Source organism: Salvelinus namaycush, chromosome 32 (genome assembly GCF_016432855.1).
Source record: "Salvelinus namaycush isolate Seneca chromosome 32, SaNama_1.0, whole genome shotgun sequence".
In the NCBI taxonomy this organism is placed as follows: Eukaryota; Metazoa; Chordata; class Actinopteri; order Salmoniformes; family Salmonidae; genus Salvelinus; species Salvelinus namaycush.
The window spans coordinates 19,468-88,690 of NC_052338.1; the positions used below are offsets into that span (position 1 = coordinate 19,468).

Sequence of the window (69,223 nt, forward strand, 5' to 3'; positions counted from 1 at the left end):
GTACTGGGTAGTCGAGATGATAGGAAAACTGTCGACAATTTTCTGCAAGTTGCAACCGTGATATACAGTTATTAAAGTTTTTTTTAAAACAAGGTCTAAAACATGTTTGATGCACTTTGTAAGTGAACATGTGTATAGTACTGGGTAGTCGAGATAATAGGAACGCTGTGGACAACTTTCAGCAAGTTGCAACCATGAAATACAGTTATAAACAGTTTTCAACAAACAAGGTCTTTAAAATGTTTAATGCACTTTCTAAATAAAAATGTGTGCAGTACTGGGTAGTCGAGGTGATAGGAACACTGTGGACAATTTTCAGCAAGTTGCAACCATGAAATACAGTTATAAACAGTTTTCTATAAACAAGGTCTAAAACGTGTATGATGCACTTTGTAATTAAAAATGCGTGCAGTTCTGGGAAGGCGAGATGATAGGAACACTGTGGACAATTTTCAGCAAGTTGCAACAATGAAATACAGTTCTAAACAGTTTTCCACAAACAAGGCCTAAATCATGTGTGAAAGTAAAAATGTGTGTAGTACTGGGTAGTCGAGATGATAGGAACACTGTGGACAATTTTCAGCAAGTTGCAACCATGAAATACAGTTATAAACAGTTCTTAAAAAACAAGGTCTAAATCATGTTTGATGAACTTTGTAAGTAAACATGTGTGCAGTACTGGTTAGTCGAGATGATAGGAACACTGTGGACAATTTTCAGCAAGTTGCAACCATGAAATACAGGTATAAACAGTTTTCTATAAACAAGGTCTAAATCATGTTTGATGAACTTTGTAAGTAAAAATGTGTATAGTACTGGGTAGTCGAGATAATAGGAAAACTGTCGACAATTTTCAGCAAGTTGCAACCGTGAAATACAGTTATAAACGTTTTTCCATAAACAAGGTCTAAAACATGTTTGATGCACTCTGTAAGTAAAAATGTGTGCAGTACTGGGTAGTCGAGATGATAGGAACACTGTGGACAATTTTCAGCAAGTTGCAACCATGAAATACAGTTCTAAACAGTTTTCTATAAACAAGGTCTAAAACGTGTTTGATGCACTTTTTAAGTAAAAATGTGTGCAGTACTGGGTAGTCGAGATAAGAGAAACGCTGTGGACCATTTCAGCAAGTTGCAACCATGAAATACAGTGATAAACAGTTTTCAATAAACAAGGTCTAAATCATGTTTGAAAGTAAAAATGTGTGCAGTACTGGGTAGTCGAGATGATAGGAACACTGTGGACAATTTTCAGCAAGCTGCAACCATGAAATACAGTTATAATTTTTTTTCCATAAACAAGGTCTAAAACATGTTTGATACACTCTGTAAGTAAAAATGTGTGCAGTACTGGGTAGTCGAGATGATAGGAAAACTGTCGACAATTTTCTGCAAGTTGCAACCGTGATATACAGTTATTAAAGTTTTTTTTAAAACAAGGTCTAAAACATGTTTGATGCACTTTGTAAGTGAACATGTGTGCAGTACTGGTTAGTCGAGATGATAGGAACACTGTGGACAATTTTCAGCAAGTTGCAACCATGAAATACAGGTATAAACAGTTTTCTATAAACAAGGTCTAAATCATGTTTGATGAACTTTGTAAGTAAAAATGTGTATAGTACTGGGTAGTCGAGATAATAGGAACGCTGTGGACAACTTTCAGCAAGTTGCAACCATGAAATACAGTTATAAACAGTTTTCAACAAACAAGGTCTTTAAAATGTTTAATGCACTTTCTAAATAAAAATGTGTGCAGTACTGGATAGTCGAGATGATAGGAACGCTGTGGACAATTGTCAGCAAGTTGCAACCATGAAATACAGTTAGAAACAGTTTTCTATAAACAAGGTCTAAAACATGTTCGATGCACTTTGTAAGTACAAATGTGTGCAGTACTGGTTAGTCGAGATGATAGGAACACTGTGGACAATTTTCAGCAAGTTGCAACCATGAAATACAGTTATAAACAGTTTTGCATAAACAAGGCCTAAATCATGTTTGAAAGTAAAAATGTGTGTAGTACTGGGTAGTCGAGATAATAGGAACGCTGTGGACAACTTTCAGCAAGTTGCCACCATGAAATACAGTTACAAACAGTTTTCTATAAACATGGCCTAAATCATGTTTGATGCACTTTGTAAGTAAAAATGTGTGTAATACTGGGTAGTCGAGATGATAGGAAAACTGTCGACAATTTTCAGCAAGTTGCAACCGTGAAATACAGTTATAAACGTTTTTCCATAAACAAGGTCTAAAACATGTTTGATGCACTCTGTAAGTAAAAATGTGTGCAGTACTGGGTAGTCGAGATGATAGGAACACTGTGGACAATTTTCAGCAAGTTGCAACCATGAAATACAGTTCTAAACAGTTTTCTATAAACAAGGTCTAAAACGTGTTTGATGCACTTTTTAAGTAAAAATGTGTGCAGTACTGGGTAGTCGAGATAAGAGAAACGCTGTGGACCATTTCAGCAAGTTGCAACCATGAAATACAGTGATAAACAGTTTTCAATAAACAAGGTCTAAATCATGTTTGAAAGTAAAAATGTGTGCAGTACTGGGTAGTCGAGATGATAGGAACACTGTGGACAATTTTCAGCAAGCTGCAACCATGAAATACAGTTATAATTTTTTTTCCATAAACAAGGTCTAAAACATGTTTGATACACCCTGTAAGTAAAAATGTGTGCAGTACTGGGTAGTCGAGATGATAGGAAAACTGTCGACAATTTTCTGCAAGTTGCAACCGTGATATACAGGTATTAAAGTTTTTTTTAAAACAAGGTCTAAAACATGTTTGATGCACTTTGTAAGTGAACATGTGTATAGTACTGGGTAGTCGAGATAATAGGAACGCTGTGGACAACTTTCAGCAAGTTGCAACCATGAAATACAGTTATAAACAGTTTTCAACAAACAAGGTCTTTAAAATGTTTAATGCACTTTCTAAATAAAAATGTGTGCAGTACTGGGTAGTCGAGGTGATAGGAACACTGTGGACAATTTTCAGCAAGTTGCAACCATGAAATACAGTTATAAACAGTTTTCTATAAACAAGGTCTAAAACGTGTATGATGCACTTTGTAATTAAAAATGCGTGCAGTTCTGGGAAGGCGAGATGATAGGAACACTGTGGACAATTTTCAGCAAGTTGCAACAATGAAATACAGTTCTAAACAGTTTTCCACAAACAAGGCCTAAATCATGTGTGAAAGTAAAAATGTGTGTAGTACTGGGTAGTCGAGATGATAGGAACACTGTGGACAATTTTCAGCAAGTTGCAACCATGAAATACAGTTATAAACAGTTCTTAAAAAACAAGGTCTAAATCATGTTTGATGAACTTTGTAAGTAAACATGTGTGCAGTACTGGTTAGTCAAGATGATAGGAACACTGTGGACAATTTTCAGCAAGTTGCAACCATGAAATACAGGTATAAACAGTTTTCTATAAACAAGGTCTAAATCATGTTTGATGAACTTTGTAAGTAAAAATGTGTATAGTACTGGGTAGTCGAGATAATAGGACCACTGTGGACAATTTTCAGCAAGTTGGATCCATGAAATAAAGTTATAAACAGTTTTCCATAAACAAGGTCTAAAACATGTTTGATGCACTTTGTAAGTAAAAATGTGTGCAGTACTGGGTAGTCGAGATGATAGGAACGCTGTGAACAATTTTCAGCAAAGTTGCAACCATGAAATACAGTTATAAACAGTTTTCCATAAACAAGGTCTAAAACATGTTTGATGCACTTTGTAAGTAAAAATGTGTGCAGTTCTGGGTAGTAAAGATGATAGGAAAACTGTGGACAATTTTCAGCAAGTTGCAACCATGAAATACAGTTATAAACAGTTTTCCATAAACAAGGTCTAAAACATGTTTAATAAAATAGCTTCTGAAAACACTGATCCCAGTAATCAGTAATCAGTACCTTATTGAATATTGATGTAAAAAATCCACTGGGGCGGCCTCACTTGATCCCTTTTTGCTTTCTGCCCCACTCATTGCAGAATCATAAACCAATATTTTTCACTCAACACTTGTTTATTGGGTTATCCCTAAGATCTGGAAAATGGCACAAGTCCTCCCCTACACAAAGGCGGAGATCCTTCTGACATGGATAACTATTGTCCAATTTCCAAGCTATTTTGTTGCCAAAGTTTGAGACCCTGGCCAACTCTCACCTTAGTAGTTGTTTAACTTCTCATTCTATTCTTAATGAGAACCAATCTGGTTTTATACCTGGACATAGCACTGTTTCAACTGCTACACCTGTCTTAGATGATGTGCTATCTTGTTTAGAACATAACAATTATTGTGTTTCCTTATTTATTGACCTGTCGAAGGCGCTTGATACAGTTGGCCATTTCTTACTTGTTCAAAAGTCTGAGATAGGACTAGATCAGGCATCTTGCAATTGGTTCAAAAACTATTTAATGGACAGAACACAATGTGTGCTTACTGATGGTATCAAATGTATGTTTCTCAATAATATGAAAGGTATGCCGCAGGTGTCGATTTGGCGCGCTGTTCTCTTTCTCTGTTTATATACATTTCATTTTTTATATTTTTTTATTTCACCATGTAAGCTAGTTGAGAACAAGTTCTCATTTACAACTGCGACCTGGGCAAGATAAAGCAAAGCAGTGCAACACAAACAACAACACAGAGTTACACATGGAATAAACAAGCGTACAGTCAATAACACAATAGAAAAAATATATAAAGTCTATATACAGCAGGGGTGTCAAACTCATTCCACGGAGGGCCTAGTGTCTGCAGGTTTTTGGTTTTTCCTTTCAATAAAGCCCTAGACAACCAGGTGTGGGGAGTTCCTAACTAATTAGTGATGTTAATTCATCAATCAAGTACAAGGGAGGAGCGAAAACCCGCAGACACTCGGCCCCCCGTGGAATGAGTTTGACACCTGTGATATACAGTGTGTGCAAATGGTGTGAGGAGGTAAGGCATAAAATAGGCCATAGTAGCGAAGTAATTACAATTTAACAGATTAACACTGGGGTGATAGATGAGCAGATGGTGATGTGCAAGTAGAAATACTAGCGTGCAAAAGAGCAGAAAAGTAAATAATAACAATATGGGGATGAGGTAGGTAGATTGGGTGGGCTATTTACAGATGGGCTATCTACAGCTGCAGCGATCGGTTAGCTGCTCAGAGTGCTGATGTTTAAAGTTAATGAGGGAAATATAAGTCTCCAGCTTCAGCGATTTTTGCAATTCGTTCCAGTCATAAATAATATTGGTCTCTGTCAACCTGTAACATTCATCTCTACGCGGATGATACATTATTTACTTCTGTGCCTCCCTCAGTACAGCAGGCCATTCACGACCTTCAACATGGTTTTGACTCAATTCATAAATTGCTTACTGATCTTAAACTAGTGCTCAATGCAAATAAAGCCACATTTATTTTGTTCTCTTTGTCTCATAATATTGACCCTGAGGACCTGTGTATTTGCAGATTAAAGAAAGCCCAAATTGAGCAAGTTCCCCATTATAAATACTTGGGTATTTGGATTGACGATAAAATATTTTAAAACACACATTAAAAACGGACAAAAAAAATGAGAATTAAGATTGGTTTCTCTTATAGAAATACATCTTGCCTCACTTTGGAAAGTAGAAAGAAGATTGTTCGAGCAATGCTTCTCCCAGTACTTGATTACGGTGAGATAATCTACATGTATGCTGAAGCCTCCATTTTAAAACCTTTTGACTCAGTCTATAGCTCAGCACTGTATTTTATCACTTGGGACAAAGTTCGTACACATCGCCCAGCATTGGCAACTTTTTGTATATAAAGCAGTTCTTCAGACCTATTTCAGGTCACGTATTATTTGGAGCTCCAGCAATTTTCAGACCCGTTCTCTGGACTGTCTGGTTCTAGAGGTCCCGCTGGTCTCCACTGAGCTGGGCAAAAATACTTTTAGTTTTAGTGTTGTACATACTGTATTGTGTTGTTATTTTTCTTAATGTTGTATTGAATTGCGTGTTCATGTTCACAGGGCTCCCTTGAGAATGAGACCCTGGTCTCAATGGGGACAGTTTTAAAGTTAATTTCCTGCAATTCTACACATTTTGCCATGTGTTGTCCATATGAAACCTGATTGACTCAACAAAATCAATGGGGGCTCCTGGGCATACATTTCGGTTTCAAAATGCTAATTTTTAAACATATCAGAATGTATCCTTCAACTCCTGTTCATATGATAGATCTGCTGATTCTGAGGTCCCTCGATTCCCTCCATAAGAGAGCATAGTATTGATCTTCCTCTGATTTGTATTCAACAAACTCAGTGTTTTTTGTGTCCTACCACTAGAGAGCAGTAGATATCTTCCCACAGTATGCATGCATCATGACCAGGCTAACGTACAGAGTACTCAAATGCCAGATGTACGAGTCTGTTCTGTCGTACAATATTAAGGTTGTACAGCAACAACAAAAAATTCCCTCAATACACTGTGTTGGCAGCATATCAAAGGGACAGGAACTAGAGGTTCATCTACCCAAGCCTTGCTTTTTTAACAGAGGACAAACATAGCAGGTTATGTCCCAGAGTCAGGGGCGTTCTGGCCATAGGGAAATTCTGGCAAATGCCAGATGGGTTGGTTCATCTTTAACCCTGTGGGCCTGTCTAAATACGGGGGTTTGCATAAAATGATAATTACTTGGCTAATAATGGCAGCCTCGAGGAAAAACATTTACCGGTCTGGGGGCCTTAAGGGGGAAAAAAGGGCCGGGGTGTTAAAAATGCCTGGGCAGATTTTTGGTCCCTGCCCATAGTTGGAACTAGACATGGACTTTTCCCTAAGATTGTTTTTTGCTGTTGTTGTTAAATTGACTACATTTAGATAGATGTGGCCCCAACTTTATTATGCACCAGTATACTAGCTTGTAGGCCTATGACATGTCATATGGAACATTGGCTAAACAAAGCATACACCAAACCAAAGTTTACTTATTGGCTCACATCCAAAGCAACTTACAGTACAGGCAGTGCATAAGGCCTACATTTTCAGTATGTGATCCCTGCGGGAATTAAACCCACAACCTTGCCAATGCTAGCAGTCTTACCGACAGAGCCATACATTAAGACCAGTTAACTTCTTCTTAATAGGGGGGCACTGTTTTCACTTTGGGAAAAAATCGTGCCCAAATTAAACGGCCTTGTACTCTGTTCTAGATCATACAATATGCATATTATTATTACTACTGGATAGAAAACACTCTGAAGTTTCTAAAACTGTTTGAATTATATCTGTGAGTAAAACAGAACTCATTTGGCAGCAAACTTCCAGATTAGAAGTGAAAATTCTGAAAAAGGGGCTCTGTGTCAGGGCCTGCCTATTCAACTGGCTTATATTTATGGATCTATATGCACTTCATACGCCTTCCACAAGATGACAACAGGCAGTAGAAGGTTGAATGTGGTGATGTGAGGCCGAATGAGAGCTTTTGGAGTGACAGGTCCGCTCTTTTGTCAGTAGTCAGCTGCGCACAAGGGAACCTAACATTGTCTTCTGAAATGCGTTCGGTTTACACGACGAAATGCTCCGGCTCTGATTTTATTGGATACATATGAGAAAAACATCATAAAGTAGGATTTTTCAACCGAGTTTGACCAGTTTATTCAACGTTTATTGGGACTTTTGGAATTTTTCGTTCCAGGCGCAAACATTTCTTGGACACGTGAGCTCCACATGGCTAGCCAAAGTTGCTAATTCGACAGAAGAAATGGACATTCTAAAACCAAACAACGATTTATTCTGGAACTAGGACTCCTTCAACATTCTGATGGAAGAACATCAAAAGTAAGAGAATATTTATGATGTTATTTCGTATTTTTGTATTTTATGTTGGCTCCAACAAGGCGGAGAATTGTAGGGCGCTGTCTCACAATATTGCATGCTGTATGTTGTACTAAAGTTATTTTTTTAAATCTAACACAGCGGTTGCATTAAGAACCAGTGTATCTTTCATTTGCTGTACAACATGTATTTTTTAGTAAAGTTTATGATGAGTTCTTTGGTTAGATTAGGTGACTGTCCAAAATATCTCCAGACATTTTGGTGCTATTTGTGAGGATGGCTGCGTTGTAAAAGCCAGATTTGTAGCTCTAAATATGCACATTTTCGAACAAAACATAAATGTATTTCTGGGTTTTGTGAAAGCTATGTTGGCGGTGAATAAATGGCGTTGTGTGTTTGGCTATTGTGGTGAGCTAATAGAAATATATTAAATTTACATTTAAGTCATTTAGCAGACGCTCTTATCCAGAGCGACTTACAAATTGGAAAGTTCATACATATTCATCCTGGTCCCCCCGTGGGAATTGAACCCTGGTCCCCCCGTGGGAATTGAACCCACAACCCTGGCGTTGCAAGCGCCATGCTCTACCAACTGAGCCACACGTATTGTGTTTTCGCTGTAAAACACTTAAAAAAATCAGAAATATTGGCTGGATTCACAAGATGTTTATCTTTCATTTGCTGTACACCATGTATTTTTCATAAATGTTTTATGATGAGTATTTATGTATTTCGCGTTGCTCTCTGTAATTATTCTGGCTGTTTTGGTGCTATTTGTGATGATGGCTGCAATGTAAAACTACGATTTATACCTCAAATATGCACATTTTCGAACAAAACATAAATGTATTGTATAACATGATGTTATAAGACTGTCATCTGATGAAGTTGTTCAAGGTTAGTGATGAATTTTATCTCTATTTGTGGGTTTTGTGAAAGCTACCTATGCGGTGGAAACATGGTGAAAACATGGCGTTGTGTGTTTGGCTATTGTGGTGAGCTAATATAAATACATATTGTGTTTTCGCTGTAAAACATTTAAAAAAATCGGAAATGATGGCTGGATTTACAAGATGTTTATCTTTCATTTGCTGTATTGGACTTGTGATTTCATGAAATTATATGATATCCCTGTCCCGTTAGGCTAGGCTATGCTAGTCAGCTTTTTTGATGAGGAGGATCCCGGATCCGGGAGGGTGACTCGTTAGAGAGATAAGTCCCCGATTTCTTTTCCACATTTTGTTACATTACAGCCTTATTCTAAAATGTATTAAATTGTTTTGTTTTTCTCATCAATCTACACACAATACCCCATAATGACAAAGCAAAAACAGTTTTTTAGAAATGTTTGCAAATTCCTGACCAAGGCCCTGCTCCCCTTTTTTGCTCAGTTTGGCCGGGTGGCCAGCTCTAGGAAGAGCCTTGGTGGTTCCAAACTTCTTCCATTTAAGAATGATGGAGGCCACTGTGTTCTTTGGGAGCTTCAATACTGCTGAACATTTTTTGGTAGCCTTCCCCAGAGCTAAGCAGACAATCCTGTCTCGGGGCGCTACGGACAATTCCTTCGACCTCATGGCTTGGTTTTTTCTGACATACACTGTCAACTGTCGGACCTTATATAAACAGGTGTGTACCTTTCCAAATCATGTCCAATCATTTGAATTTACCACAGATGGACTCCAATCGAGTTGTAGAAACATCTCAAGGATGATCAATGGAAACAGGATGCACCTGAGCTCAATTTCAATTCTCATAGCAGAGTCAAAATACTTATGTAAATAAGATATTTTAAATGTTTAATAAATTATTAACAAAATGTGGAAAAAGGGAAAGGGTCGGAATACGTTCCGAATGCACTGTATCTACAGCCATCGGAGGCTGAGATGTTCCGCCTAAACTTTTAATTCGCTGGTCGAACTGACAGTCAATTTGTGGCAGAAGGATACGTCACACCCGCATATGCAGCACAGTGTTGGAAAGCTAAGAACCTTCCGCAACTAGTCCCATCTATGAAAAACACATGGTTTTATATCTAATTTAATGGAAAAAAAATTGTAGATGTGAAACAATTTGTTTAGTCATTAGCCAACTGTGTGGTTCAGGAGGTAAGGAAGACAAGAACAAATGCAATCAGTGCCCCTGAAAAGAAAAGATACCTTTCCCTACAAACTAGTTAGATGATGAATTATTACAGTAAGGATGTCATTTGTAAAGTTGATTGTAAATATATGTAGATTATATAAAAATAAGACATGCCGTATTCACCAATTTTCACAAATAGGTTGTTTGTGGCATATAAAATCATATTTTCACTTTCAAAATGTGAAAAGTGAATAGAAATAAAAATCACCTGAAAGCTGAAGATTTGAGCTTTCTAGTAGTATACAGCATTACTAGGTACTGTTGATGGCCCTTATAATAATAGTTTTATTCTGGCATAGCGCTACAGGTGCAAAAATAAATCCTGAATTGTTTAACCACAATTTTTTGTTGACTTTGAGCATTATAAATTTCACCTCATATCCCAAAGAAGAAACAAGCAAGTTAGCAGGATGAATGCTTTATATTTTCTTCGTGCAGTAAACAGTTATGTTTATATACTTTTTCCCCCAACACCACTTTTCCCCCAACACAACACTTTTACAAAAAATAGCAATTTTTTACATACATTTTTTATTGACCCTTTATTGAACTAGGCAAGTCAGTTAAGAACAAATTCTTATTTACAATGATGGCCTACATGCATCTTCTCAAGTAACAGCTAGTGGAATTAAAATAAATATACAGTCACAAGTATTCTCAGTACCAAAACATTGAGGTTACCAATACAATAAATACAACAAACATCTGTAGCATTTTACAATGTTTTGTTTTTAGAAAGAGGTTATTTGCAATTAACTTTTCCTTTTTATAAATAAAATGCTCTTGCCATGATGACGCGTTGAGAACACATCAGTACCTTTCAATAGGAAAGGAGCTCCACTGCCTCCCACTGAACTGAAATAAACATACCATCACATGATAAGCCACAGATACTCAGAGCCCTCACCCTCAGATTCCCTATGCTGAAGGAGAAGGAACTGACATGAAATAAATCTGACAGACATCTTTAAATCTCATCCATCTTTTCACAGGCTCTAGATCTTAATTTCGTCTGTACTCATCTGTACTCTATAGTTGTCTCTCGTAAGATTATTCTTAAACATAAAAAGGCATCTTATTTATTCTGCTTAATGCCAAATTAGTGAGAAGAAGAACAGAATGGCAGCTGCTGTGGCTGCATTGTATGGAAGCCATTCAACTTTTCCTAGACAAAGTTAAGGTTGAGTAGTTCGAGCCGCTGTTACCGCTGGCATAAACTCTGATGGTGCTCCTTCCCAGTCCCCAGGCTGAGTTGGAACTCCCAAGGGAAAAGTCGAACTGGAAGAGGGTGGGCGAAATCGTGCCATCTGATGAATACAGAAAGAAGACAAATACAGTACGAACTACAGGCTTTTCAAAAACAGACTTGACTTAAACATCTTAAAAAAGGGAATAAAAATTACATTGTCTCCCCTTCGGGAACCCCTGTTCTTCCAGAGAAAAGAAATGGCAAGCTTTGACAGGGAAGGTCCATGTTGACAGTCAGTTGAGTCATACTGTAACTTCCTTTAGGTCAGAACTATTAGCAGAGCAGCAGTAACTCGTCATCACTATTGGTCTCCGTCTTGCCTGTGGCCTCCAGACAGGCGTCTGGGATATGTGCAGTGTGAACTATGCTACAGTGTTCACAGGGCCCGGCCAGGGCCAGGGATACCCAGCCTGACCCGAGGGCGGTTGGGGATGATAAGTGGCGGGCAGCCTGATCCGGGACTACCTCCAGGTTGAGGAGCCTGGAGGTCTCGCTGGTGGAGTCCGTGTCCGAGGCAGCATCCGACAAGGGGATGAGCAGCTCCACGTCGTCTTCGTCCTCCCTTGTCCCTGCTCCATGCTCTAGGTGCCTAAGAGGGCTGTGGTTGTGGGTCGCCCCACCTGAGGAGTCTCCGGAGCGGCCCAGGGAGAAACGTACCCAGCGCAGGGTGCGGGCGACCCGGTTCAGAGCACTGCTCAGCTGGCTCCTCCCGACCAAAGCACACTGAGGCTCTGCTGCATCTCCCCCTGGGGTGTCCATGGTGTGGGTCTCCACCACTCCTGGGCTGGCCCTGTGCCTGGCCCGGTGGCTGTTCCTGCTGCTGGGCAGAGGGGCTGGGGTGGTGGAGCTCGTCGACACCGAGATGATGGCCTCCACTGCGGATGCTGGAGGGGTCTTTGCGGGGAGGGGGGCTACAAGGCCCCCCATGGCCCCGGGGACGTCCCGGCGCTCGTTCTCCGTATCCGTGTCGTCCGAATCGAGGGGCAGCAGACCCCGGTGGGGTCCAGTCCTTTCGGGGTCGCGGACCGAACTACCGCCGTTACCGCTGCTGGTGTTCTGATCCTCGGCGTCAGCAGACACCAGGGCCAGCGAGCCAGAGCGCCGTGAGCGTGTGAAGTTGAAGAGGCGTCGCCAGATGTTGCTGTGGCGACCGGAGGTGGGCAGGCAGATGGAGGTGAAACCCAGCTGGGAGCGAACCGCCAACCTCAGGCTCTCCAACACAGACACCTGAACCACACACACACACACACAGAGAGAACAGCAAAACTTTTAGTATCATCAATCAATCAAATAATAAAGCCCTTTTAAAAATCATCAGTTGTGACAAAGTTCTTTACAGTAACCCAGCCTATTACAGATGACAATAAACATCATAAACCCTTGAGGACAAGGGCTGACCCCGACAAAAAATACAAATATTGGTTGACTGTTCTTTCGACCAATTGATTGAAATTTTAAAGCGCACTGTTTGTTTAAATAATTAAGGACACACAAATGACTCAAGAGGGAGCCCGATGGCCATGCTGTGTTGAAAAAAAAAAATCCTGTGTGAATGTTACACAGCAAGTGTTTATTGCGCTGTCCGTTTTGAAGCTACAACATAATTTCAGCCATTTTGTTTCTTACATGTTTCTCTGACTGAAAAGCTATTTTACCGAAATCCCTCATTTGTTTAGGAAAAACATTCTCTATTCCCTCAACCCTTGCTCTCTTTAAGTGAAACATTGCATGCATGTGACCAACAGGGCCTGACCTATGGCCCATAATCACATCAATAAATTGGTTATAACAAATTCCGAACATCGTAAAAACATGACAGCGACGTGGATGTGGAGGACGTGAAAAATATACTTGAGAAACGGGCGAATATTTACAAGTTGCTCAGGAGGGAAAGGGGAAGTCAGATCTGTGGAAGACATTTTACTTAGTTGTGGAAACTACTGGAGATTAAGAAAAAGGAGGGTATAGGAGCAAGCGGTGCAGTTCCTAACTACTTTAATCAACTCTTAATTTTCGCCTAAAATCTTACTTTTCTTTTGGTCTATATACTGTAATTCAGCTTTCAGCTGTGAATGTGTACAAGCTAAAAAAAAACTTACTATACAGTGCATTCGGAAAGTATTCAGACACCTTGACTTTTCCCACTTTGTAACAGCCTTATTCTAAAATTGATTAAATAGTTTCCCCCCCTCATCAATCTACATATAATACCCCATAACAACGAAGCAAATTTTATTTTGATTTTTTTTACTTTTGCAAATATTTTCCTAATAAAGAACTGAAATATCACGTTTACAAGAGTATTCAGACCCTTTACTCAGTACTTTGTTGAAGTACCTTTGCCACTGATTACAGCAGAGTTTTTTTGGGTATCGCGTCACAAGTTTCTGCCAATCTCATCTGCAGAGTCTCTTAAGCTCTGTCAGATTGGATGGGGAACGCTCCCCGCAGAGTTTTTTTGGGTATCGTGTCACAAGTTTCTGCCAATCTCATCTGCAGAGTCTCTTAAGCTCTGTCAGATTGGATGGGGAACGCTCCCCGCTGCCAGTTATTTTTAGGTGTCTCCAGAGATGTTAGATCGGGTTCAAGTTTGGGCGACTCAAGGACATTGAGAAACTTGTCCCGAAGCCACTCTGTGTTGTCTTGGTTGTGTGCTTAGGGTCGTTGTCCTGTTGGAAGGTGAATCTTGGTGGTTCCAAACTTCTTCCATTTAGGATTGATGGAGGCCACTGTGTTCAATGCTGCAGAAATGTTTTGGTACCCTTCCCCAGATCTGTGCCTCGACACAATCCTGTCTCGGCGCTCTGCGGAAAATTCCTTCGACCTCATGGCTTGGTTTTTGCTCTGACATGCAATGTCAACTGTGGTACCTTATATAGACAGGTGTGTGCCTTTCCAAATCATGTCCAATAAATTGAATTTACCACAGGTGGACTCCAATCAAGCTGTAGAAACATCAAGGATGATCAACGAAAATAGGATGAACCTGAGCTCAATTTTAAGTCTCATAGCAAAGGGTCTGAATACTTATTTACAAAAGGTATGTGCTTTGTTTTTTTAAATAGATTTGCAAACATTTCTAAAAACCTGTTTTCACTTAGTCATTTGGGGGTAGATTGATGAGGAAAACATTTAATACATTTTTAGAATAAGGCTGTAAAGTAACTAAATGTGGAAAAAGAGAAGGGTTCTCCAACCAAAATCAATTAGTTACATACACATAGTTAGCAGATGTTATTGAGTGTAGCGAAATGCTTGTGCTTCTAGCTCCGACAGTGCAGCAATATCTAACAAGTAATATCTAACAATTCCACAACAATTACCTAATACAAATCTAAGTGAAGGAATGGAATAAGAATATAAAAATATATGAATGAGCAATGACAGAGCGGCATAGGCTAAGATGCAATAGATAGTATAGAATACAGTATATACATATGAGATGAGTAATGCAAGACATGTAAACATTATTAAAGTGACTAGTGTTCCATTTATTAAAGTGGCCAATGATTTCAAGTCTGAATATTTTCCAAATGCACTGTATAAACCTTACTATATACTGTAAAAGTCCATAATGGTCCCCATGAAGCAGTTAGTGTTTAACTATACAATCACAGTCACTGAGTAACTCATTCACAGTGCTTCAGAAGGAAGTTAAAAATAACTTCCTCACAATGAATCACAGTTTAACTTCTTCAACATCTCTTTTGTTACAGAGGTCCGGTTGTTAGATATTACACAGTTGATCCTTGGTGTCAAGAATCCTATGTCAAAGATAGGCATTCATGGCCTTACTTGAAATGTGCACTCTTAACAGAGAATTAAGCGCAAGTCATGCATGGATAAGAGGATAACATCTTCTGAGGAGAACAAGAGAGGGCAGTGTGATCTAGATGTAGACTTGCCTGGTTGCCAGAGCAGACAGGGAAGTCCTCCACCGGGGGTATAAGGCCCTGGGAGATTAGCTGGCCATACGATGGGGGAGCCTCCCTCCTCAGGAGCTCAGCCTCAACCCTGGACAGCTGGGTCTCAAATGACCTGGGGAAACACAACCAGTTAGAGGGACTCAAAGGACTGGAGTAAACTCACACACACACCAGATCAGTTAGAGGAACTCGAGAAATGGCATTTCAAAAGTTATTTCAGTGTCTTTTTTGATGAAGATCAAAGACAGAAATTAGAGAGCTAACTAGCTACATGAATCCAAAGAAAGCATTTATAAAGGCCTAAGGACTAGTCTGGATTACCAATCATCTCTCAAAGTATGTGTGAGACATACTAAAGCTGTCATAGCAAACCACACAGACAGAAACAATCTTATGACTTATGTGGGATTGTATAATTGTTTAATAACAAGGGTAATAGCATGGGGTCTAAGTTTATTACCTGCGCTCAAACATCCGGAGGGAGTAGAGTTTGCAGGTGCAGCCCAGGGCGATAACCAGCAGCAGGCCACAAATAAGACTTCCTATAACTGCCGCCGTGATGACCCGTGTGGGCACGATGACCGGACAACTCTCCTCGTCGCTCCCGTCGCCGCAGTCGTCCTGCGCATCGCACACCCAGCTCTCGAACACACAGCGGTTGTTCTTGCAATGGAAGTTGCCCGGCTGGCAGAAGAAGCAGTTCTTCTCATCCGAGCCGTTGGGGCAGCGGTTCTGGTAGTTGCAGCGGTCCGAGCGCGGGTAGCAGGCACCGTTCCTGGAGCAGGGGAACTCATCCTCCTGGCAGATGCTGCAGTTGACCTCGTCGCGGCCATTGGGGCAGTGCCAGTAACCGTCACAGCGCTGCTGCTCCGTGTAGCAGCCCCAGTTGCCCCCACACGGGATCTCCCAAGGCAGACAGAAACCGTCCACCTGGCAGGAGAGATGAGGTAGATTTCATTCATTAGTCGATCGAGGGTGTCCGTAACGATTCCAAAATCAAGAAACCGAAAAAGCAAAGAAAGCTTAGTGATATTTTCAAGGGAGAGCTTAAAAGGTAAATTTCATGAACATATGACTCTGGGTTTGTTTTGATCTTGTCCGAAGAACTTCTAAGTCAGTGAGATGTGTTTTACACATAACTGACCACAAAGGCAGCGAGTCTGGGTTTTGTGCACCGAACGATACACCCGACGACACCAATACGGTGTATTGATGGGGTGGACGAGATCAGAAAATGAAAGTAGTCCTGCTTTATGGCATTTCACGAGGCCTATGTTATACTGATCACACTACACATTTGCGTGTGTGCAGATATGGTTGTTCTTGTTCAATAGAGCCATTAGACGTCTTTCAGCGATGTTCCTATCTGCTACAGTGTCTTGCGAAAGTATTCACCCCCTTGGCATTTTTCCTATTTTGTTTTCTTACAACGTGGAATGAAAATCGATTTTTGGGGGGTTTGTATCATTTGATTTACACAGCATGCCTATCACTTTGAAGATGCAAAATATTTTTTCTTGTGAAACAAACAAAGAAATAAGACAAAAAAACTGAAAACTTGTGTGCATAACTATTCACCCCCCCAAGGTCAATACTTTGTAGTGCCACCTTTTGCAGCGATTACAGCTGCAAGTCTATTGGGGGTATGCCTCTATAAGTCTGGCACATCTAGCCACCGGGATTTTTGGCCATTCTTCAAGGCAAAACTGCTCCAGCTCCTACAAGTAGGATGGGTTCCGCTGGTGTACAGCAATCTTTAGGTCATACCACAGATTCTCAATTGGATTCATGTCTGGGCTTAGACTAGGCCATTCCAAGACATTTAAATGTTTTCCCTTAACTTCTTGTGAATAGGGGGCGCTGTTTTCACTTTGGGAAAAAATCGTGCCCAATTTAAACGGCCTCGTACTCTATTCTAGATCGTACAATATGCATATTATTATTACTATTGGATAGAAAACACTAAAGTTTCTAAAACTGTTTGAATTATATCTGTGAGTAAAACAGAACTCATTTGCAGCAAACTTCCAGACAGGAAGTGAAAAATCTGAAAACGATGCTCTGTTCCAGGGCCTGCCTATTCAATTGCCTAATTTCTATGGATTTGCATGCACTGCATACGCCTTCCACTAGATTTCAACAGGCAGTGGAAGGTGGAATGGGGTGTCTAGCTTGATCTGAGGTCGAACAAGAGCTCTTGGAATGACGTGACCAGAATTTCCTTTCTCTACCTAGGCGCGGGAAGGACATCAACATTGGCTTCTGAAAATCGTTCGGTATACACGGTAGATATCTCGGGCTCTGATTTTATTTGATAGATGTGATAAAAACATCATAAAGTATGTTTTTCAACCGAGTTGTATCAGTTTATTCAACGTTTATTGCGAGTTTTGGAATTTTCCTTTCTTTGCGTCAGGAGAATTTGGGCATGTTCGCGCCACATGGCTAGCTAAGGTTGCTAATTCGACAGGAGAAGAGGACATTCTAAAACCAAACAATGATTTATTCTGGACCTAGGACTCCTTGTACAAGATTCTGATGGAAGCTCAGCAAAAGTAAGAACAATTTATGATGTTATTTCGTATTTCTGTGGAAAATGTTTAGTCCTATTTTCCGCCCTTTTTGCGGGCGCTGTCTCGCTATAACGTAAGCTGTTTGTTATGGTAAAGTTATTTTTAAAAATCTAACACGGCGATTGCATTAAGAACTAGTGTATCTTTCATTTGCTGTCCAACATGTATTTTTTAGTAAAGTTTATGATGAGTTCTTTGGTCAGATTAGGTGAGTGTCCAAACTATCTCCGGACAATTTGGTGAATCGATGCTACATATTCACAACGTATAACCACGGTTTGCAGCTCAAAATATGCAAATTTTCAAACAAAACATAAGTGTATTGTATAACCTGATGTTATAAGACTGTCATCTGATGAAGTTGGTCAAGGTTAGTGATTAATTTTATATCTTTTGCTAGTTTTTGCGAATGCTATCTATGCGGTGAATAAATGCGGTTGTGTGTTTGGCTATTGTGGTAAGCTAATATAATGCTATATTGTGTTTTCGCTGTAAAACACTTAAAAAATCTGAAATATTGGCTGGATTCACAAGATGTTTATCTTTCATTTGCTGTACACCATGTATTTTTCATAAATGTTTTATGATGAGTATTTAGATATTTCACGTTGCTCTCTAATTATTCTGGCTGCTTTGGTGATATTTTTGATGGTAGCTGCAATGTAAAACTATGATTTATACCTCAAATATGCACATTTTCGAACAAAACATACATTTATTGTATAACATGTTATAAGACTGTCATCTGATGAAGTTGTTTCTTGGTTAGTGACTAATTATATCTCTATTTGGTTGGTTTTGTGATAGCTACCTATGCGGTAGAAAAATGGTGAAAATATGCGGTTGAGTCTTTTGCTATTGTGGTTAGCTAATAGAAATACATAGTGTTTTCGCTGTAAAACATTTAAAAAATCGGAAATGATGGCTGGATTCACAAGATGTTTATCTTTCATTTGCTGTATTGGACTTGTGATTTCATGAAAATTATGTTATATGATATCCCTGTCGCGTCAGGCTCCCGGGATCCGGGGATCCCGGATCCGTGAGAGAGAAGCGGTAGAGGTTAAACCACTCGAGTGTTGCTTCAGCAGTATGCTCAGGGTCATTGTCCTGCTGGAAGGTGAACCTCAGTCCCAGTCTCAAATCTCAAAGACTGAAACAGGTTTCCCTCAAGAATTTCCCTGTATTTAAAGCCATCCATCATTCCTTCAATTCTGACCAGTTTCCCAGTCCCAGCCGATGAAAAACATCCCCACAACATGATGCTGCCACCACCATGCTTCACTGTGAGGATGGTGTTCTCGGGGTGATGAGAGGTGTTGGGTTTGCGCCAGACATAGCGTTTACCTTGATGGCCAAAAAGTTACATTTTTGTTTCATCTGACCAGAGTACCTTCTTCCATATGTTTGGGGAGTCTCCCACACGCCTTATGGCGAACACCAAACGCGTTTGCTTATTTTTTTCTTAAGCAATGCCTTTTTTCTGGCCACTCTTCCGTAAAGCCCAGCTCTGTGGAGTGTACGGCTTAAAGTGGTCCTACGGACAGATACTCCAATCTCCGCTGTGGAGCTTTGCAGCTCCTTCAGGGTTATCTTTGGTCTCTTTGTTGCCTCTCTGATTAATGCCCTACTTGCCTTGTCCCCGAGTTTTGGTGGGCAGCCCTCTCTTGGCAGGTTTGTTGTGGTGCCATATTCTTTCCATTTTTTAATAATGGATTTAAATGGTGCTCCGTGGGATGTTCAAAGTTTCGTTACAAAATAAATAATCCAACCCTGATCTGTACTTCTCCACAACTTTGTCCTTGACCTGTTTGGTGAGCTCCTTGGTCTTCATGGTGCCACTTGCATGGTGGTGCCGCTTGCTTAGTGGTGTTACAGACTCTGGGGCCTTTCAGAACAGGTGTATATATACTGCGATCATGTCACTTAAATAAAGTCCACATTTGTGCAATCTAACTAATTATGTGACTTCTGAAGGTAATTGGTTGCACTAGATCTTATTTAGGGGCTTCATAGCAAAGGGGGTGAATACATATGCACGCACCACTTTTCTGTTAATTTTTTCCCGCGAATGCGCTTTTGTTAAATCATCACCTGTTTGGCGAAGTAGGTTGTGATTCGATGATAAATTAACAGGCACCGATTATATGCAACACAGGACAAGCTAGTTAAACTAGCAATATCATAAACCATGTGTAATTAACTAGTGATTATGTGAAGATTGATTGTTTTTTATAAGATAAGTTTAATCCGAAATGTCTTTTTGATACTGTCGCAAAGCTAACTAAAAAGCAGCATTCCCCAAGTGAGGATGGCTTTCACTTCAGCAGTAATACATTCATGAACTTCTTTGAGGGAAAGATCATGATCATTAGAAAGCAAATTACGGACTCCTCTTTAAATCTGCGTATTCCTCCCAAGCTCAGCTTTCCTGAGTCTAACAACTCTGCCAGGACCTAGGATCAAGAGAGACACTCAAGTGTTTTAGTACTATATCTCTTGACACAATGATGAAAATAATCATGGCCTCTAAACCTTCAAGCTGCATACTGGACCCTATTCCAACTAAACTACTGAAAGAGCTGCTTCCTGTGCTTGGCCCTCCTATGTTGAACATAATAAACGTCTCTCTATCCACCGGATGTGTACCAAACTCACTAAAAGTGGCAGTAATAAAGCCTCTCTTGAAAAAGCCAAACCATGACCCAGAAAATATAAAAAACTATCGGCCTATATCGAATCTTCCATTCCTCTCAATCTTTTTTGAAAAAGCTGTTGCGCAGCAACTCACTGCCTTCCTGAAGACAAACAATGTATACGAAAGGCTTCCGTCTGGTTTTAGACCCTATCATAGCACTGAGACTGCACTTGTGAAGGTGGTAAATGACCTTTTAATGGCGTCAGACCGAGGCTCTGCATCTGTCCTCGTGCTCCTAGACCTTAGTGCTGCCTTTGATACCATCGATCACCACATTCTTTTGGAGAGATTGGAAACTCAAATTGGTCTACACGGACAAGTTCTGGCCTGGTTTAGATCTTATCTGTTGGAAAGATATCAGTTTGTCTCTGTGAATGGTTTGTCCTCTGACAAATCAACTGTACATTTCGGTGTTCCTCAAGGTTCCGTTTTAGGACCACTATTGTTTTCACTATATATTTTACCTCTTGGGGATGTCATTTGAAAACCTAATGTTAACTTTCACTGCTATGCGGATGACACACAGCTGTACATTTCAATGAAACATGGTGAAGCCCCAAAATTGCCCTCGCTAGAAGCCTGTGTTTCAGACACAAGGAAGTGGATGGCTGAAAACGTTCTACTTTTAAACTCGGACAAAACAGAGATGCTTGTTCTTGGTCCCAAGAAACAAAGAGATCTTCTGTTGAATCTGACAATTAATCTTGATGGTTGTAAAGTCGTCTCAAATAAAACTGTGAAGGACCTCAGCGTTACTCTGGACCCTGATCTCTCTTTTGACGAACATATCAAGACTGTTTCAAGGACAGCTTTTTTCCATCTACGTAATATTGCAAAAATCTGAAACTTTGTCCAAAAATGATGCAGAAAAATGTATCCATGCTTTTGTTACTTCTAGGTTAGACTACTGCAATGCTCTACTTTCCGGCTACCCGGATAAAGCACTAAATAAACTTCAGTTAGTGCTAAATACGGCTGCTAGAATCCTGACTAGAACCAAAACATTTGATCATATTACTCCAGTGCTAGCCTCTCTACACTGGCTTCCTGTTAAGGCAAGGGCTGATTTCAAGGTTTTACTGCTAACCTACAAAGCATTACATGGGCTTGCTCCTACCTATCTTTCCGATTTGGTCCAGCCGTACATACCTACACTTACGCTACGGTCACAAGACGCAGGCCTCCTAATTGTCCCTAGAATTTCTAAGCAAACAGCTGGAGGCAGGGCTTTCTCCTATAGAGCTCCATTTTTATGGAATGATCTGCCTACCCATGTGAGAGACGCAGACTCGGTCTCAACTTTTAAGTCTTTACTGAAGACTCATCTCTTCAGTGGGTCATATGATTGAGTGTAGTCTGGTCCAGGAGTGTGAAGGTGAACGGAAAGGCTCTGGAGCAACGAACCGCCCTTGCTGTCTCTGCCTTGCCGGTTCCCCTCTCTCCACTGGGATTCTCTGCCTCTAACCCTATTACAGGGGCTGAGTCACTGGCTTACTGGTGCTCTTTCACGCCGTCCCTAGGAGGGGTGCGTCACTTGAGTGGGTTGAGTCACTGACGTGATCTTCCTGTCTGGGTTGGCGCCCCCCCCTTGGGTTGTGCCGTGGCGGAGATCTTTGTGGGCTATACTCGGCCTTGTCTCAGGATGGTAAGTTGGTGGGTGAAAATATCCCTCTAGTGGTGTGGGGGCTGTGCTTTGGCAAAGTGGGTGGGGTTATATCCTTCCTGTTTGGCCCTGTCCGGGGGTATCATCGGATGGGGCCAGTGTCTCCTGACCCCTCCTGTCTCAGCCTCCAGTATTTATGCTGCAGTAGTTTAGGTGTCGGGGGGGCTAGGGTCAGTTTGTTATATCTGGAGTACTTCTCCTGTCTTATCCGGTGTCCTGTGTGAATTTAAGTATGCTCTCTCTAATTCTGTCTTTCTTTCTCTCTCTCGGAGGACCTGAGCCCTAGGACCATGCCTCAGGACTACCTGGCATGATGACTCCTTGCTGTCCCCAGTCCACCTGGCCGTGCTGCTGCTCCAGTTTCAACTGTTCTGCCTGCGGCTATGGAACCCTAACCTGTTCACCGGATGTGCTACCTGTCCCAGACCTGCTGTTTTCAACTCTCTAGAGACAGCAGGAGCGGTAGAGATACTCTTAATGATCGGCTATGAAAAGCCAACTGACATTTACTCCTGAGGTGCTGACTTGCTGCACCCTCGACAACTACTGTGATTATTATTATTTGACCATGCTGGTCATTTATGAACATTTGAACATCTTGGCCATGTTCTGTTATAATCTCCACCCGGCAGAGCCAGAAGAGGACTGGCCACCCCTCATAGCCTGGTTCCTCTCTAGGTTTCTTCCTCGGTTTTGGCCTTTCTAGGGAGATTTTCCTAGCCACCGTGCTTCTACACCTGCATTGCTTGCTGTTTGGGGTTTTAGGCTGGGTTTCTGTACAGCACTTTGAGATATCAGCTGATGTACGAAGGGCTATATAAATAAATTTGATTTGATGCTAGCTAGCAACTTACCTTGGCTCCTTGCTGCACTCACATAATAGGTGGTCAGCCTGCCACGCAGTCTCCTCGTGGATTGCAAAGTAATCGGCCATAATCGGCGTCCAAAAATGCAGATTACCGATTGTTATGAAAACTTGAAATTGGCCCTAGTTAATCCGCCATGCCGATTAATCGGTCGACCTCTACTCAAAAGACATCCAGCCAACTTGACACAACTGTGGGAAGCATTGGAGTCAACATCCCTGTTCTGTGGAAAAAGAGGGTGCAAAGGTGTTCCTAATGTTTTGTGTATATATAAAGAATTTTTTCCCAGCCTCTGAAATAAACAGCTCCGTGTGGGGCAGTGCTTCCTTCTCTGGCCCATGGTGCATTCGCTATGACTGCGAGATCTTGTGGTACACTATGAGCAGATGAATAGACAGAAAGTCAAAACTTCCTGATTCTATCGGTGAAATGAAAATGCGCTCCTTCTACCTTGGGGTGAGGAGATTATTTGTTTATAACAAAACAATGTTGATAATATTGTTATGACTATATACACTGTGTACAACACATTAGGAACACGTTCCTAATATGGAGTTGCACTCCCTTTTGCCCTCATAACAGCCTCAATTCGTCAGAGCATGGACTATACAAGGTGTCGAAAACGTTCCACAGGGATTCTGTCCCATGTTGACTCCAATGCTTCTCACAGTTGTCAAGCTATGCTGCACCTTAGAAGTGGAACAATTTACAAAAAGCTCTTAGAATGGATGTTATGGTGCCCCATGGGCAATGCAAAAATGTATCTCTAATCTTTAAATTGTTAATTGTGATTGTTCTTAATGTCTATATGTCTTAATGTATATGTCTTAATGTGTCTGTATTTGTGCATATGTATTTTTTTAAATTTGCATTGAAAACAGGGCTCTACTGCAAATGAGACCTTGGTCTGAGTTGATCCCCTGTATAAATAAAAGTATAAAATACTTTTAAAATATATATACACACACACAAAAGTTTGGGGTCACTTAGAAATGTCCTTGTTTTTGAAAGAAAAGCACATTTTTTGTCCATTAAATTAACATCAAATTGATCAGAAATATGTTGTAAATGACTATTGTAGCTGGAAACGGCAGATTTTTTAATGGAATATCTACATAGGCGTAGAGGCCCATTATCAGCAACCATCACTCCTGTGTTCCAATGGCACATTGTTTATTTAAAACATATATATATATATTTCACCTTTATATCCAGAGGCGGCGCTCCTAGTGGCCGAGGACTTCCATGCAGGGAAACTTAAATCCATTTTACCTAATTTCTACCAGCATGGTACATGTGCAAACAGAGGAAAAAAACACTAGACCACCTTTACTCCACACACAGACACGCGTACAAAGCTCTCCCTCGCCCTTTGGCAAATCTGACCATAATTCTATTCTCCTGATTCATGCTTACATGCAAAAACTAAAGCAGGAAGCACTAGTGACTCAGTCAAAGAAGCGGTCAGATGACGCACATGCTAAGCTACAGGACTGTTTTGCTAGCACAGACTGGAATATGTTCCGGGATTCTTCCGATGGCATTGAGGAGTACACCACATCGGTCACTGGCATCATCAATAAGTGCATCGATGACATTGTCCCCACAGTGACTGAACGTACATACCCCAACCAGAAGCCATGGATTACAAGCAACATCCGCACTGAGCTAAAGGGTAGAGCTGCCGCTTTCAGGGAGCGGGACTCTAACCCGGAAGTTTCAAAATATTCCCCTATGCCCTCCAACGAAACATCAAACAGGCAAATCGTTAATTCAGGACTAAGATTGAATCGTATGTGTGATCACGCTCTCCGCAGCCGATGTGAGTAAGACCTTTAAACAGGTCAACGTTCGCAGGGCCAGGCGGATTACCGAACATGCGCTGACCAACTGGCAAGTGTCTTCACTGACATTTTCAACTAGTCCCTGACTGAGTTTGTTATACCAACATGTTTCAAGCAGACCACCCTAGTCCCTGTTCCCAAGAACACTAAGGTAACCTGCCTAAATGACTACCGACCCGTAGCACTCAAGTCTGTAGCAATGAAGTGCTTTGAAAGGCTGGTCATGGCTCACAACACCATTATCCCAGAAACCCTCAACCCACTACAATTTGCATATCGCCCCAACAGATCCACAGATGATGCAATCTCTATTGTACTCCACACTGCCCTTTCCCACCTGGACAAAAGGAACACCTATGTGAGAACGCTATTCATTGACTACAGCTCAGCGTTCAACACCATAGTGCCCTCAAACTGTTTCATCAGGTTTCTTTTTGGTTTTAAGCTAAGGACCCTGGGACTAAACACCTCCCTCTGCAACTGGATCCTGGACTTCCTAACGGACCTCCCCCAGGTGGTAAGGGTAGGTAACAACACATCCGCCACACTGATCCTCAATACGGAGGCCCCTCAGGGGTGCGTGCTCAGTACCCTCCTGTACTCCCTGTTCACTCATGACTGCATGGCCAGGCACGACTCCAACACCATTATTAAGTTTACCGACGACACAACAGTGATAGGCCTGATCAACGACAACAATGAGACAGCCTATAGGGAGGTGGTCAGACACCTGGCCATGTGGCGCCAGGACAACAACCTCTCCCTCAACGTGATCAAGACAAAGGAGATGATTGTGGACTACAGGAAAAGGAGGACTGAGCACGCCCCCATTCTCATCGATGGGGCTGCAGTGGAGCAGGTTGAGAGCTTCAAGTTCCTTGGTGTCCACATCACCAACAAACTATCATGGTCCTAACACACTAAGACAGTCGTGAAAAGGGCACGACAAAGCCTATTCCCACTCAGGAGACTGAAAAGATTTGGCATGGGTCCTCAGATCCTAAAAAAGTTATACAGCTACACCATTGAGAGCATCCTGTCTGTTTGCATCACTGCCTGGTATGGCAACTGCTCGGCCTCTGACCGCAAGGCACTACCGAGGGTAGTGTGTGCGGCCCAGTACATCACTGGGGCCAAGCTTCATGCCATCCAGAACCTCTATAACCAGGCGGTGTCAGAGGAAGGCCCTAAAAATGGTCAGACCCCAGCCTAGTCATAGATTGTTCCCTCTGCTACCACACAGCAAGCGGTACCGGAGCGCCAAGTCTAGGTCCAAAAGGCTTCTCAACAGCTTCCACCCCCAAGCCATAAGACTCCTGAACAGCTAATCAAATGACTACCCAGACTATTTGCATCATCCCCCCTCTTTACTGCTGCTACTCTGTTTATTATCTATGCATAGTCACTTTAACTCTACCTACATGTACATATTACCTCAATTACCTCGACTAACCTGTGCTCCCGCACATTAACTCTGTACCGATACCCCTGTATTTAGCCTCGCTACTGTTATTTTACTGCTGCTCTTTAATTATTTGTTATTTTTAACATCTATTTTTTTTACTTAACATATTTTTATTAAAACTGCATTGTTGGTTAAGGGCTTGTAAGTAAGCATTTCACTGTAAGGTTGTATTCGGCATATGTGACAAATAACATTTGTTTTGATACTGTATATATATTTTAATTTTATTATACTATGTGTAGCTTTTCTCCCCCTGCAATAAATAAGAAGCTAGTGTGCAACGATGTAAGTACCTCCTACTATATTTTGCCAGGAGAACTATTGGCTGAATCAATTAAAATCGGCCCTAGCAACCAAACCAATAGAAACTAATCGATTCTGAGAAATCTTGTTTTAACTCATGCCTACCTGGTAGGTAACGTTGAAGCCCCTTGCCGCGTTGATCTTGTCAGCATAGAAGTGTACGCGCAGCTGGCCCGAGGACGAGACCACGGCGACGGGGGCACGGGAGTCGAAGGCGGTGAGGACGCGAAGTAGGAGGCGAGGGTTCTCCTCCAAGCCGTCATACACCTTGACGTAGTCCCCGTAGCCCGTCCCGTCCAGCTTGAAGTCCATGAAACGCAGGATCACCTGGAATCAATACATTAAAGAAATAATGAAGATTTAAAAAATGTAAATACATAGTCTGCGTCTGGTGAGTTCTTGTCCAATTTTTTTTTTAATAAAAAAAAAATTATATATATATATATCACACATACACACAACCAGTCAAAGGCTTGGACACACATACTCAGTCCAGGGTTTTTCTTTATTGTTACTATCTTCTACATTGTAGAATAAGAGTTAAGGCACCAAAACTATGAAATGGCACATATGAAATCACGTAGTAATCAAAAAAGTGATAAACAAATCAAAATATATTTTATATTTGAGATTCTTCAATGTAACCACCCTTCACCTGGAATGCATTTCAATTAACTTCTTGTCAATATGGGGGCGCTGTTTCCACTTTGTAAAAAATCGTGCCCAAATTAAACTGCCTCGTACTCTATTCTAGATCGTACAATATGCATATTATTATTACTATTGGATAGAAAACACTAAAGTTTCTAAAACTGTTTGAATTATATCTGTGAGTAAAACAGAACTCATTTGGCAGCAAACTTCCAGACAGGAAGTGAAAAATCTGAAAACGATGCTCTGTTCCAGGGCCTTCCTATTCAATTGCTTGAAATCTATGGATATACGTGCACTTCATACGCCTTCCACTAGATGTCAACAGGCAGTGGGAGGTGGAATGGGGAGTCTAGCTTGATCTGAGGTCGAACAAGAGCTCTTGGAATGACGTGACCACAATTTCCTTTGTCTACCAAGGCGCGGGAACATCAGCATTGGCTTCTGAAAAGCGTTCGGTATAGACGGCTAATATCTCCGGCTTTGATTTTATTTGATACATGTGATAATATCATCGTAAAGTATGTTTTTTCAATATAGTTTTATCAGAATATTCAACGTTTATCGGGAGTTTTGGAGTTTTCCGTTCTCTACGTTAGGTGAAGATGGACATCTTCGCGCCACTTGGCTAGCTAAGGTTGCTAATTCGACAGGAGAAGAGGACATTCTAAAACCAAACAACGATTTATTCTGGACAAAGGACTCCTTGTACAAGATTCTGATGGAAGCTCAGCAAAAGTAAGAACCATTTATGATGTTATTTCGTATTTCTGTGGAAAATGTTTAGTCCTATTTTCCTTCCTTTTTGCGGGCGCTGTCTCGCTATAACGTAAGCTGTTTGTTATGGTAAAGTTATTTTAAAAAATCTAACATGGCGATTGCATTAAGAACTAGTGTATCTTTCATTTGCTGTCCAACATGTATTTTTTAGTAAAGTTTATGATGAGTTCTTTGGTCAGATTAGGTGACTGTCCAAAATATCTCCGGATAATTTGGTGAATCGATGCTACATATTCACAACGTATAACCACGGTTTGCAGCTCAAAATATGCACATTTTCAAACAAAACATAAGTGTATTGTGTAACATGATGTTATAAGACTGTCATCTGATGAAGTTGGTCAAGGTTAGTGATTAATTTTATATCTTTTGCTGGTTTTTGCGAATGCTATCTATGCGGTGAATAAATGCGGTTGTGTGTTTGACTATTGTGGTAAGCTAATATTATGCTATATTGTGTTTTCGCTGTAAAACACTTAAAAAATCTGAAATATTGGCTGGATTCACAAGATGTTTATCTTTCATTTGCTGTACACCATGTATTTTTCATAAATGTTTTATGAGTATTTAGGTATTTCACGTTGCTCTCTGTAATTATTCTGGCTGCGTCGGTGCTATTTGTGATTGTAGCTGCAATGTAAAACTATGATTTATACCTCAAATATGCACATTTTCGAACAAAACATAGATTTATTGTATAACATGTTATAAGACTGTCATCTGATGAAGTTGTTTCTTGGTTAGTGACTAATTATATCTCTATTTGGTCGGTTTTGTGATAGCTACCTATGCGGTAAAGAAAATGGTGAAAATATGCGGTTGAGTCTTTTGCTATTGTGGTTAGCTAATAGAAATACATATTGTGTCTCCCTGTAAAACATTTTAAAAATCGGAAATGATGGCTGGATTCACAAGATGTGTATCTTTCATTTGCTGTATTGGACTTGTGATTTCATGATATTTATATGCTAGTATTTACTTGTGGCGCTATGCTAGGCTATGCTAGTCAGCTTTTTACTGATGAGGATGCTCCCGGATCAGGGATGGTGATGAAGTAGAGGTTTTAACAGATGTGCCTTGTTAAAAGTTCATTTGTGGAATTTCTTTCCTTTTTAATGTGTTTGAGCCAATCAGTTGTGTTTTGACAAGGTAGGGGTGGTATACAGAAGATGGTCTTTTACCAAAAAGGGCCAAGTCCATATTATGGCAAGAACAGCAAAGAGATACGACAGTCCATCATTATTTTAAGATTGATGTGTAGATTGATGAGGACATTTTAGAACAAGGCTGTAACGTGACAAATATCAAAAAAGAAAGGGGTCTGTATACACTGTACATTAATCTGAGTGGGTTTCATTATCAGCCGAGTCAAGTTGAACTCAAGACAGATATTCTTAAACTGATCTGAGGCATGTGTAAGCCAATCAAGATATAGATCTAACACAGCCAGTTCAGTTACCAAAAAGGCTTTTAAATCATCAGAAACAATACCAGGGGCAAGGGACAGCATCAATAAACATGCATATTTTGGCTTATGGACACTTTTATAACCAACAGCTCACACATTTTGGGGACAGAGTTGCTAAGAGAGCATGGTGCCATTAAAGAAGATCTTACATAGCACATTTATGTGTGACAGTCCAAGCCCTCTGCGAGATTTGAAAACAGCAGGAATATCCATGGTGCCACAAAAGTTAATATAACTTGTAGAGCTAGCCACAATAGGCTTCCTGATTGGATTCAAAGTTGCAGAGCTAAAATCAAATTACATTTTTTCACATGCTATCAACACAACCTTACCATGAAATGCTTACTTACAAGCCCTTAACCAACAATGCATTTCACGACTCAGTGAAACATAAAATATGACAGTTTTTAATGTCCCGTTGATAATGTCAGTTCGAGACTATCCTATCAAGTTTATTCTCCTGTGATTGCACGTTGGCCAATAGAATGGACGGTAGAAGCGGGTTACCTACTCGTCAACGAATTCTCACAAGGCACCCCGATCTCCGCCGCCTGTATTTTCAGCTTTTCTTCACCGGAATGACGGAGATTTGGGCCTGGTTTTCGGAGAAGCAGTACATCCTTCACATCAGACTCATTAAATAAAAAATCTTCGTCCAGTAATCTCTGTTCTGATATCCAGAAGTTATTTATTTTCGGTCATAAGAGACGGTAGCAGCAACATTATGTACAAAATAAGTTACAATGTGAAAAAACACAAAATAGCAGCTGGTTAGGAGCCCGCAAAAAACGGCAGCCATCCCCTCCGGCGCCATTATCAACATGCTAATAGTAGAATTGAGGTAAATGTGTACAAGATTACTACTGACAATACCTCTATGCTTATGAGCACATGTAGCAAAACAATAGCTTGATATTTGTATTTATTATGGATCCCCATTAGCTGCTGCCAAGGCATCAGCTACTCTTCCTGGGGTCTGGCAAAATTAAGGCAGTTATACAATTTTCAAAACATTACAATACGTTCATAACAGATTTCACAGCACACTGAGTGTGTGCCCTCAGTGCCTCAAGTCCACTACCACATATATACACAACACAAAATCCATGTGTGTACATGTGTACAGTCGTGGCCAAAAGCTGAGAAAGATACAAATATTAATATTTCCACAAAGTTTGCTGCTTCAGTGTCTTTAGATATTTGTCAGATGTTACTATGGAATTCTGAAGTATAATTACAAGCATTTCATAAGTGTCAAAGGCTTTTATTGACAATTACATGAAGTTGATGCAGAGTCAATATTTGCAGTGTTGACCCTTCTTTTTCAAGACCTCTGCAATCCGCCCTGGAATGCTGTCAATTAACTTCTAGGCCACATCCTGACTGATGGCAGCCCATTCTTGCATAATCAATGCTTGGAGTTTATCAGAATGTGTGGGTTTTTGTTTGTCCACCTGCCTCTTGTCCACTCCAATACCTTGACTTTGTGTTCCTTAAGGCATTTTTCCACAACTTTGGAAGTATGCTTGGGGTCATTGTCCATTTGGAAGACCCATTTGCAACCAAGCTTTAACTTCCTGACTGATGTCTTGAGATGTTTCTTTAATATATCCACATAATGTTCCTTCCTCATGATGCCATTAATTTTGTGAAGTGCACCAGTCCCTCTTGCAGAAAAGCACCCCCACACCATGATGCTACCACCCCCGTGCTACGCGGTTGGGATGGTGTTCTTCGGCTTGCAAGCCTCCCCCTTTTTTCCTCCAAACATAACGATGCTCATTATGGCCAAACAGTTCTATTTTTGTTTCATCAGACCAGAGGACATTTATCCAAAAAGTACGATCTTTGTCCCCATCTGCAGTTGCAAACCGTAGTCTGGCTTTTTAATGGTGCTTTTAGAGCAGTGGCTTCTTCCTTGCTGAGCGGCCTTTCAGGTTATGTCGATATAGGACTTGTTTAACTGTGGATATAGATAATTTTGTACAGGCTTTCCCCAGCATCTTCACAAGATCCTTTGCTGTTGTTCTGGGATTGATTTGCACTTTTGCACCAAAGTACGTTCATCTCTAGGAGACAGAGCGCGTCTCCTTCCTGAGGGATATGAGGGCTGCGTGGTCCCATGGTGTTTATACTCACGTACTATTGTTTGTACAGATGAACGTGGTAGCTTCAGGCATTTGGAAATTGCTCCCAAGGATGAACCAGACTTGTGGAGATATCTCATTATTTTTCTGAGGTCTTTGCTGATTTCTTTTGATTTTCCCATGATGTCAAGCAAAGAGGCACTGAGTTTGAAGGTACACCTCCAATTGAATCAAACTATGTCAATTAGCCTATCAGAAGCTTCTAAAGCCATGACATCACTTTCTGGAATTTTCCAAGCTATTTAAAGGCACAGTCAACTTCGTGTATGTAAACTTCTGACCCACTGGAATTGTGATACAGTGAATTATAAGTGAAATAATCTGTCTGTTTACAATTGTTGGAAAAATGACTTGTGTCACGCACAAAGTAGATGTCCTAACCGACTTGCCAAAACTAGTTTGTTAACAAGAAATTTGTGGAGTGGTTGAAAAACTAGTTTTTATGACTCCAACCTAAGTGTATGTAAACTTCCGACTTCAACGGTAGATATTTTTAAAAAGCATTAATGATTTGCGTAAATGTAATATACTAACTATTCCTCTTGTTAAAAATATTAAATGGTATTACATTTGGTGAAGAGCACATTATGACTTGTTTAGGACTCGAAACTCAAAGTTAAAGACTCGAGACTTGACGGTCTTGACTCTCCGACTTGCCTGTCTTGACTTGGAACTTGAGTGCTAAGACTTGAGACTTACTTATGACTTGGTCCCACCTCTGTATACTGTTCTGCCAAGGCAGCAGCTACTCTTTCTGGGGTCCAGCAAAATTAAGGCAGTTTATACAATTTTTTAAACATTACAATACATTCACAGATTTCACAACACACTGTATGCCCTCAGGCCCCTACTCCACCACAGTACTAAATCCATGTGCATGTATGCATGTGTCTGTGCCTATGTTTGTGTTGCTTCACAGTCACCGCTGTTCCATAAGGTGTTTTTTTTAATGTTTTTTTTAAATCTAATTTTACTGCTTGTGTCAGTTACTTGATGTGGAATAGAGTTCCATGTAGTCATGGCTCTATGTAGTACTGTGCACCCCCCATAGTCTGTTTTTGACCTGGGGACTAGGAAGGGACCTCTTGTGGCATATACATGGGTGTCTGAGCTGTGTGCCAGTAGTTTAGACAGACAGCATTCAACATGTCAATACCTCTCATAAATACAAGTAGTGATGAAGTCAATCTCTCCTCCACTTTGAGCCAGGAGAGACTGACATGCATATTATTAATATTAGCTCTCTGTGTACATCCAAGGGCCAGCTGTGCTGCCCTGTTCTGAGCCAATTGTAATTTTCTTACGTCCTTTTTTGTGGCACCTGACCACACGACTGAATAGTAGTCAAGGTGCAACAAAACTAGGGCCTGTAGGACCTGCCTTGTTGATAGCGTTGGTAAGAAGGCAGAGCGTTGCTTTATTATGGACAGACTTCTCCCCATCTTAGCTACTACTGTATCAATATGTTTTGACCAAGACAGCTTACAATCTAGGGTTACTCCAAGCAGTTTAGTCATTTCAACATGCTCCATTTCCACATTATTTATTACAAAACTTAGTTGAGGTTTAGGGTTTTGTCCCAAACACAATGCTTTTAGTTCTAGAAATATTTAGGGCTAACTTATTCCTTGCCACCCACTCTAACGGCAGCTCTTTGTTAAATAACACCCTCTGTGTTCTGTTAGACAAGTAACTCTTTATCCACATTATAGCAGGGGCTGTAAACACATACGTTTTTCCAACAGCAGACTATGATCGATAATGTCAAAAGCTGCACTGAAGTCTAACAAGACAGCCCCCCAAAATAATTGTATCATCAATTTCTCTCAGCCAATCATCAGTCATTTGTGTAAGTGATGTGCTTGTTGAGTGCCCTTCCCTATAAGCGTGCTGAAAGTCTATTGTCAATTTGTTTACTTTGAAATAGCATTGTATCTGGTCAAACAATTTTTTCCAGAAAATTACTAAGGGTTGGTAACAGGCTGATTAGCTGGCTTTTTGATCCAGTAAAGGGGGCTTTACTATTCCTGGGTAGCGGAATGGCTTTAGCTTCCCTCCAGGCCTGAGGGCACACACTTTCTAGTAGGCTTCAATTGAAAATCTGGCAAATAGGAGTGGCAATATTGTCTGCTATTATCCTCAGTCATTTTCCGTTCAGATTGTCAGACCCTGGTGGCTTGTCATTGTTGATAGACAATTCCACACTGACTTTACGGAATTCACAAGTACAATTCTTGTCTTTCATAATTTGGTCTGATATACTTGGATGTGTCAGCATTTGTTGCTGGCATGTCATGTTTGCTAATCTTGCCAAAGAAAAAAAATCATGCCAGTAGTTGGCAATATCAGTCGGTTTTGTGATGAATGAGCCATCTGATTCAATGAATGGAGCTGAGTTTGCATTTTTCCCCAACATTTCATTGAAGGTGCTCCAAAGATTTTTACTAAATTTTTTTAGGTAATTTCTCTTTGTTTCATAGTGTAGTTTCTTCTTTTTTTAATTCAGTTTAGTCACATGATTTTTCAATTTGTAGTATGCTTGCCAATCGGTTGTCAATCCACAAGGGTTTAACAGTTTTTAAGTCATTTTCTTGATGGGTGCATGCTTATTAGTAACTAGGAAATGCAATCTCATAAATGTGGCAAGTGCAGCGTCTGTTTGCCCCTCACAGACCCCGGATCAACAAATTCCTTACATCAAATTTGGAATCGCTACAAAACGTATTGTATGACCTCTTATACAGTATATTAGACCCAGCCTTTAGAACTTTGGTTTTCCTAGATATGGCTACTATATTGTGATCACTACATCCAATGGATCTGGATACTGCTTTCAAGCACATTTCTGCAGCATTTGTAAAGATGCTGCTGTTTGTAACTACCCTGGCAGGTTGACTGATAACCAGATTGCAGGCACTGGTTAGTTTGAAGCTTCTTCAGTGGGCAGCTTGATGAAAGCCAGTCAATATTTAAAAATCACCCATAAATATACCTCTGTTGAAATCATATACATTATCAAGCATTTCACACGTTATCCAGATACTGACTGTTAGCACTTGGTGGTCTATAGCAGCTTCCCACAAGAATGGGCTTTAGGTGAGGCAGATAAACCTGCAGCCATATTACTTCAACAGTATTTAACATGAGATCCTCTCTAAGCTTTACAGGAACGTGGTTCTGAATATAAAAAGCAACACCTCTACCGCTGGCATTTGTCTGTTCTGTAAATGTTATAACCTTGTATTGCTACCACTGTATCAAAGGTATTATCTAAGTGAGTTTCAGAGATAGTCAGAATATGAATGTCATCTATTAATAGCAAGTTATTAATTTCATGAACCTTGTTTCTAAAGCTACATATGTTAACGTGGGCTATTTTGAGCACTTTTCTGGGATGCTTGCTTGTTTTCATTGCTTTACTGGGAAGCCTAGCAGAAGTAGATATTCTCATGTTATTTATGTTAGTGCAGTGTGGGGTGCACACCGTGGAATACCTACTAGGGCACACTGTCTCAGTGCTAACAGCATAAATTTGCAAACAATAGCTGTAGGATCAGCAGAGGCATTCAGGGCAGTTAGAGGGACATAAATTAGGTTACTTATCAATGCCCCTGGTATAATGTACATTTGTTAAAGCATTATGATGACTCAGCAACACAATGGTAGGGATTAACTGAGCTGGGCTTGGGTCATTGACAAGTCATTGTCTCAACACAGCCTTATAATACTGTGAAAGGATCCATGAACCCAAATGATATGGGTGGATCCCATCCTCCTTATAAAACGTGTTTTGTTTCCAAAATATATTGAAATTATCAACAAAAGTTACACCCATTGAGCTGCAATAATCACGTAGCCAGTTGTGTAGAGAAAGAATCCTGCTAAACCGTTCAATGCCATGATTCAGAGGGCACAGGGCCAGATATGATTTCCATGTCCTGATGTAGTATATTCAGGACCAGCTTAGTAATGTAATTTACTCGAGCTCTGGGATAGGACATTGTTTTTATAAAACATTTAATAGCATAGGTGGAGCCAACAGCAGTGGGTACCTTACAGAAGCTGAGAGCTATCAATTGAAATTAATTTAACAGGCACAGAACTACTATTTACAATACCCCTATCAACATGGGAAGCTGTGGCAGAATGAAATCGCTGCAATTGTAATGTTTGGACAGGATCTATCCACCCACATGATTAGGGTGGATCCCATCCTCCTTATAGAGCATCATCTGCTACGAAAATATGTCAAAGTTGTCTACAAAAGTTACACCCAAGGAGTTGGAGAAGTCACGTAGCCAGTTGTGAAGTGCTAGAAGCTTGCTAAAATGTTCACTACCTCGACCCAGCGAGGGCACCGGGACAGAAATAATAGGACGTTTTTTGGTATCCAGCAGAGACCTATCCATTCTTCAAAATCCTGTCATCCGTTCCAAGCTACAATTCCTAATGTCATTAAATCCCCCATGCACTACAACCACATCAATTTCTGTGTGCTGACGTAGAAAGGTGGGGAGCATTCTAGTAATATCCTGTACTCAAGCCCCAGGGTAGCACAGGGTTTTTGCTCCAAAAACCGAGACGTTTCTCACCATAGAGCTGCTTAAGACAACAGCCAGCGAGATGGAATAGGAAATACGCCCATTCCTACACCTTGCATGACTTGAAAGACCCATCAAGGATTTACAAGAGGCGGAACCTCGCAAGCCAGCATGTTCCGGGCATGCGAGATGCCAAAGCACCCAGTTTGATCATCCTATAACCAACGAAGACTCTTTCACCAGGGATGAAGGCGCCAGAACATCTAGATCCAGGGCGGCGAAGCTGTTTGAAGTCTGGCTTCCCACCACCAAGGAGGCCCCAATTGCCAAAGGCAGCTGGTTTTGACCTTTCACGTTGAGTGTCTTGACTCCATGGCTGGTTGGCAGGGTCAAGAATAGGAACATCCACTAAGTCCTCCAGAAGCATCGGACTAACTCCACCTTCCTGGGAAGTGGAGACCCCTTCTGGGAGGGATCCCTGCGGAGCACCAGCCAGTTGGTTATGGCGAGCCTAAACAGTGGCAACACTCCCATCAAGTCAGAATGGCGTCCAGCTACTGGAGTAGAAGAGAAATTTGGGCGGACGTGGATTCCCCAGTAGCTTGTGTAAGTTTGCTACTTGTTCGCTAAGAGTAGCAACTTCGCTTCTGTAGTCCTCAGCGGGCAAACAGCTGCTACATTGAAAGTCCGGGTGGTCCGCATTGTCCCCTGAATAGAGCAAAATAAACACAGCACCTGCAGCGTTGAAACCGTTTGTTAGCGACCTCCACTTGAAACGCCAGGCTAGCTAGGCTAACTGGGCTTCCGTGTCGCTCTTCTTGACAGGAATTTACTAAAAGTTTGCTGTAAGCTACAGTGGGTTTGCAAATACAGGCTGCACCACACCTCCTGAAACAAACACAGCCTGTGAAATGGCAAAACCCCAAGCAATCACACATGAGTCACACACATACACTATTTGAGCGGGAGATGTCCAACTCGCAAGTTGGTGCTGTAGAAGCAAGCAATAAATTGCAGGGCATTGAGCCAAAACACCAGTCAACAAGTTAAGGAGAGACAGGTAGCAGGAGCATTCGCTTACCAATGAGCAGTGTGGTGTGAGCGAGCAGCATGGCGCGGAAATATATGTATAGGGAAATATAAGGATAGGATATCATTTTAGACAAATAGGATTTCATTTTAGACAAAAGATAGTTGTCTCAGCCATGTGAATACAGTACAACAATACACAAACAAAATACAATTAACAGTCCTGGCCACATCCATTTTGGTCAGTCCTCGTTCTCAAACAGGCAAAAGAATCAGTACCAACCTTGCGGTGGTCGCCCGTGTCGATGAGCCAGGTGCAGTTGCTGCCTGGTGGGTAAAAGTCAGGGTAGTTGGGCGAGCTGAAGGTGCCATAGAAGTTCCGCAGCCAGTCGCCGCAGGTCGGCACGTCGCAGTCAATCTCGTCACCAAGGTCCTGGCAGTCGATGCTGCCGTCACATTTGAGTGACTCGGGCAGGCAAGTGTAGACACGGGTATAGCGGGACAGGCAGGGAAACTGAATAAATAAAGACATTTTATTTGACAAATTTAAACATATATACACTGCTCAAAAAAATAAAGGGAACACTAAAATAACACATCCTAGATCTGAATGAATGAAATATTCTTATTAAATATTTTTTTCTATACGTAGTTGAATGTGCTGACAAAATCACACAAAAATTATCAATGGAAATCAAATTTATCAACCCATGGAGGTCTGGATTTGGAGTCACACTCAAAATTAAAGTGGAAAACCACACTACAGGCTGATCCAACTTTGATGTAATGTCCTTAAAACAAGTCAAAATGATGCTCAGTAGTGTGTGTGGCCTCCACGTGCCTGTATGACCTCCCTACAACGCCTGGGCATGCTCCTGATGAGGTGGCGGATGGTCTCCTGAGGGATCTCCTCCCAGACCTGGACTAAAGCATCCACCAACTCCTGGACAGTCTGTGGTGCAACGTGGCGTTGGTGGATGGAGCGAGACATGATGTCCCAGATGTGCTCAATTGGATTCAGGTCTGGGGAGCGGGCGGGCCAGTCCATAGCATCAATGCCTTCCTCTTGCAGGAACTGCTGACACACTCCAGCCACATGAGGTCTAGCATTGTCTTGCATTAGGAGGAACCCAGGGCCAACCGCACCAGCATATGGTCTCACAAGGGGTCTGAGGATCTCATCTCGGTACCTAATTGCAGTCAGGCTACCTCTGGCGGGCACATGGAGGGGGGCCGCTGTGCGGCCCCCCAAAGAAATGCCACCCCACACCATGACTGACCCACCGCCAAACCGGTCATGCTGGAGGATGTTGCAGGCAGCAGAACGTTCTCCACGGCGTCTCCAGACTCTGTCACGTCTGTCACATGTACTCAGTGTGAACCTGCTTTCATCTGTGAAGAGCACAGGGCGCCAGTGGCGAATTTGCCAATCTTGGTGTTCTCTGGCAAATGCCAAACGGCCTGCACGGTGTTGGGCTATAAGCACAACCCCCACCTGTGGACGTCGGGCCCTCATACCACCCTCATGGAGTCTGTTTCTGACCGTTTGAGCAGACACATGCACATTTGTGGCCTGCTGGAGGTCATTTTGCAGGGCTCTGGTAGTGCTCCTCCTGCTCCTCCTTGCACAGAGGCGGAGGTAGCGGTCCTGCAGCTGGGTTGTTCCCCTCCTACGGCCTCCTCCACGTCTCCTGATGTACTGGCCTGTCTCCTGGTAGCGCCTCCATGCTCTGGACACTACGCTGACAGACACAGCAAACATTCTTGCCACAGCTCGCATTGATGTGCCATCCTGGATGAGCTGCACTACCTGAGCCACTTGTGTGGGTTGTAGACTCCGTCTCATTCTACCACTAGAGTTGAAGCACCGCCAGCATTCAAAAGTGACCAAAACATCAGCCAGGAAGCATAGGAACTGAGAAGTGGTCTGTGGTCACCACCTGCAGAACCACTCCTTTATTGTGGGTGTCTTGCTAATTGCCTATAATTTCCACCTGTTGTCTATTCCATTTGCACAACAGCATGTGAAATGTATTGTCAATCAGTGTTGTGGACAGTGGACAGTTTGATTTCACAGAAGTGTGATTGACTTGGAGTTACATTGTGATGTTTAAGTGTTCCCTTTATTTTTTTGAGCAGTGTATAATAATAAAAAATCTGCGCCTAAAAATACTGATTTCTGATTGTTATGAAAACTTGAAAATCGGCCCTAATTAAATCAGCCATTCCGATTAATCGGTCGACCTCTAAAACATACCCTCGTAAAACTGACTATCCTACCGATCCTCGACTTTGGGCGATGTCATTTACAAAATAGCCTCCAACACTCTACTCAACAAATTGGATGTAGTCTATCACAGTGCCATGCGTTTTGTCACCAAAGCCCCATATACTACCCACCACTGCGACCTGTACGCTCTCGTTGGCTGGCCCTCGCTTCATACTCGTAGCCAAACCCACTGGCTCCAGGTCATCAACAAGTCTTTGCTAGGTAAAGCCCTGCCTTATCTCAGTTCACTGGTCACCATAGCAGCACCCACCCGCAGCACGCGCTCCAGCAGATATATTTCACTGGTTACCCTCAAAGCCAATTCCTCCTTTGGCTGCCTTTCCTTGTCCTATATTATTATTGTATTTATTTATTTAAATCGCAGGCCCCCGTAGGAGGCCTTTTGGTAGGCCGTCATTGTCAATAAGAATTTGTTCTTAACTGACTTGCCTAGTTAAACAAAGGTTAAATAAATACAAATACAAATTCACAATCCCCTTGACCTAGACTACACAAAGTCAGTAATCTCTACCTGACTGAAGGCACAGGGCTGGAAGGAGAAGGCTGTGGAGGGGTTGGACTGGACGCACAGCTCCTCGTCAGAGTTGTCACCACACTCGTCCATGGTGTTGCACTTCCACGACTCTGGGATGCACTTTCCGTTGGAGCAATGGAACTGGTCCGAGTCACAGCTGATCATCGCCGGTTTTCCTGAAATTGAGAATATTAGGAAATACCGCCATTTAATGCACTTTGTGACCACTTACAAATATTTTACCATTAGTGACAATCGAGGGAAAATAATGTGGGATCATTTAGTTTAATTATGTACAGTGCTTATGCTTATTGATCAAGCTGTGCACCATCAACATTATATAAGCAGTGCCTGATAGTCATTTATAGACGTTCAGTCCATGAGCCTCTGAGCCTCTGTCACATTTGAAAAGCCAATGCTTGGAGACAACAGAGAGAGAAAGGCATAGCGAGAGAGAGGAGGACAAAAAACTAAAGGCTGCTTCAAGTGCATAAAGTGCCAAGCAAGCCAATTACTGACTTTCAGTTTTTCCAGAGGACGCAGCGTTCGAGAAGAGGCTCACACTGCAGCTGTAAGCCATTTACAACCCGACCCGTCATCATTCTCTCCTCCGAGCTAGTTAGGATACAAATGTCTATTTGTGTCCAGTTAAAATGTGCATGTGGGACAAATACGTGACTAATTAAATTATTTGATCAATAGCATGACTCTGCGAGCGGTGCTACCTGTTATATAAGACAGCCTGAAGCCCTTGCCGGTCATGATGTCGTCCGAGTGGAACTTGATCCACACGTGGTCCTGGGAAGAAATGTAGGGGGCTGGGATGGACGAGCCACATGCGCGGTAGCCATCCAGGTTCTTGTAGGTGCCGATGGAAACCCAGTCCAGCCCGCAACGGTGAGAGTTCTGGATCTCAAAGTCCTGGAAGCTGGGGGGAGAAATGGCAAAGGGGTAAAAGAGGTTTCCTGACAGTAAACATTATTAATGTACTGTATATTTGACATTTTAGTAAGTTACAGGCTGAATACGCATTTGGATAAACAGAGAGAAAAAATAAACAGATAAACAGAGAGAAAAAAAGTGTTTGACGTTTGCAGTAACTTCTTGTAATATCCAAAACTAGCTTTTGGACACTCTTATCCAGAGTGAATTACAATAAGTGCATTCAACTAAAGTAGGTAAGAAAACTACATATCACATTCATTGCTAGTCGAAGTCTGTAAATGGGATGTCATCGATATGAGCTTCTTTCATAGGGTACATACTGCAAAAAAGCAAACAGTTGAAAGAAGTTTCCAAACAATAAAGATGATCACTGGTAATACTGAGTGACTTTCCTCCAGGGTTAAAGTACATTGGATGAGACTCAGTGATAACAGTTAAATCAATGACATAGCCAATAACTCAACTACTTTTACTTAAATAAAGCTTGATTATAACCACAACTTACTTAAACATTAGGGGAGGCAGGTAGCCTAGTGGTTAGAGCGTTGGGCCAGTAACTGAAACGTTGCTATATCGAATTCCCGAGCTGACAAGGTAAAAATCTGTCGTTCTGCCCCTGAACAGGTTAACCCACTGTTCCTAGGCCGTCATCGTAAATAAAAAATGTGTTCTTAACTAGCCTAGTTAAATAAAAGGTTAAATAAAAATAATCAAATAAAGCATGACTATAACATATTATTAATGTGCATAACCACCACTTGAGTATAAACACTTACTACTAACATATTACTTACACATTCACTAATTTAGTGAATTTATCAAGTGTTGTTTGCATGCAAGCTCTGTTGCCCATTTATGGTCATTGATAGATTACATTTTCGGTTTGTTCTTGCCACTAAATCACATCCTGTAGAAAAAACAACACTGAAACACAGAGGGTCTATTTCTGAGCTGGTAAACATGGACACAGCACTGGAAAAAATAAAAGGCAGGTTCCTTTCAGCGCTCTGGTCCAGACAGAAAACACAATACTTGAGCTGATGCTTCACGAACAAACAGGACACTACAAGCACAATTGAGAGCACATCGGAAGAGCATCATCAAAATTAATAAAAAACACATTACTTCAAATGGACACACCGAGATATATAAATTGAATAAAGCAAGCAATGAGTGGGAGAAAGGGCATTGTCATGTGCCTTATACAGCACCTGAGGAAAATCTCTCTGCACACTGACATTTCATGAGAGAAGCATTCAGTCTAAACAGACCTTCATCAGAGCATTACACAGCAGCACCTAGGCCTACCACCTACAGTACAGCAAAGCCATGCACTAACAGTTTCCACTGAGCTAGTATGCTGAGGAGAAGCTAGCACACAGGGCCGGATTAACAAATCATAGGCCCCAGGGCTTTTTTTCTTTCTTAGCACTTTAACGGAAAACCAATAGAAAAGGGGATTTTAAATGTTAAGAAAAATTGACAATTTTTCACATCCCTACCAGTAATCTAAACTTGTAGAAATGATGGCCGAATACCGACTGGGCACGTTCCCAGGGGCCTGGACTAGAGGTCGACCGATTATGATTTTTCAATGCAGATACCGATACCGATTATTGGAGGACCCAAAAAAGCCGATACAGATTAATCGGCCGATTTTTTTTTACATTTATTTGTAATAATGACAATTACAACAATACTGAATGAACACTTATTTTAACATAATATAATACATCAATAAAATATATTTAGCCTCAAATACATAATGAAACATGTTCAATTTGGTTTAAATAATGCAAAAACAAAGTGTTGGAGAAGAAAGTAAAAGTGCAATATGTGCCATGTAAAAAAGCTAACGTTTAAGTTCTTTGCTCAGAACATGAGAACATATGAAAGCTGGTGGTTCCTTTTAACATGAGTCTTCAATATTCCCAGGTAAGAAGTTTTAGGTTGTAGTTATTATAGGAATTATAGGACTATTTCTCTCTATACGATTTGTATTTCATATACCTTTGACTATTGAATGTTTATATAGGCACTTTAGTATTGCCAGTGTAACAGTATAGCTTTCCATCTCTCTCCTCGCCGCTACCTGGGCTCGAACCAGGAACACATCGACAACAGCCACCCTCGAAGCAGCGTTACCCATGCAGAGCAAGGGGAACAACTACTCCAAGTTTCAGAGCGAGTGACGTTTGAAACGCTATTAGCGCACACCCCGCTAACTAGCTAGCCATTTCACATCGGTTACACCAGCCTAATCTCAGGAGTTGATAGGCTTGAAGTCATAAACAGCACAATGCTTGGATCATTGCGAAGAGCTGCTGGCAAAACGCACGAAAGTGCTGTTTGAATGAATGCTTATGAGCCTGCTGGTGCCTACCATCGCTCAGTCAGACTGCTCTATCAAATCATAGACTTAATAACATAACACACAGAAATACGAGCCTTTGGTCATTAATATGGTCGAATCCAGAAACTATCATTTCGAAAACAAAACGTTTATTATTTCAGTGAAATACGGAACCGTTCTGTATTTTATCTAACGGGTGGCATCCCTAAGTCGAAATATTCTTGTTACATTGCACAACCTTCAATGTTATGTCATAATTCTGGCAAATTAGTTCGCAATGAGCCAGGCTGCCCAAACTGTTGCATATACCCTGACTCTGCGTGCAATGACCGCAAGAGAAGTGACAATTTCACCTGGTTAATATTGCCTGCTAACCTGGATTTCTTTTAGCTAAACATGCAGGTTTAAACATATATACTTCTGTGTATTGATTTTAAGAAAGGCATTGATGTTTATGGTTAGGTACACATTGGAGCAACAACAGTTCTTTTTCGCGAATGCGCACTGCATCGATTATATGCAACACAGGACTCGCTAGATAAACTAGTAATATCATCAACCATGTGTAGTTATAACTAGTGATTATGATTGATTGTTTTTTATAAGATAAGTTTAATGCTAGCTAGCAACTTACCTTGGCTTCTGTTAAAATATTTTATCAAGGTTTAAGATAAATGATTAAATAATTCTACTCAGAAACTTAACCATTAGGATTAGAGGTTATGTAGCATGGAAAAGAGGTAATTAAAAATAACCCTTGGGGAAGGAATGTATGTGTGTGCCGAAAGAAAGGAAAGAGACTCCTTAACCTATGTTTAAACCGACCCAGCTATAACTCTGTGGAGATAAGACAGGGAGAGAGCCCCTCCAGGTTTTCCGTATCTGGGGGGGACTGGAACTGTCAGCTGAGTGGTAATAAACTGTGGTGAGACTTCAGGGGATAATCCAAATATAGTGTGTATGTATGTGCATAGTTTAAGAGAAGGTATAAAAGGAAAGTTTTTGTATATGCACGTCAGAGGTCTCTAAATAAACATTCCTGACAATTGTAGCTGGGCCTCCGCCTGATTCATTCCAACCAGTTTCCCACAAATTCTGGGTATCAGGCTGAGTAATCAATGAATTGGGTTTATGAACACTGAGAACATAATTCTCGTGACAGCTTTACTGCATTCGCGTAACAGGTGGGCTCCTCGTGAGCGAGGTGGTTAGAGCGTTGGACTAGTTAACCGTAAGGTTGCAAGATTGAATCCCTGAGCTGCCAAGGTAAAAATCGGTCGTTCTGCACCTAAACAAGGCAGTTAACCCACCGTTCCTAGGCCGTCATTGAAAATAAGAATGTGTTCTTAACTGACTTGCCTAGATAAATAAAGGTGTAAAACAATATATATTTTTAAAAATCTGCAAAATCGGCGTCCAAAATTACCGATTTCCGATTGTTATGAAAACTTGAAATTGCCCCTAATTAATCGGCCATTCCGATTAATCGGTCGACCTCTAGCCTGGACCTCCAGTGGGCCCCCATTAATTTGGTTAATCACTCTCATTCAGATATCATTAACATGGCACGTCATGGCAAAACGTGTAGAATTGCAGGTGTTTAGCTTTAAAACTGCAAAAATTACTCCCAAACCTCCTCCCCCATCTGATGATTTGGAGAGCGGCAGCAGGCTATCTACACTCATTGAGCAGGCTTCTGTGGTTGGTGGTTATATATAAAAAATATAAAAAAACGTATTTCTCTGCTCCAGGGCACCCTACTGGCTTGGACCCCAGGACTTCAGCCCCTGCATTAATCAGACCCTTTTAGTGTGTGGGAAGTGTTTGCAGCCAGCCAGGCTGATGAGGGTATAGACTGAGTGAGGGAGATACTGAGGGAGGAGAGGAGGAAGAGGAAGGGGAGAGGTATAGATTGTGGAGAGGAGATGGTGTTCAGCTGCACCTGATGGTGATGATTTCCCCAGGGTTGGTCCTGATGTTCCAGCTGCAGTTGATCCTGGAGGGGTACTGGAAGGGCCAGCCAGGGCTGGTTATCACTCCACTGGAAGCTCTGACCTGCTCTGCCACATCTCCACAGGCTGGACAGAGACACACACACGGACACAGACAGTCGCGCACACACACAAATGAGCATTTTTTAGCGTATTTTTTATAATTTCGGCTGGTAGTTTCTAAAGTAGTGCTCACAAGCCAAACGGGTCGCTGATTGTGTACCACCTGACACATGTGTATCAAGTCATTGTTCGAGCCCTGCAACATGTGCACAAAGAGTAAAAAAATTTACTCTGCATGAGCTCGGGCCCACCCTGCAACCTCATTGGACAATACTGGGCTGATCCAATCCTGCCTACCGCTTTTACCTTTGACAAGAGAAAAAGGACAATATGGAATCAGGAAGGTAGGCCATAATTTTCTTATCAATAGTGCGTGACGCGGGCCTCCCGAGTGGCGCAGTGGTCTAAGGCACTGCATCACAGCGTTGAGGAGTCACTACAGCCTGGGGTTCGATCCCAGGCTGTGTCACAGCCGGCTGTGAACTGGAGAACCATAGGGCGGCGCACAATTGGCTCAGCGTCTTCCGGATTAGGGGAGGGTTTGGCTGGGGTGCTTTCCTTGGCTCATCGCGCTCTAACGACTCCTTATGGCGGGCAGGTGCCTGCAAGCTGACTTCAGTTGTCAGTTGAACGTTGTTTCCTGGCTTCCGGGTTAAGAAGCAGCGCGGCATGGTGGGTCATGTTTCGGAGGACGCATGGCTCGACCTTCGCCTCTCCCGAGCCCATTGGGGAGTTGCAGCGATGAGACAAGATTGGATCGCAATTGGATATCACGAAACTGGGGAGAAAAAGGGGGTCAAAAATAAAATACATATAAAGCGTGTGTCGCGAACTGGATATTTAAATGGATGTAAGTAAGCTTAAATCCTTATGAAATAGTCCCCAAACTCAACAAGGCACATCGGTTACACCATTTAGGAAATAAGATTGTGACCAATGTTTCTGATCCAGTTGAAAATGTTCTAATGTATTTGTGGCTGAAATGCCCACACATTTCACTTTGATTGTTATTTATGGTCCAGTCTCGGGATGTGACAAATGGACAATTGTTCTTAGCGTTTAAACAGACCATTTTTTATTTTAAAATCGGTTTTCCATTAAAACACTAAGAAAAATGTATAAAATACGACACAACGAAAACGGTAGGTTTAAAAAATATAATACATAAGTCATTTTCAGGCTTCCGTAATGTGCATTGGAAGAGTGCACAGCAAGCTAAGAGAGTAGGCCTATCCCACTCTCCTGGCTAAAAACACAGTAGTAACTCACAAACACACAATGCTATGTGTCAATGTATTCCATTTCTAGTGTCCCGGTGGTATAGGAAATTAACAGTGTTCTGTTCATGCAACAATGCTATTCTGAAAGTCTGCTGTGGGCAACAAATGTACAGTTTGCTTCTTCGCAGACAAAAACATGGGCTGAGTTGTAGTTCCTGCCAACATTACGAGCTGAGAGATCAGATTATTTTTGATGAAACCAACTTACCATTAGAAATCCCTGATACGTAAACATTGTCATTTCGCTGGGAGAAAACTGCATTTCCTAGAAAAGATGAGACAAAAAAAAACATTTTGTTTCTTATGAATGATCTTTTTCCAGCAAAAAAAAATGTAGCTATGCTAAAGGCTTCGGAAGAAAACAATGGTAAACGGCTAGTTACCGTTTTAAATCGGGAGCTCAATCGTAAAGCAAGTGTCAATCCAAGATACACGCACACTTTGTTTTCTAGGTGTTAAAGTCACCGACTACATTGGAATTTTGGTCAGTAGTCAAGAAGCAGACTCCCGACCTGACAACAGTTGTGTTGCACGTTGGTTCGAATGACATTATGGGAGTGAAGTCTGAGACCCAGAAACAACTTCTTGTTGCTCTTGGATATAGGGCTAGTCGCAGTATTGCTATAGCAAGCATTGTATCAGACTATCGTTTAACCACGTTTTCATAAACGTAGGGGTCATGTACTTAGTAATGTTGTCCCCATTCTCTTGGTTCACACTGGCGATTATACTTGTGTAAACACCACAAGTACCCCGGTTGATATCAACAATCCACGTTTTTTTTTTTAAACTGTAAGGGACTTAGATTTTTACATTTGTCAAACTTTGATTTTGTTAAGATTTTAGTTTCTCAGGCTAGTCCTGATTTCTTTGTTTTATCTGAAACTTGGTTATCAAGGAATTCTAATGATGCAGATATTGGACTGGATGGGTACAATGTCTTTAGAGCTGACAGGATGAGTAGAGGGGGAGGAGTGGTTATCTATGCAAAGAAATTACCTCCCCATTGCACAAATTAAATCTGTCTCCATTCCAAATCAATGTGAAGTGTTAGCCCTAAGTCTAACATCAGGTTACAACTGTAAAGTTACAACTGTTGGAATATATCTCCCACCTTCTGCTATATTGCCCACACACCGTCTGGAGCAGAGTTGGCATTAGAAAAATGTACTAGTGTTTTAATTTCCATTGCTGATAAACACGCTCCATACACTAAGGTTAGAGTAAAGAATAGATCAAACCCATGGTTTAATTCTGACATTTCTGATGCTATTCGTAAAAGAGATGTAGCATGGGCTAAGGCTAGAGAAACTTCTAGCTCTGACTGGCTGACTTTTAGGCAGCTGAGAAACCTGTGCATCAGACTTGTTAGAAGAACAAAATTGGATTACTATGTGACGAGTTTAAATGACTGTTAAGGGAATCCAGCCAAATTCTGGAAAGTAGTTAAAGCATTAAAGAACAATATGCACTCCACACTTCCAAATCAGATAGGGCTGGATACTGGACTCATTACTGATAAGAACACCATTGCTAATGCCTTTAACAATCACTTCATTGAGGCAGGCAATCTTTTTGAGAAAAGGGTCAACCACAAATGAAGGAAGAAAAGATATATATGAAGTGATTATCCATGAGTATGCTGATGGTCAGGGTTTCTCACTAAGCCTCTTCAGAGGAGAAAGTTATTGATTCATTGCTAGCCATAGACACTAAGAAAGCTACAGGGACTGACAAACTTGACCCAGGGTTGCTGGCTAGAGCTGCACCACTCATCTCTGGTGCTCTTACTCATATTTTTAACCTCACGCTGACCTCTGGGGTCATACCTAAGATTTGAAAAACTGCCTATGTGCTGCCTCTGCACAACGGTGGGGATACTGGTGACCTTGATACTTATCGACCAATCTCTAAGCTGTCTTGTCTTGCAAAAATGCGCTCTTTCTTGTCTTGACAACTGCATACTGAACACATTTCAGTCTGGTTTAAGACCGGGGCACAGTACTATCACAGCCACCACCCTGGTTGTAAATGATATTGTAAGAGCCTTGGATAAGAAGTTGAACTGTGTTGCTTTGTGTGTTGATCTATCGAAGGCTTTCGATACAGTTTGATCATTCTCTTCTGCTGAAGAAACTGACCTCATTGGGGTTGGCCTCAGATACATGTTTGTGGTTTCAGAATTATCTCAGTGATAGATCTCAGGCTATTATTGCAGATGGGTTAAAATCAGATTTTGTCACTGTTAACAAAGGAGTCTCACTAGGTTCGATTTTAGGTCCTTTATTATTCACTATATACATAAATGACATCTGTAACTCAGTGAAAAAAATGCAACTTCCATTTCTATGCTGATGACACAGTACTATATGCCACAGCCCCATCACTCGCTGAAGCATTCCTGCAGTTTGACTTTCAATTGCTTCAAGATGCACTTGTAGATCTTAGGCTGGCGCTTAATTCAAGTAAAACTAAGTATACATTGTATTTTCACAATCCAAAGACATACAATTGGAAAATCTGAACATTGCTACCCATGATGTCTCTCTTTTGGAATGTGTTCCCACCTATAAATAGCTTGGAATTTGGTTAGATGATAACATCTCTTTAAACTCGTAAAGAAGCTGAAACTGAGAATTATTTGTTTATAGAAATAAATCTTGTCTGTCATCACAGCACAAAAAGGAAATTGTAAAGGACACCTTTATGTCAGTGCTTGATAATGGTGATATTTTATATATGCATGGATCAGCATCAGTACTGAAGAAATTGGATGCAGTGTATCATGCAGCGTTGCGCTGTTACTGCTTGCCTTTTTCATTGCCTTTTGTACACTTCGGTTGGCTGGGACTCCCTGATTTTTAGAAGGGCCAGACACTGGTTGATATTTGTTTATAAAGCTGTCTTACAGAAACTTCCTAATTATCTTAATTCAAAAATCCAGTGGTCAAACAGTATTTATCATACTCAGTCACAGGACATGCTAGTGCTAGAGATACCCCGGATTCACTCTGAGTTAGGCAAAACGGCACTTGAATATCATGCTCCACACTCATGGAATGAATTGCAGAGAACTCCAGTTAGATGTTTTGGTGCCTGTAAGACAATGGCTTGTCTATCTGCAGCAGACATATAGTGAGCAATATGTTTGGAACATCAAATGGCAATAAAATTGCAATATCGACACAGTTACATGTTGCAATATTATTTTGGATGATATATTGATATCGGGACTCCAAATATCTAGTTGTAAAAAATAAATAAAAACATTTTGGCAAGTTACATTAGCTAGCGCTAGTCGGCTGTCCCTGCGTCAAAACTCTAGTAGTTTTCATCCTATAGCTTGTTCTCCATCTTCTTTGTAAATAGTGAGCCAACATGTTTTTAGCACTTTTATTTCCATGACTTGATACAAAACTAATTTTCTCATGCTCTTTCGTCTCTCTGCAGCAGACAGAGTGAGCAATATGTTTGGAACATCAAATCACAATATCAAATCGCAATACAAAAATATAGACTCAGCTTTCATTTGACACCAAATGTTATATGCTCCTATAAACTTCATGTTGGTGCTCATGGGAACTTTTAGATGGAAATGACCATATCTTGCTGTGTGCCTGAGTGTGTTCGAGTTGCTGTGGTATAGATTGTCTGTGAGTTGAAACAAATATTTAGCCATTACCAAATACTTACCAGTGAATATGAGGAGAACCATGTGTAGAGATATCCATGATGAGATCCCATTTGAGCCCAAAGTGTAGGCCATTATCGCCAATGAACTAGACCTAATTATATATTTGTTGCTACTTGGTTACTCGCTTCAGATTGTTACACTGTTCCCAAAAATGTAACTAAACATGCGCTCGTTGGTGTCCCAAAAACACATTAGCAGTGTTAAAAACAAAAAACAACAAAAGAGATGTATATGGATTTAAAAAGTTATTCTAGCTAACTTTAGCCAATTCCTTTCTGGCCAGACAACTGACAGTGATTGACAATCAATTATAGAGCCAACCAGAGATCAAGTTATCATGCTAGCTAGATGACAATGAAGAAGCAATAGCTGTCTTGGCAAATTACTACAATCAAACGGTTAAACAAAACAGTGCGTTGAAACTGTCTGGCTAGTTAGCTAACAAAACAACAAATGAGCTAAATTGAATTCTCGCTAACCAAAATGCTAGCTAAATATTACGCTAACGTAAGCCATCTATCTATTCATAGTCACTATTAATATATATACACATGTGTATATATTAGTTTGAGTGGATCTCCATCTCCTAGTATGAGATGAACCTTCGTGTTAAGCATTGTGCCAGAACAAAGGCATTGCTAGCAATAGTCAACTTCCCGGTTTAGCTAACAAGCTAGAACTCCCCTTTGTGTTAGCTAGATACCGTTAGTAATCAACGCAACGTTAGGCATCGTTAACAAAGTTAGCTAGCTAGCTGCGTTAACACAATTACGTTTCATTACCAACATTGACATCGAAAATAAATATGTCACCAAATATAAACTAAATAAATACAATATAACCGAAAGAAAACGGTGAACAAAAAAAAAAACTAAACGAGCGTTGCAAGCGTCTCTTCTCTCGTTATAACGCCGAAAACAACCTCTGGTCTCGCTAATGCTAGCTACAAGCTAGCCTGCTACCGTTAACTAGCTTCCAAAGCAATGGCAGAACAGAACGAAAATATGCCTGTGGTATCCTTGAAATGTCACTTCACTGGCTTCTTCTAATGAAAGTGGCTAAAATGTTCTAAAGCATAAGTCCGTAATACATACTCCAGGCCTAAACTGTATATACACCACCCGTGTAGTCACAACTAGCTTTACATCGGCTGAATGTTGTTATGGATAGGGTATCATAAACACTCCTTCTTTGATTAGGTTTAACGGCGGTTGGCATCCAATACATTACCGCCACCTACTAGACTGGAGTACAACTCCCATATACTTTGCTTGAAAAAATAAATAAACAAATACCCTACCATCTAACACTACACTCAGAATTGTTTACAAATAATAACACCACAGTACTCCACTATTTAAATCTATTTAGTCCTAACTCAGGCCAACAACCTGAAAGGATGGGACACCACCACTTAACGCACCCTGTAACTCTTCTGCTGTCAAGTCTCGCACACGGAAATACCTCTCTGCATCTGCCACCACAACCTCAATTTTCTGCGACTTACCTTCCATCCCTGCAGTACAGTTGATAACCATTGCTATAAATGCTAAAAATCCAATCTTACTGAAATGTATGTCACTTGGGCGGCAGGTAGCCTAGTGTTTAGAGTGTTGGGCCAGTAACCAAAAGGTTGCTGGATCGAATTCCCAATTCTGAGCAAGGCAGTTAACCCACTGTTCCCTGGGTGCTGAGACGTGGATGTTGATTATGCACTTCTCTGATTTAGAGTGGTTGGGTTAAAATGTGGAAGACAAATTTCAGTTGAAGGCTGAAATTTGTACAACTGACTCCCTTTCACAACTTGTTGTACAACTGACTCCCTTTCCCACTTGTTGGCCTATCTCTCTGTACTGGTACAGATCTACTACTCACACCACTCCTCTCAGGATCCTTCCTCTACTTTCTTCACTGCCTCATCATATGACAACGACTGCACCACTCTAACCCTGGAAACCTCAACCTGCCTCTCTCGCATGGGACATTTCTGATCCCCAGTCCCATGGGCACCCCTACAATTAACACATACCACTACTTCCCCAATGCTACACATTCCTTTGTCTCATACACTTCTCACACCTAGGATCCTCCCTCCTACACACTGCTGCCACATGCCCATAAGCTTGACACCTATAACAGGGTGATTCTGCAACTATGGGAACCGCTATGTCCTCAGGTTAAATTTGGGGGATTTTATTAAAAAAAATATATGTATTCATTCTTTATATGTTAAGTTCACACTACAATCACCCCATATTCTTATCAACACCTCTCTGTCAAGTATTTTAGCTACTTTTCATATGCATTTTATACCTCAATGTCATTGTTTTGCCCTTGTCCCATATGCAGACTTTTGAGCGTCTACTATGTTTTTCTATGAGAAAAGATTAAGAATTACACATTATGTAATGTTATCTTCTAGAGAAAGAGTCAATTAAATAAAATCTATCAATATTTATTGTATGTCCTTTATATTGTTATTTACACAAAATATACCTGTCCTTTGGTGATGACATTTCCACCACTGAGGGCAAATTCCTCATTAATAAAATTTTGTCAACAGACTGTTCATTTCGTTACCATGGAAATGTATTGTGACACTAAAGCACATGGCTGCAGAGGACAGTTGTTCCTGAAGTGATGCCCAGAAGTTTAAGAAAAATCTAGGTAAATATTGCTTGTGTAGAGAATATTTTTATTGTCAGTCATTTCCAAACAGGCTAAAATTTCTTTAATTTGTCGTTGAATTAAAAAATGTAAAATATATTTCATGTATTTAGTATAAACTATATGCTAGCCAAAGCATGCTAAGCAGTCTGTCATTTTTCTCCAAAAACATTTCCATCACAGTAATTTCCGTCACAAACTTAACCGTGGTGGAAATGACAAATATCCTTTATGTTACTACTTGTAACTTTTTTTTAAAGTTAGGCTTATTTAAATCATGTTTTAAATTAATTTCATCTAGAAAATGCTCAAGGTGTGCACAATTGGAACACTTAAGTAGTATTTTTCTTTGTTTTTAGAAGATGCCACATTAAACAGCACAGAGGTCACAGACATAGAAACAAAATAAAAAATTATTCTATACGATACCAGGAACATCTGCAAAAAGACAGGGAGAGATACTGGAAGAAAAAAGAGAAGGGAGAAGTGATATCTATCTCTGAGCTTACAAAGCAAGAACAAAGAAGCGAGAGATGACAATGGAAATGCAACCAACGGAATAGAAGACAGACTTTAAAGAGAACAGTTGCAATGGAGAGCTACCTATCAGGCAACACAACACCTTGTAGCCAGAACATGAGGCCATCATACCTGCCCTGATGCATGCCCTGATACCCCTTCCTCATAATCTGCAACAGGATTGAGAAGTCTAATACTTGCTGGAAGGAAAAAGGTTGGAAGAGGTCGCTCAAAAAAAAGAGATCTTTGCATGACAAATGTCAAACTTGATAAAGCTTAATGGAAAACTGAAAAATACAAAAAAAGGTATGATCAACTGATGAAGAAAATGGAGAGACAAGATTCCCCAAAGATAAAGACAAAACCGAAAATGAAGGGAACTCCGAAGAACTTGAGAAGGATTTTAATTGTTTCAAAATGCCATCATTGGAGAGTTAAAGCAAAAGTATTAAAAAATGCATAGTGCCAAGGATAAACAAGTGGCTTCAAAAATGTCAGAGGCAACATCCTGGATTTTCAGCAAAAGCGTTTAGGGCAAATGAAAACAGGTCAACAATTCTTCAATACTCCAGGAAAAAGCAGTGTAACATAATTAGCACCGCCACAGAAGAGAAAATCACTAGATTCTATTAACATGATGTCAACAGTAGAGCAACAACAGGGAAAAAGGACACACTAACGAGGAACAAGAAAAAAATGCAGAAGTGCTTCTTGAATGGCACAATTCAGAACCTTGATCAGGATTATAGAGGGAATATTCAGAGATTAAAATGTCCTACTATGAATTCTGAAAAATACGTCTTTTTGGGTTGTCAAGCCAACTGTCCAGGATAGGGACACATGCCTATGCAAAACCCACACCAACCTCCAGTTCATGGCGGACAAACTACAGCATCTCAAAGTGATCAGCTGCAGCAACAATGAGAACCCTATTGAGTCTTGAAAAACAAAACTAAGAGGGAAACATGGAGAAGTTCACTGTACATTTGACTGTATAAGAAAAGGTATGTGGCACACTGCATATTCTACTGGAGGACTTCTACACAGGATTGAAAGAGAAGTTGGGGAAACACATGTACAACATTCGACACCAATACTCCAAACTGAGAGAATTAAAAGAGAATATCGTGCATATTGACCTTGCAGAGAACTCAGGGGTGCAACGTTCACTGGGGACGGGGGGGACATGCCCCCCTTACATTCTGAAATTGCATTTTTGTCCCCTCCAGTTTTATCATTTGAATGTGATACAAAATGAGGCAATGGTTTGCTTTAGGACCATGCAGACACCTCCGAGCGGTCGGGTAGGCTGTTTGGAGTGTTTATCTGACTGGATAAAACAAATTATAATAATTATTTCCCCTTCACTTCTAAAACCAAAGTTGCACAGCTGAGAGAACTACCTGTGTAAATGTTACACCCCTGAAAAAGGGGAGAAAGAATCACGATTGTGATACGGAATGTTTACTCATTGAACTTTTAGTGAACACCAGTGAAATCCAGGCAGTGCACTTTGGTGATTCTCAAATGCAGGTGACCCTCCACACCTGTGTTGGACATACCACAAATGATATGCAGATGACCCCTCTGCAATCTAGGCTCATCTCTCAAAAACACTGGCCTACTTCCTTGAGCTCTGCCCACTTTTGGAATCTTAATTTGTCTTAAATTAATTAAATGTTTAATAATGGTTGTTGTTCAAAATGTTTGCAATAAAATATTGTTTTCATAAGTTTTTTTTACATAGATGTAATTTCCACCACACCTTGTCTTTTCCGCCACACCCATATGTTTTAGCTAAATTAGTATATTATATATAATTTACATTGATTGATTTGTTTTAGGTAGGGAAATAATATGGTTGTTATCATAATCTCACAAAAAGTTTGGGTGGAAATATCTTATTTTTTTATGATAAATAAATATTTTCAGTTGTCACAAAGGCAAGTTTATTCATTGAGGCATTGTGTTTTTTTATTTAACCTTTATTTAACTAGGTAGGCTAGTTGAGAACAAGTTCTCATTTGCAACTGCGACCTGGCCAAGATAAAGCATAGCAATTCGACACATACAACAACACAGAGTTACACATGGAAATGTCACGAATACCACCGAAGGTGGCTCCCCTTCCTGTTCGGGTGGCGCTCGGCGGTCGTCGTCGCCGGTCTACTAGCTGCCACCGATCCCTTTTTCCTTTTCGTTTGTTTTTGTCTAATTGTTTTCACATGTTCCTTGTTGGGGTTTTGGGATGGGTGTTATTTAAGTTCGTTTAGCCCGCTGGTGTTTGTACGGGCTTGTTGTTATTTTGACGTATGTGATGTTTGTGTTCTTTTGGGTTTTCGCTGTCTGGTATTTTTGTAACTATGGTTTTGGGTTTGTTGCACCTGTGTTTTGGGCTTCACCCATGTTTGTGACTAGTTACTTTACGAAAGGACATTAAAGCGTTTTTCCTGTTTTACCTTCTGCTCTCTGCGTCTGACTCCACACCCATCACTCTCCAGTCGTTACAGGAATAAACAAAACATACAGTCAATAATACAGTAGAAAAAAAAGAAAACAAAGTCTATATACAGTGAGTGCAAATTAGGTAAGATAAGGGAGTTAAGGCAATAAATAGGCCATGGTGGCGAAGTAATTACAATATAGCAATTCGACACTGGCATGGTAGATGTGCAGAAGATGAATGTGCAAGTAGAGATACTGGGGTGCAAAGGAGCAAGATAAATAAATAATTACAGTATGGGGATGAGGTAGATAGATGGGCTGTTTACAGATGGGCTGTGTACAGGGGCAATGATCTGTGAGCTGCTCTGTCAGCTGGTGCTTAAAGCTAGTGAGGGAGATATGAGTCTCCAGCTTCAGTGATTTTTGCAGTTTGTTCCAGTCAATGGCAGCAGAGAACTGGAAGGAAAGGAGACCAAAGAAGGAATTGGCTTTTGGGGTGGCCAGTGAGATATATCTGCTGGAGCACGTGCTGCGGGTGGGTGCTGCTATGGTGACCAGTGAACTGAGATAAGTCGGGGCTTTACCTAGCAAGACTTGTAGATAACCTGTAGCCAGTGGGTTTGGCGATGAGTATGAAGCGAGGGCCAACCAACGAGAGCGTACTGGTCACAGTGGTGGGGAGTATATGGGGCTTTGGTGACAAAACGAATGGCGCTGTGATAGACTGCATCCAATTTGTTGAGTAGAGTGTTGGAGGCTATTTTATAGCCGAAGTCGAGGATCGGTAGGATGATCAGTTTTACGAGGGTATGTTTGGCAGCATGAGTGAAGGATGCTTTGTTGCGATATAGGAAGCCGATTCTAGATTTAATTTTGGATTGGAGATGCTTAATGTGAGTCTGGAAGGAGAGTTTACAGTCTAACCAGACACCTAGGTATTTGTAGTTGTCCACGTATTCTAAGTCAGAGCCGTCCAGAGTAGTGATGCTGGACGGGTTTGCAGGTGCAGGCAGTGATCGATTGAATAGCATGCATTTAGTTTTACTTGCATTTAAGAGCCGTTGGAGGCCACGGAAAGAAAGTTGTATGGCATTGAAGCTCATCTGGAGGTTAGTTAACACAGTGTCCAAAGAGGTGCCAGAAGTATACAGAATGGTGTCGTCTGCGTAGAGGTGGATCAGAGAATCACCAGCAGCAAGAGCGAGATCATTGATGTATACAGAGAAGAGAGTCGGCCCGAGAATTAAACCCTGTGGCACCCCCATAGAGACTGCTAGAAGTCCATACAACAGGCACTCCAAATTGACACACTGAACTCTATCAGAGAAGTAGTTGGTAAACCAGGCGAGGCAATCATTTGAGAAACCAAGGCTGTCGAGTCTGCCAATAAGAATGTGGTGATTGACAGAGTCGAAAGCCTTGGCCAGGTCGATGAATACGGCTGCACAGTAATGTCTCTTATCGATGGCGGTTATGATATCGTTTAAGTCCAATGAGTGTTATCTGATGAAGATCATCAAAGGTTAGTGATTAATTCTATCTCTATTTCTGATTTTTGTGACTCCTCTCTTTGGCTGGAAAAATGTCTGTGTTTTTCTGTACATATAGATAGTTAAGTGTATAGCTACTTAGTTTACAATTTTTTCTTTTTTTATATAACTTAATCTGAATGCGATGCACATGAGTCCTTTTCAGATAACGATCAGCTAGCGATTGCTTAGCTAACAGTGTGTACCAATACCCATACAAAAACAACAAACCACAACAGGACATTTCCTTAATCCCACCTGGCTTATCAAAGGTCAAGATGGAGCTACACAAGAAGTTTCTAAGGGCTATGGGTTTATTTGGGTTTCAGGGATTAGTGCCAATGGACCAAGACCCTGGGCTCAGAGTCCAGGCCCAGATCAACAGTGCATTTCTGTGGTCTAATGGCCAACACCACAATAACAAGATACTATCTGTGCTATTAAGTATAGTAAGCCTGCCTATACTAGGGTTAGTCCGGATCAGTCTTTCCTGACCTGTCGTGGCATATATGAATTGCTCACCAACTATGTTCCTGGAGAGCCACAGGGCATGCAGGCTTCTGTCCCAGCTAACACTATGAGGACTAATACACTGGAGGGTTTGTAAGTGTTGGGCTTGACCCCACTGCTTAACCCGCAGCTCCAAATGGTTAAATAGTGTTTAATGTCCTGTTGCAGGTAGGCATGCTATATAATTACTCGACATAGCTACAGGTACGAGGTATAAGAGCAGATATGGTAAGTAGACTAGGCCTACTTATTATAGGCAGGGTTGGATGGTGACCACTAAGTACCAGCAGGGCAGGTCATAAGTTACCTTGGCTTTAAGGTTGAGGGCAATATATGCACTTGCATTGTCATTGTAAGTTAAGACTGATTCCTCAGTGTGTGCTAGCATTAATAACTGCATTAAAACCTGAAATGTTTAATTGTAAATATGTTTCATGATGTATCTGATCAATTACGTACAGTGGCAAGAGAAAGTATGTGAACCCTTTGGAATTACCTGGATTTCTGCATAAATTGGTCATAGAATGTGATCTGATCATCGAAGTCACAACAATAGACAAATACAGTCTGCTTAAATTAATAACACACAAACAATTAGACGTTTTCATGTCTTTATTGAACACACCGTGTAAACATTCACAGTGCAGGGTGGAAATTGTATGTGAACCCTTGGATTTATAACTGGTTGACCCTCCTTTGGCAGCAATAACCTCAACCAAACGTTTTCTGTAGTTGCGGATCAGAGCTGCACAACTGTCAGGAGGCATATTGGACAATTCCTCTTTACAAAACTGTTTCAGTTTAGCAAAATTCTTGGGAAGTCTGTTTGTGAACCGCTCTCAAGGTCATGCCACAGCATCCCAAATCGGGTTAAGGTCAGGACTCTGATTGGGCCACTCCAGAAGGCGTATTTTCTTCTGTTGAAGCCATTCTTTTGTTGATTTACTTCTGTGTTTTGGGTCGTTGTCGTGTTGCATCACCCAACTTCTGTTGAGCTTCAATTTGGAGGACAGAGAGGTTTACATTCTCCTGTAAAATGTCTTGATAAACTTGGGAATTCATTTTTTTGTCGATGATAGAAAGCTGTCCAGGCCCTTAGGCAGGAATGCAGCCCCAAACCATGATGCTCCCTCCACCATACTTTATAGTTGGGATGAGGTTTTGATGGTGTGCTGTGCCTTTTTTCCCCCCACACATAGTGTTTTGTGTCCTTCCAAACAATTCAACTTTAGTTTAATCTGTCCACAGAATATTTTGCCAGTAGCACTGTAGAACATCCTGGTGCTCTTTCGCGAACTTCAGACGTGCAGCAATGTTTTTTTTGGACAGCAGTGGCTTCTTCCATGGTGTCCTCCCATGAACACCATTCTTGTATAGTGTTTTACGTATCGTAGACTCGTCAACAGAGATGTTAGCATGTTCCAGAGATTTCTGTAGGTCTTTAGCTGACACTCTAGGATTCTTCTTAACCTCACTGAGCATTCTGCGCTGTGCTCTTGCAGTCATCTTTGCAGGACGGCCACTCCTTGCAGTCATCTTTGCAGGACGGCCACTCATAGGGAGAGTAGCAACAGTACTGAACTTTCTACATTTATAGACAAGTTGTCTTACCATGGACTGATGAACATCAATACTTTTTGAGATACATGTTGGTATTACAAACTGGGTGACAGGGAGAGGTTGAAAATATCAGTGAAGACACTTGCCAGTTGGTCAGCGCATGCTTGCAGTACACGTCCTGGTAATCCGTCTGGCCCTGCGGCCTTGTGAATGTTGGCCTGTTTAAAGGTCTTACTCACATTGGCTGCAGAGAGCGTGATCACACAGTCTTCCGAAACAGCTGGTGCTCTCATGCATGTTTCAGTGTTATTTGCCTCGAAGCGAGCATGGAAGTAGTTTAGCTCGTCTGTTAGGCTCGTGTCACTGGGCAGCTCACGGCTATGCTTCCCTTTGTATGTAATGGTTTGCAAGCCCTGCCACATCCGACGATTCGAACTTAGTCCTGTATTGACTCTTTGCCCGTTTGATGGTTCGTCAGAGGGCATAGTGGAATTTCTTATAAGCTTCCGGGTTAAAGTCCCGCTCCTTGAAAGCGGCAGCAATAGCTTTTAGCTCAGTGCGGATGTTGCCTGTAATCCATGGCTTCTGGTTGGGGTATGTACGTTCGGTCACTGTGGGGACGACATCATCTATGCACTTACAGTGCCATGCAAAAGTTTTCACCCCCTTGGCATTTTTCCTATTTTGTTGCCTTTACCACCTGGAAATAAAATGGATTTCTGGAGGGTTTATATAATTTGATTTACACAACATGCCTACCACTTTGAAGATGCAAAATATTATTCTTGCGAAACAAACAAGAAAAAAGACAAACAACAGAAAACTTGAGAGTGCATAACTATTCACCCTCCCAAAGTAAATATTTTATAGAGCCACCTTTTACAGCTGCACGTCTTTTAGGGTATGTCTCTATAAGCTTGGCACATCTAGCCACTGGGATCTTTGCCCATTCTTCAAGACAAAACTGCTCCAGCTCCTTCAAGTAGGATGGGTTCTGCTGGTGTACAGTAATCTTTAAGTCATACCACAGATTCTCAATTGGATTGAGGTCTGGGCTTTGACTAGGCCATTCCAAGACATTTAAATGTTTCCCCTTAAACCACTTGAGTGTTGCTTTAGCAGTATGCTTAGGGTCATTGTCTTGCTGGAAGGTGAACCTCCGTCCCAGTCTCAAATCTCTGGAAGACTGAAACTGGTTTCCCTCAAGAATTTCCCTGTATTTAGCCCCGTCCATGATTACTTCAATTCTGACCAGTTTCTCAGTCCCTGCCGATGAAAAACATCCCCACATCATGATGTTGCCACCACCATGCTTCACTGTGGGGATGGTGTTCTCGGGGTGATGAGAGGAGTTAGGTTTGCGCCAGACATAGTGTTTCCTTGATGGCCAAAAAGCTACATTTTAGTCTCATCTGACCAGAGTACCTTCTTCCATATGTTTGGGGAGTCTCCCACATGCCTTTTGGCGATCACCAAACGTGTTTGCTTATTTGTTTCTTTAAGGAATGGATTTTTTCTGGCGACTTCCGTAAAGTCCAGCTCTGTGGAGTGTACGGCTTAAAGTGGTCCTATGGACAGATACTCCAATCTCCAGTGAGCTCCTTCAGGGTTATCTTTGGTCTCTTTGTTGCCTCTGATTAATGCCCTCCTTGCCTGGTCCGTGAGTTCTGGTCGGCGGACCTCTCTTGGCAGGTTTTGTGGTGGTGCCATATTATTTCAATTTTTTAATAACGGATTTAATGGTGTTCCGGGGGATGTTAAAAGTTTCGAATATTTTTTTATAACCCAACCCTGATCTGTACTTCTCCACAACTTCGTCCCTGACCTGTTTTGAGAGCTCCTTGGTCTTCATAGTGCCGCTTGCTTGGTGGTGCCCCTTGCTTACTGGTGTTGCAGACTCTGGGGCCTTTCAGAACAGATGTGTATATATATACTGAGATCATGTGATAGATCATGTGACACTTAGATTGCACACAGGTGAACTTTATTTAACTAATTATGTGACTTCTGAAGGTAATTGGTTGCACCAGATCTTATTTAGGGGCTTCATAGCAAAGGGGGTGAATACATATGCATGCACCACTTTTCCATTGTTAGTTTTTTAGAATTTTTTGAAACAAGTAATTTTTTTCACTTCACCAATTTGGACTATTTTGTGTACGTCCATTACATGAAATCCAATTAAAAATCCATTTACATTACAGGTTGTTATGCAACAAAATAGGAAAAATGCCAATCAATGCACTGTACTGATGAAGCCTTTGACTGATTTGGTGTATTCCTCAATGCCATCGGAGGAATCCCGAAACATATTCCAGTCTGTGCTATTAAAACAGACCTCTAGCTTAGCATCTGCTTCGTCTGACCACTTTATTATTGATCTAGTCATTGCATTTACATTACATTTTAGTCATTTAGCAGACGCTCTTATCCAGAGCGACTTACAGTAGAGTGCATACATTTTTATTACATACATTTTATTACATTTTACATACTGAGACAAGGATATCCCTACCGGCCAAACCCTCCCTAACCCGGACGACGCTATGCCAATTGTGCGTCGCCCCACGGACCTCCCGGTTGCGGCCGGCTGCGACAGAGCCTGGGCGCGAACCCAGAGACTCTGGTGGCGCAGCTAGCACTGCGATGCAGTGCCCTAGACCACTGCGTCACCCGGGAGGGTGCGTTGGTGCGTCCCGCTTAAATTTTTGCTTGTAAGCAGGAATCAGGAGGATAGAATTAGGGTCAGATTTGCCAAATGGAGAGCGAGGGAGAGCTTTGTATGAGTCTCTGTGTGTGGAGTAAAGGTGGTCCAGAGTTTTTTTCTCCTCTGGTTGCACATTTTACATGCTGATAGAAATTTGGTAAAATTGATTTAAGTTTCCCTGCATTAAAGTCCCCTTGCTACTAGGAGCGCCGCCTCTGGTTGAGTGTTTTCTTGTTTGCTTATGGTGGAATACAACTCATTCAATGCTGTCTTAGCGCCAGCCTCTGACTGTGGTGGTATGTAAAACAGCTACGAAAAATACAGATGAAAACTCTCTAGGTAGATAGTGTGGTCTACAGCTTATCATGAGATGCTCTACCTCAGGCGAGCAATAGCTTGAGACTTCCTTAGATATCGTGCACCAGCTGTAATTTACAAAAATACATTGTCCGCCGGCCCTTCTCTTAGCAGACGCTGCTGTTCTATCCTGCCGGTGTAGCTTATTACCAGCCAGCTGTATGTTGATAGTGTCGTCGTTCAGCCACGACTCGTGAAGCATAAGATATTACAGTTTTGAATGTCCCATTGGTAGTTTAATCTTCCTCCTAGGTCATCTATTTTATTGTCCAAAGATTTCACATTTGCTAGAAGAATGGAAGGAAGTGGGTGTAACGACCGTCATCGGGAGAAGGAGAAGAGGACCAAGGTGCAGCGTGGTATGTGTTCATATTACCTTTAATAAAATACGAAACACTTGACGAAACAACAAAAACGACAAACGAACATTCCTGTAAGGTGAACACACAAAACAGAAAACAACCACCCACAAACACAGGTGGGAACAGGGTACCTAAGTATGGTTCTCAATCAGAGACAACGATAGACAGCTGCCTCTGATTGGGAACCATACCAGGCCAAACACATAGAAATACAAAACAAGGACAACATAGAACACCAGACATAGAATGCCCACCCAAACTCACACCCTGACCAACCAAAATAGAGACATAAAAAAGATCTTTACGGTCAGGGCATCACAGTGGGGGTCTATTCGCCTACGAATTCTCAGAAGGCAGCCCGCCCTCCGGCCCCTTTGTCTCTGCCTCCTCTTCACGCAAATCACGGGGATCTGGGCCTGTTCCAGAGAAAGCAGTATATAGTTCGCGTCGGGCTCGTCAGACTCATTAAAGGAAAAAAAGGATTCTGCCAGTCCATGGTGAGTAATCGCAGTCCTGATGTCCAGAAGTTATTTTCGGTCATAAGAGACAGTAGCGGCAACATTATGTACAAAATAACTTTAAAAAGTTACAAACAACGCAAATAAACAAACAAAAAAACACAATCGGTCGGGGGCACTTAAAACGTCTGCCTTCTTCTACGGTGCCATTTTACACAAGAATAGAGTTATGTTAGCTAATCCAAGTTTATCATTTTAAAAGGCTAATTGATCATTAGAAAACCCGTACGCAATTCTGTTAGCACAGCTGAAAACTGTTGTTCTGAGTAAAGAAGCAATAAAACTGGCCTTCTTAAGACTAGTTGAGTATTTGGAGCATCAGCATTTGTGGGTTCGATTACAGGCTCAAAATGGGCAGAAACTTTCTTCTGAAACTCGTCAGTCTATTCTTGTTCTGAGAAATGAAGGCTATTCCATGCGAGAAATTGCCAAGAAACTGAAAATCTTGTACAACGCTGTGTACTACTCCCTTCACAGAACAGCGCATACTGGGTCTAACCAGAATAGAAAGAGTGGAAAGGCCCCGGTGCACAACTGAGCAAGAGGACAAGTACATTAGAGTGTCTAGTTTGAGAAACAGACGCCTCACAAGTCCTCAACTGGCAGCTTCATTAAAGAGTACCCGCAAAACACCAGTCTCAACATCAACAGTGAAGAGGCAACTCTAGGATGCTGGCCTTCTAGGCAGAGTTCCTCTGTCCAGTGTCTGTGTTTTTTGCCCATCTTCATCTTTTATTTTTATTGACCAGTCTGAGATACGGCTTTTTCTTTGCAACTCTGAAAATTGCAATTGGCTCAGAACAGGGCAGCTCGGCTGGCCCAAGGATGTACACAGAGAGCTAATATTAATAATATGCATGTCAATCACTCCTGGCTGAAAGTGGAGGAGGGATTGACTTCCTCACTACTTTTATTTATGAGAGGTGTTGAATGCACCGAGCTGCTAAACTACTGGCACACAGCTCGGACATCCATGCTACTGGCACACAGCTCAAGACATGCCACAAGAGGTCTCTTCACAGTCCCCAAGTCCAGAACAGACTATGGGAGGCACACAGTACTACAAAGAGCCATGACTACATGGCACTCTAGTCCACATCAAGTAACTGCCGCAAGCAGTAAAATTAGATTTAAAAAGCAGATAAAAAAACACCTTATGGAACAGCGGGGACTGTGAAGCAACACACACATTGGCACACACACACACACACACACACACACACACACACACACACACACACACACACACACACACACACACACACACACACACACACACACACACACACACACACACACACACACACACACACAATAACATGCGCACTATACATACACAAGGATTTAGTACATAATAAATACAAATACATTAATAAAATGTTGCCCTCTTGCTAGATTGATGACTGAAACCAATATTGAAACAGTGCAACACGTCTGTTAGTTTTAATGCACGCCATTATTGTGGAGCTGTTCTTGCTGTATTGCTCAAAGCTCTTTGTTCATTGTGTCATACAGAAACCACTGATGTCTGTATTGGTAAAGGTTTCTGAAAATGTCTAGAATGTGTACATACGTTACCATTACACTAGATGGCAGCATTGAGTAAAATATCAAGTTTCTTGCCTCTGCTCTACCATCATTAGACAACTTTCAGTCTCTCTCTTCAAATGAGACCTTTAATAATTAAGAGATGAGGTGAAAATATTTATAAAGGGCATATCTGTAGATCCTTGACAGATCTCAAGGGTCACAGTAGTCACCTGACAGACAGGCAGAATATTATTTGTTCTTATCTCTCTCTCATCAACGAGGACATTTACAGTGCTCAAAGCTTCCAGATAATGTTGAAAAGAGCCTTTCATACGACAACCATCACAGTCACCGGTTCTCAAATGTCAACATGCTCTTGTATCTAAGAAGAAAAAGTCAAAATGGACACATTTATACAGTACAACACTGTGGTTTTGTCTCCTGTTCATGTATCTTTGGAAAACTTGGTAATTCTAAGATCTTCAGATAGAAGAGGATTCTGATTGAAGTAGATAGCTACAATCTCCTTACTTGCAACATGCCAAGTGAATTAGACTCCCTCCAAGAGTACAGTTTATCATGTCTGCCTGTCCTGATATAGCATCTGTCACAGGCTCTCACCTCACCGTGAGCAAAACCTGGGCGTCTGAGGCTATTTCAATTAAGTTAAATCACACTTCACACACAACATTTACAATCTCTCATACTTCAGCACAAATAATTGTAATAAGCCCCATTAAACATCAACTCATACAGAACTGCTGATAAGAAGCTCTTTTCACACAGCACCTTTACCCCTGACATTTTTAAATGTCAACCTATAGTCATTGTCACGTTCTGACCTTTATTTCCTTTGTTTTGTCTTTATTTAGTATGGTCAGGGCGTGAGTTGGAGTGGGCAGTCTATGTTTGTATTTCTATGTTTTGCTATTTCTGTGTTTGGCCTGATATGGTTCTCAGTCAGAGGCAGCTGTCAATCGTTGTCCCTGATTGGGAACCATATTTAGGTAGCCTGTTTTGTGTTGGTTTTTGTGGGTGGTTGTTTTCAGTCTTTGTCTGTCTTTACCAGACAGAACTGTTTCGTTTCGTGTTATTCTCGTTTATCGTTATTTTGTTTGTTTGTTTAACGTATTCTATTAAAATGGATACTTGCCACGCTGCATCTTGGTCCTCCTCTCTTTCTACAGACGATGAACGTTACAGAACCACCCACCAAGAAAGGACCAAGCAGCGCGGTAACAGGCAGCAGCAACAGGAGCGGCAGCGATATCTGGAGAGATGGACTTGGGAGGAAATACTGGACGGCAAGGGACCCTGGGCACAGGCTGGTGAGTATCGCCGCCCCAAAGCTGAGCTGGAGGCAGCGAAAGCGGAGAGGCGGTGGTATGAGGAGGCTGCACGAAAGCGCGGCTGGAAGCCAGAGAGGCAGCCCCAAAAATGTATTGGGGGGGAGGCACACGGGGAGTGGTGTTAAGCCAGGTAGGAGACCTGAGCCAACTCCCCGTGCTTACCGTGGAGAGAGAGCGACCGGGCAGGCACCGTGTTATGCAGAGATGCGCACGGTGTCCCCGGTAAGCAGGCATAGCTCGGTGCGGTACATAGCAGCACCTCGTATCGGCTGGGTTAGAGTGGGCATCGAGCCAAGTGCCATGAAGCCGGCTCAGCGCATCTGGTCTCCAGTGTGTCTCCTCGGGCCGGTGTACATGGTACCAGCCCTACGCATGGTGTCCCCGGTTCGCCAGCACAGCCCAGTGCGAGCTATTCCACCTCGCCGCACTGGCCTGGCTACGGGGAGCGTTCAGCCAGGTAGGGTTGGGCAGGCTCGGTGCTCGAGACCTGTAGTGCGTCTCCACGGTCCGGTCTATCTGGTGCCTTCTCCACGCACCAGTCCGCCTGTGGCAGCCCCTCGCACCAGCCCAGTACCACCAGTGCCAACACCACGCACCAGGCTTCCTGTGCGTCTCCAGAGCCCTGTACGCCCTGTTCCTGCTCCCCGCATTCGCCCAGTGGTGCGTGTTCCCAGCCCGGTACCACCAGTTCCGGCACCACGAACCAGGCCTACTGTGCGCCTCAGCAGGCCAGAGTCTTCCGTCCGTCCAGTGCCGCCTGAGCCGCCCGTCCGCCCAGCGCCGCCTGAGCCGCCCTTCTGCCCTGAGCCGTCAGAGCCGCCCGTCTGCCCTGAGCCGTCAGAGCCGCCCGTCTGCCCTGAGCCGTCAGAGCCGCCCGTCTGTCCTGAGCCGCCAGAGCCGCCCGCCAGTCAGGAGCCGCCAGAGCCGCCCGCCAGTCAGGAGCTGCCCTTCGGTCCGGAGCTGCCCTTCGGTCCGGAGCTGCCCTTCGGTCCTGAGCTGCCCTTCGGTCCTGAGCTGCCCCTCGGTCCTGAGCTGCCCCTCGGTCCGGAGTTGCCCCTCGGTCCGGAGCTGCCCCTCGGTCCGGAGCTGCCCCTCGGTCCGGAGCTGCCCCTCGGTCCGGAGCTGCCCCTCAGTCCGGAGGAGTTTCCTCAGTCCAGAGGCGCCCCTCAGTCCAGAGGCGCCCCTTCGGTCCAGAGGCGCCCCTTCGGTCCAGAGGCGCCCCTTCGGTCCAGAGGCGCCCCTTCGGTCCAGAGGCGCCCCTCAGTCCAGAGGCGCCCCTCAGTCCAGAGGCGCCCCTCAGTCCAGAGGCGCCCCTCAGTCCAAAGGCGCTCCTCAGTCCAGTGGGGCCCTTTATTAGGGTCCCCAGGCCAAGGTCGGCGGCGAGGGTCGCCGCTGAAAGGACGCTAAGAAAGCGGACAAAGACAATGGTGGAGTGGGGTCCACGTCCAGCGCCAGAGCCGCCACCGTGGACAGATGCCCACCCAGACCCTCCCCTATAGGTTCAGGTTTTGCGGCCGGAGTCCGCACATTGGGGGGGGGGGGGGGGTGGGTACTGTCACGTTCTGACCTTTATTTCCTTTGTTTTGTCTTTATTTAGTATGGTCAGGGCGTGAGTTCGGGTGGGCAGTCTATGTTTGTATTTCTATGTTTTGCTATTTCTGTGTTTGGCCTGATATGGTTCTCAATCAAAGGCAGCTGTCAATCGTTGTCCCTGATTGGGAACCATATTTAGGTAGCCTGTTTTGTGGGTGGTTGTTTTCAGTCTTTGTGTGTCTGCACCAGACAGAACTGTAGAATATGCATATCATTTACAGATTAGGATAGAAAACACTCCAAAGTTTCCAAAACTTACAAAATATTGTCTGTGAGTATAACAAAACTGATTCTGCAGGCAAAAACCTGAGGAAATCCAACCCGGAAGTGCATTTATTTTTATTTTATCCCTGTTCCGTTGCCTGCCCCTCTTCCATTTAAAGGGGTATCAACCAGATTCCTTTTCCAATGGCTTCCTCAGTCAGGTGTCCTTTGATTAGTTCCTGCGCGCGAGAGGGGTAGCTCGACATTTTCTTTCTCTCTTTTATTGAATAGGTTACCGTCCAGTTGAAATATTATCGATTATGTATGTTAAAAACAACCTAAGGATTGATTATAAAAAATGTTTGACATGTTTCTACGAACATTACGGATACTTTTGGGAATGTGTGTCTGCCTTTCAGGAACGGAACGAGGCTGTGGTTTTCTGAACATAACGCGCAACCCAAATGGCGTTTTTTTGTTATAAAACTAATATTTATCGAACAAAAAGAACATTTATTGTGTAACTGGGAGTCTCGTGCGTACAAACATCTGAAGATTATCAAAGGTAAGCGATTAATTTTATTGCTTTTCTGACTTTCGTGACCAAGCTAATTTAAGGCTAACTGTTCTAGCATTGATTGATACACTCACAAACGCTTGGATTACTTTCGCTGTAAAGCATATTTTCAAAATCTGACACGATAGGTGGATTAACAACAAGCTAAACTGTGTTTTGGTATATTTCACGATTATAAATATTTTTAGTATTATTTTTGAATTTGGCGCTCTGCAATTCAGTGGTTGTTTAGGAAAATGATTCCGTAATCTCGATCTGTGCGCCAAGAAGTTAACTTCTTCAGGGCAGGGGGCAGCATTTTCACTTTTGGATAAATAGCATGCCAAAATTCAACTGCCTGCTACTCATTATGACTGGAGATTTCAAACGTCTCATGTTTAGAATTCAATTAACTGATTCTAGCAATATTTGTTTTATTCCCTTGCCAGTTTGCCAATGCCAAAAATGTTAGAAAATTGAGTCAAGATAGTGTGTAGTAAA

General features: G+C 41.8%; 1 protein-coding gene across 2 annotated transcripts; it reads right to left on the reverse strand.

The window, feature by feature from the left end:
* Positions 1 to 10,381: 10,381 nt before the first annotated feature.
* On the reverse strand, positions 10,382 to 51,492 carry LOC120026933 (low-density lipoprotein receptor-related protein 12-like). Of its 2 annotated transcripts, XM_038971709.1 has the most exons (10): positions 50,316 to 51,492; positions 46,831 to 46,887; positions 45,231 to 45,366; positions 40,716 to 40,918; positions 39,988 to 40,166; positions 37,470 to 37,700; positions 26,676 to 26,897; positions 15,619 to 16,088; positions 15,138 to 15,270; positions 10,382 to 12,459 (listed from the first exon to the last, which is right to left on the reverse strand). In XM_038971709.1, the coding sequence occupies exons 1-10, from the start codon at positions 50,386 to 50,388 to the stop codon at positions 11,506 to 11,508; spliced, it is 2,658 nt and encodes an 885-aa protein (XP_038827637.1). In that variant the 5' UTR covers positions 50,389 to 51,492; the 3' UTR covers positions 10,382 to 11,505. The 2 variants fall into 2 exon arrangements, with proteins under 2 accessions (XP_038827637.1, XP_038827636.1); XM_038971708.1 differs by lacking the exons at positions 46,831 to 46,887; positions 50,316 to 51,492 and having other exon boundaries at positions 45,231 to 45,817.
* Between the last annotated feature and the right edge of the window lie 17,731 nt (positions 51,493 to 69,223).

Coding starts and splice junctions, on each gene's coding strand:
- LOC120026933 (XM_038971708.1), bottom strand. CDS start 45,547: ATGTTGCAGGGCTCGAACAATGACTTGATACACATGTGTCAGGTGGTA. Junction 40,919..45,230: donor GGGGAAATCATCACCATCAG/GTGCAGCTGAAC, acceptor TTCTCCCCCCAG/CTTCCAGGACTTTGAGATCC. Junction 15,271..15,618: donor CTCCGGATGTTTGAGCGCAG/GTAATAAACTTA, acceptor GTGTTTCCCCAG/GTCATTTGAGACCCAGCTGT.